Here is a 72089-nt window from a genome sequence, read left to right on the forward strand (position 1 = left end):
TTCAGTAATATGATTTTTTTTAATGATATAAACCAATATTTAAGTAGAAAGCTTCTGGTTTATATTTGGGAGACATAATTGAAGGAAGCCTTCAGATGTAAGTAACTCAAGATTCCTAGTTTCAAATAACAAGAGTCAGATTTCTTATTTCATTCAAATCAGAATTACTTCAGACTTCCATGATAGCTCAGTGGGTAAAGAATCTACCTGCAATTCAGGAGACCCCAGTTTGATTCAGGAAGGTCAGGAAGGTCAGCTGAAGAAGAAATAGGTTACCCACTGCAGTATTCTTGGGCTTCCCTTGTGGCTCAGCTGGTAAGAATCCGCCTGCAATGCAGGAGACCCTGGTTTGATTCCTGGGTTGGGAAGATCCCCTGGAGAAGGGAATGGCTACCCACTCCAGTACTCTGGCATGGAGAATTCCATGGACTGTATTATCCATGGGGTTGCAGCAAAGAGTCAGACGAGACTTTCACAGAAGGATTTTTATAATTATCTTTCTTTTAAGCACATAAACACTTTTAAGTAGATGTTTTTCTGGAATTATCTTGCTTTTTCTATGATCCAACGGATGTTGGCAATTTGCTCTCTGGTTCCTCTGCCTTTTCTAAATCCAGTTTGACGTTCTTGGTTTATGTACTGCTGAAGTCTAGTTAGGGGAATTGTGAGCATTACTTTGTTAGCATGTGCTGCTGCTGCTAAGTTGCTTCAGTCGTGTCCGACTCTGTGCCACCCCATAGACGGCAGCCCACCAGGCATGTGAAATGAGTGCAATTGTGCAGGGCAATTCGGCATTGCCCTTCTTTGAAATTGGAATGAAAAGTGACCTTTTCTAGTCCTGTGGCCACTACTGAGTTTTCCAAATTGCTGGCATATTGAATACAGCACTTCAATAGCATTATCTTTTAGGATTTGAAATAGCTCAACTGGAATTCCATCCCCTCTTCCAGCTTTGTTTATAGCGATGCTTTCTAAGGCCCACTTGACTTCACACTCCAGGATGTCTGGCTCTAGATGAGTGACTACAACGTCGTGGTTATCCCAGTCATTAAGGCCTTTCTGTATAGTTCTTCTGTGCATTCTTACCACCTCATCTTAATCTTCTGCCTTTGTTATATTCTTACCTTTTCTGTCCTTCATTGTGCCCACCCTGGCATGAAATTTTCACTTGATATTTCCCATTTCTTGAAGAAGTCTCTAGACTTTCCCATTCTATTTTTTCCTTCTGTTTCTTTGCATTTTTCATTAAAAAAGGCCTTCTTATCTCTTCTTACTATTCTTTGGAACTCTGCATTCAGTTGGGTATATCTTTCCCTTTCTCCCTTCTTTTTCATTTCTCTTCTTTCCTCAGCTATTTGTAAAGCCTTCTCAGACAACCATTTTGCTTCTTTGAATTTCTTTTTCTTTGGGATGGTTTTGATCACTGCCTTCTAAACAGTTATTAGGCACTCTGGACAGAACTTTCATGAATAACTGTGTACCTATTATATGTAGCCTTTATAATCTGTAAGTATAAAGCCCAAACATTTTGTTAGATGCTCAGTGTGGTAGAGATAGCTAGTGGTAATATAATATTTACTTGCCTCCCCCACTTTTTTATAATAATAATAGCCTTAACATTTTGGTGGACCCACAGACATTTTGAATAAACACTGTATTTCCCTAATGGCCTTGCTCCTAAGGTTCCAGATCTGATTTAAATTCTACCAACTATCTCCTGCCATGAATTCTGGAAAATAGAAGAAACGAATGCTATGTATCTTTTCCTTATTTCATACTTTTTTTAGGGTTTAGGATTTTTTTCTGTGGCCAAAGAAACAGAGGTCTTGTTAGTACTTGTAACCATTTTATAGAGCTTTATAGGAGCAACCTACTTCAGTGTTCTTGCCTGGAGAATCCCAGGGATGGGGAAGCCTGGTGGGCTGCCGTCTCTGGGGTCACACAGAGTCGGACACAACTGAAGTGACTTAGCAGCAGCAGCAGCAGCATAGGAGTGAAAAGCACATGTAATCCCATCTTTACTTTTTATTTTTTTAAACCTAACAGGCTCAGAATAGATTTGGAATCAATATTCCTGATTCCAGTGAGACTTCCTTAGGCTTTTCCACCTTCATGATTTTTACATATATCTACTTATTATTTTAAATATATCTTTATCTAAAATAGTTAAGACTGTGATATCTTATCTTTAACAGAACCCTGCCTATTTACACTTAGCTTTGCAAATGTCCTAGGTTAATGGTAATCAACCTCTCTATAATAAACATTTTTGACAATCTCTTTGTTATCACAGAATTAATTTAACATAATATAACTTACATATATAATTTCAATAAGAATAATTTAAAGGCATAAATATAAAAAATAGAAAAAACAGTGCATTTCTAATAAATATATAGTTGTCATACATAAATACTCAAGCAAAACAAAATTAAAAGGTAAGTTGCACACACGTATAGAGAGAATCATTTTACGTATAATAGCCACAAATGTTACTGATATAAATACATTATAGTAGCTGTTCAAATTCTATGTGCTACATTGCTTTCAGTGAAACAGTTTGCTAAAGTTCTGAGGAACTTTTGATAAAATTAGAAATTTAAAAATTATAATTTCCCTTTAGTTTACACGGTAGTTGCCTTCCTAAAACTTCAAACTGTGCAAAATTTAAAACCATATAAAGATTGAAAGCAAAAGGAGAAGGGGTGGCAGAGGACGAGATGGTTAGATAGCATCACTGACTCAATGGACATGAATTTGAGCAAATTCTGGGTGATAGTGGAGGACCGAAGAGCCTGGCGTGCTTGGGTACAGAGGAGGCTAACATGCCTGGTCCATGGGTTCTCAAGTGTCAGACATGATTTAGCAACTGAACAACAAGAATTATTTGAGTTCACATGTGAAATACTAAATACATAGTTTCAGATAAATAAATGTAAATTTTCTTTTACCTGAATATACAAGACATTCACAAATCACATGGGAACTACCACGATTCTTTATGTATAGAACATCTGTCACCCTAGGCCCCCAGTCAACAAATGCCAATAATGTCCTGTAACTTTTTAATTAAAACAATGTCTGTACATTTCCTCAATGCTACATAGGTGTTTCTCTATACATGCACGCACACACACACACACACACACACAAACACACACATACACCCTGCCTGAAGAAAGACCACCTGAGGTTCTTACTTCTGGTCTTTCTTCAATCTGAATACAGTTAACTGACTTCTCTAAGGGACAAAGTAAGCATCATGATCCAGATAAAATGTCCCTTGCTTCTGGAAATATTATTAGAGCTTTAAAAGTAACATGAATCCCTCCTCCTATATTCTACAAAAATATATAATATGTGTAGCATATTGAGCATATGTTATTTGCTGAATGAATTAAAATTTCCTACATATTTAGCTTTCATTTTCATTTTGCTTCTTTCCCCTCCCCATATTTCCTTATAAATCATTGCATATTTGAAGAAAATAAATCTATACTTTAAAGTTCATTATTTAATATTGCTAAATTAAACCAGTTTGAGCAAGCAATTGTTGTTAGTTTACTAAACCTACTAACTTGTTTTCCTCAGGTGAGAAAAGTTGGTCAATTATTAGATTTTCCTGTCTCAGTTTCAATCATCAGGACTTTACTGAAAAAGAAAATTCATCTGTAGTATATCCTAAAATTTAGAACAGTTTGATTGTCCAAATACAGGAAAGAATGAATTAAATTCACAGTAACATCCTTGCCTTTTATTATGTATTAGTGACTTAAAAATCCTGATGTATAATTTTTGGCATTTACACTAAAAGGAATATTATTTCACAATAACTTTCATATTAAATGTTAATAAATAAATAGCTGAATAGAAGAACATAAAAGAACATGAAAGGGTTTTATTAAAATTACATTTTATCTGGAAGCCCCTGATCTCATAAATTACAATTTTGTTAAACTAGAGAGAAGAGCTCCATTGGTAGTACTATAACTCTTTATAAATAATTTTCCTACTTTATTTTTCATGATCACTTTTTTAAGCTCTTAAAAATGAATCAGGAAGAAATATAAGGAAAGTACATTCAATATCCTGAATCCATCATATATTAACCAGGGGCAAGGAGAGTAACTTGACTTTCCCTAGAAATATAGACATAATAACGGCCTACAACAATTTAAAATTCTAAGTGTTTTAGAAAATAGATATCTCTGAAGCTTGCTTTGAGTCAGTGTTGCTGAAAGGAAAGAACACAGTCTCTTGAGGTAAATGTACACTATTTTAGATTATAATATAAAATGTATTTTATATCATAGATTAAATTTATTGTGTTGCTTTGGAAAAATATTTTAAATTCTTAGAATGTTGATTTTTTCATTAAAAAAGATAAAATATAATTTGGAAGAGAGTTATGTTGACTAAATTAAATAACTGATATCAAGTGCCGAGATTTTACTTAGTATGCACTAAAATATATAGATTATGATCACTTTGAAAAATCTAATCCACCTCTGGTTCCATTTTAACATATTTAGAGATCAAAAGATTTAGAAGTGACAACCCACAACTGTGAGTTAAACTCATAAATTAAATCAAACAGATTCCTTCAGTATTAACACTGGGATGGTTTTTCCAGATGGCGCTAGTGGTAATGAACTTGCCTGACAATGCAGAAGACTTAAGAGACTTGAGTTCAATCCCTGGTCAGGAAGATCCCCTGGAGAAAGAAATGGCAACCCATTCCAGTAATCCCTGGAAATCCCATGGACAGGGAAGCTACAGTTTACAAGGTCGCAAAAAGTGGACACAACTGTACTGACTTAGCATACAGCACACATATTAAGCCTACCAGTAGGCTGATGAACTTGACTTTCAAAGTTTATTTAATCAAGACTTTTTTAAAAAGGGGTAACTGATCTGATGTTGAATATGTCTGAGTTTTACTTTGGTGTTTTCAGCGAGAGTCCATGCTCACCTCCAAGGCAGTGTGAGGTAATGGGGGCCACAGCAATCTAGACTTCTGCTTACCTTGGTGTTAGCTGTTACTCTGCTGCTTTTTAGCCCTGGGGGGCCATGGGCAAGTTATTATACTCTATAGACCTTATTACTATTTTATGTAAAATGCAGTACAAAATTTATCTTTGTTTCAAAATTTTAAATTATTACCTGTAATTGTGAATATAAAGCACCAAGGAGACAGAGGATCTTATGCACTTTAGAAAATATATTGTTGTTTAGTCGCTCAGTCATGTTTGACTCTTGGGACCCCCTAGATTGTAGCCCACCAGGATCCTCTGTCCATGGGATTTCTCAGGCAAGAATATGGAGTGGGTTGCCACTTCCTTCTCCGGGGGGTCTTCCCAACCCAGGGATTGAAGCTGCACTGGCAGCTATATTCTTTATCACTGAGTCACCTGGGAAGCCTGGAGTGAAAGGCAGCACACTATATTTTTATCTCTATCATTCTTGATGTTTCCCTCATAACTCAGTTGGTAAAGAATCTGCCTGCAATGCAGGAGACCCCAGTCCAATTCCTCAGTCGGGAAGATTCTATCATTCTTGATAGAAAGTGTTTGTTAATTGATTTTTCTTCTTTTGTCTGAGATCTATTGACATTTACTTGGAAAACACGTTAGAAACTTTTTTGCATAGACAAATACCATTTTGAAGTTGCTGCTGCTGCTGCTAAGTCGCTTCAGTTGTGTCCGACTCTGCGACCCCATAGACGGCAGCCCACCAGGCTCCCCCATCCCTGGGATTCTCCAAGCAAGAACACTGGAGTGGGTTGCCATTTCCTTCTCCAATGAATGAAAGTGAAAAGTGAAATTGAAGTCGCTCAGTCTTGTCTGACTCTTAGCAACCCCATGGACTGCAGCCTACCAGGCTCCTCCATCCATGGGATTTTCCAGGCAAGAGTACTGGAGTGGGGTGCCATTGCCTTCTCTAATTTTGAAGTTAGGATACTGTTAAATAATAATTGTTCCTTAATTTCCTAAAATTTCTTTTTTAAAATTAATTTAGTTGGAGGCTAATTACTTTACAATATTGTAGTGGTTTTTGCCATATATTGACATGAATCTACCACGGGTGTACACATGTTCCCCATCCTGAACTCCCCCTCCCACCTCCCTCCCCATCCCATCCCTCTGGGTCATCCCAGTGCACCGGCCCTGAGCACCCTGTCTCATGCATCAAACCTTGACTAGCGATCTGTTTCACATATGATAATATACATGTTTTATTTATGAAATACTGAGTATCTATTACAGATAAAAGGAGAGGTGCTATTTAAAAATAAAATCTGCATTGGCCATGGTCCGACCCTTTCAGTGGAAAAGATTGAACGCTAACATGTATTTAGAATACTGACTTCCAGTTTTTTTAGTTAACACATGAATGAGCAGTCTGTATCATATTGTGCACCCTTTGACTAAGTGTTCACAGTTGCCTATTTCTTACACTTGGCTTTGTCTTGACTAAACGTTGGGCAAAATTCTCTCTTCCCCACTGCTCCTTGACCTTTGGCTTGTTCCCAAGTCTGAGCAAACACTATAATACAACTCAATCCCCCTCTTTCCATAGCTTGTCATTAGAATAATCTGACCAGAATGATATACATTTCCTCTCACACTGCACTGATCATACCAATTATTTACTCTCTCTCTTGCTTCCTCAACTTTTCGTGAAATATTTCTGTTAAAGTCTGCTAACTCCTCTTTATAAAATAACTATACCATCACAAATTATAAATTATACCATCACAATTTACAATGCTGAATAAACTTTTGTTTTTAGAAATAAAACCCTATGTTAAATGTATTTAGGCTAAATGATTCCAAGCATTTCAAAGTTAACTTGATAACATCACTTTAATCTGTGCGTTAGTAGCTCAGTTGTGTCTGACTCTGCAACCCATGGACTGTAAACCACCAGGCTTCCTGTCCATGAAAATTTCCAGGCAAGAATATTGGAATGGGTTGCCATTTCCTCCTCCAGAGGTCATCCTAATGCAGGGATCGAACCTGGGTCTCCGGCATTGCAGGCAGATTCTTTAACATATGAGCAACCATGGAAGCCCTTTACTGTGTGTGCTAGGCAATAAGGTTCTTGCTGACATCAACTGCTCCCTTTAGAAATTTTCACATTCTAAAAAATACTATAGCCTGACAACTTCCATATATTTACAGTTCCTTCTTGGCAACTGACTTTCAGAAAAATGTCTGAAAATCACAAATGTTTAAAAATCACAAATTCTTGTTATAGACATTGTCAGGACTATCATGATGAGAAATACATGACAATTTAGTGAGGGCTGGAAAAACCAAGAAAACAAAATCAATAGTACATAAGGAGAGTGAATATTTTTGTTGTATTTTTCACAACCAAATCTGGACTTAAGGACATTTAGATATATCGGACATATTATCTGAGTCACATCTCATTGTATTAGGTAATGAAAAGGCCAGCTGTAGAACAAAGAATCAGTAAATATGTCACAGAGCACAAAGCTTGACCTGAAGGGAGTGCTTTTTCTATTCAGCAAGCCTCAGTTTGAGAAAAAAAACATTTCAAAAAAGTGTCTGAGGGACAGAGTTTAATTAGCAGAAAATAACCTTGAGGTTTATACTGGGTTTAAAACAGCACCTTGGCAGATTGTTGTGGACATGAATGTCAGTTTATGATTGATGTTTATAAGAAAACTCTAAAATGCGATATATGAATGAGAACTTTGTCATCTGGCTGTGTATGGCAAATCTTAGCCCTAAGAGTCATTTTTTGTTCTCTAATGCTGAGAGAGCACATAAAAAATTTCATGAGAATGAGTACAAGAGTCTAGTGAAAGACCCTATCAAAAAATCTATCTCCTTTTCAGAAGAGATTCTGGTTGAAAAAAAAATTCTTAATCATATATTTTACATACAGAAATTAGTAGCTTGAAATTTAGTATGTATTTTATTTTTAAGTGCACTGATATTTTGTAATGTGCCTACGACTTCACTCTTTCTAAATAGGATATCCACTTCAAATACAACAATTTCAAAAACATATTTTTTTCATATACTACTTTTGAAAACTAAAAATGGAGATTCCTGTCTTAAACAGTAATGCTTTCCTGAATATTACAGGTTTCATTTCACATTGTTCATGTGACATTGTAGGGAGCAACATTAAAAGTATTTCTCATACCATGTTTAGCTTTCCCAATTCAATTAGTGTGTCAAGAGACAATTTTTCCTGAAACTAATATCTTCAAACATCTGGTAATTAGGCCAGGGTCTCTATTAACTATAGAGTGTGCAATATGAATTGAGGTATGAGGATTTTCACCTATATCAGATGTTTTACTTATTGTTTTAAAACAAATTTGGCCCCAGAACATGACATAAAATACATGCATTTGTATTATGGAGAAGGAGGAAACAATTTCTTGGTGAGTATAAAACAATGATTAGTGAAATGGTCTGATAGTGTGGCAAAGTGGAGGTCCAGAAAAAATTCTAATATAGGAAACAGGAAACAAATTTTAATCTAAAAAAACCAATTACTAGTTGTGCAACTGAGAAAGTTACCCACTTTCCACAGAGATGCTTTGAGGATCACTGAAGACAGTGAATGTGAAAGTGACTTGAAAACAGAGATATAAGAAAAAGGGTAAGCCATTTTTAATATTTGACAGCCCATGTAGAAACCAGGCATAATCCAATGATCAATTTTATAAAGAATTTCCTGTACATTACCCAATAATTTCATTTCAGTTTCTTAGCTAACAGAAGTCTTTGTAAAGGTAAAGAGGATCCTACACCTAATTTTCTATAGATTTTAACCCCAGTGACTCATTCATACCCAGGTTTTCAAGTGGTAGATAGATAATTCATTGGTATTTGGGAAACAGACCACAGACTCCAGACAGAAAATTTTCTCTTGTGCATGAAGTAATAATATTAAATGACAAACACTATTTACTGGAGTAATGAATAATGAACCACTCAGCTTGATGAATATGCATAAAATGAACACAACAACCTAATCACTGTCTATATCCAGGAAAAAAATTCATAAAATGCAAAGGTCCCTTCATGTCCTTTCTTAGGCTCTCTTGATTCCTCCTACACAAGTTAATTACTATTTTAGCTTCTAAATTCCTAGATTAAATTCCTATACATGCAGGATGTATACTTTGATGTCTAGATTCCTTCATCTAACATTTGCTTGAGATACACTCTATATCTTTTTGTTGCTTTGGTGAAGAGGTTTATTTATTTTAACTAATAGTGTTCTACAATAATAGTTAAATAAAAGTTCATTCACTTTTCATTGGTAAGAATGCATCACCATTTATTTATCCATTGGACTACTTGGGTTGTTTACAATTTGGTGTTGTTATGAATAATACTGCAATAACCACCCTAATGGGTTTCCCAGGTAGCACTAGTGGTAAAGAACTTGCCTCCCAAATACAGAAAATTTAAGAGAGGCGAGTTCAATTCCTAGGTCAGGGAAGATCCCCTAGAGGAAGGCATGGCAACCCACTCCAGTATTTTTGCCTGGAGAATCCCATGGACAGGGAAGCCTAGCGGGCTAGAGTCCATAGGGTCACAAAGAGTCAGACACGACTAAAGTGATTTAGAATGCAACCACCCTAATGGCAGAAAGCAAAGAGGATCTAAAGAGTCATTTGATGAAGGTGAAAGAGGAGAGTGAAAAAGCTGGCTTAAAACTCAATATTCAAAAAACTAAGTTCAAAGCATCTCGTTCCATCACTTCATGGCAAATAGATGGGGGAAAAGATGGAAACAGTAACAGATTTTATTTTCTTGGGCTCCAAAATCACTGCAGATGGTGACTGCAGCCATGAAATTCAAAGACACATGCTCCTTGGAAGAAAAGCTATGATAAACCTAGATAGTGTATTAAAAAGCAGAGACATCACTTTGCCAACAAAGGTCCATATAGTCAAAGCTATGGTTTTCCCTGTAGTCTTGTGAGAGTTGGACCATAACAAAGGCACCAAAGAATTGGTGCTTTTGAACTGTGGTGCTGGAGAAGACTCTTGAGAGCCCTTGGACAGCAAGGAAATCAAAACAGTCAATTGTAAAGGAAATCAGTCCTGAATATTCATTGGAAGGACTGATGCTGAAGCTGAAGCTCTGATACTTTGGCCACCTGATGCGAAGAGCCAACTCTTTGGGAAAGATCCGGATGATGGGAAAGACTGAAGGCAGGAGGAGAAGGGGACGACAGACACGACTTAGCAACTGGACAAAAACAACAACAACCAAGCATCCTTATATCTACCTGTATTTTGGGAGAAACATTTGTGTCAGGAAAATAACTAGAATACTAAAATATGCATATACTAATCTTTAATAGGTATTACTAGATGTTTATTTTCAAATGACTACAAGCCTACGTTGTTATCACTGTTTAAGCTTTAATCAGTTGAAAATTTAATTAACAAAAACTTCAATTAAATAGTTTGGAGACCAGAAAGGGGAGCTCTCATGCCGTGTGACAGTAGTAGAGCCCACCTCTCCTCCCCCACCAAAAAAAAAAAAAAGCGAGATGCTTCTTCTTTCCTGGCAAGGACTCAGCCAACGAGAAGCTGTAGACTATTTTTCCCCCCACTGTAGTCCTTCCAAATTCCTGTCCCCTCTATACAAAAGTGTTCTCCTTCCCTTGCCATTCCAGGACTACTATGGGGCTCCCCATGGATGCAGACCCTGAATTGCAGTTCTTCAATTTATTATCTTCACTAATCCTAAATTTATGAATAGATCATTTATTTTTATTTGCTGGAGAAATAAAACTGGCAGTCTGTTGGTTTTAGGTCAATATTTCAGTGACCTGTACAATAACCAGAACCCCAAAGGCTATAGGATTGGTGAGTAAACAGGTGCATTACTGACAGTTGAGCCCGCGGTACTTGCTACTTTGGTCACTAACACTGGAGCAGGAAGGTATGTCACCTGGACCAGAGCTCTTACCCTTTATCGTGTTTGAAGTTCTCCAGGCTTTACTCGGGGCCTATTTTAAGTTTTAGTTCTTTCTGGAGAAGGCCTTTTTCTGTATGTGAGTACTTATTAATACTTTGGTCTGATTTTGAAGTCAGATTGATTCAACCGCAGTTGTCTTTCCACTCCTTTGGAAGTGGCCTGCCCACTGAAACTGTGATGGTGTAGCCATTGATCCACTCCTCTGGAAGGGGCTATTCTCTGGCAACTGCCAAAAAGCCTTTGGCCTGGCTCCCCCAGAACCAAGCTGCTCCCCTAGAACTGGTTGGTAGTAGCTTACAAGTTGTTTGAATTGAGGTGTTTGAGCTGTTTGAAAATTATTCTTTCACTCTAGAGATAAACCTCTGAGAAATGTGATCCCAGTTATCTAAATATTTAAGGACTCCCCCTCTATAGGGACTCTGGCTGATTCTATGTTTAAAAACCATGGTCCTTACTCAAGCACATTTATAAGTAGTTGAACAGCCCTGACCAAATGCAATTTAGAATATCAATGGCCATTATGGGGAACTTTTGAAATCCTCATATTTAATTTTCTAAGAGCCATAATGGAGTACAACAGCTCAAAAAAATATTTTTTAACTGAAAGGAATGCCTATTTCAATTGGTATTTTGAGACTTTCCAGTGTTATCAGGAGCCTAAAATTACCTCTTTGTAAAATAAAATTTTACAATTAACTGAGGGAATCAAATCATTACAGAAAGATAAAATGGCTCCTGAAGGCTCAGGCTCTTATTTCTTGGCTTCTTTGTCTCAGATTCTGCTTCCAGTGTCACCCATCTCTGCCTTGGCTCTCTGTAATCAGAATCAGCATTTGACATAATCTTCTTCCTTTCCTTCTATAACAACTTCTCCTTCTTTATACTATCACTTCCCCTGTACTCGCTAAACTCCCTTTTTTCTGAAAGTCTCTCCTATCCCCTTTAAAATGGAGGCATTTGAGGATCCAGTGGTGAAACCATTAAATTCTTATATTCCTTGGACTTTAGTCATTATCTAAATTTTAGTCACAGTTTAAACTGTGATTCATAATAAAAAATTTCCCCAAAGTAATCAATGATCCATTCAAATTCGCTGAAGAATTTAATATAGTCATTCAAACTTATTAACCTGGTTTCTCTGTCTCATATCGGATAGTTCATATGCTTATTGAGGAAGGTCAGGCTCAGCACTAGATGACAACTGCTAATTGGGAAAATCCTGAAAGGTCTATAGAATTACAAATGGGAGACCAGCCAGCCTGCTAATTTATATATGATCAGGCTTGGGAAATTTCTGGGTGACTTCATTGAACTAGTCCTAGGGTTTTTCCAAAGACTGTTAATTAGAGAAAAATTCAAGCTTGATCACAAAAATTCACTGAATCTGTTCATGACTATTGCAATTAATGAGATTGTTTTTAAAGAAAATTCTGGTCTTTATTTATTATTATTATTATTTTTTGGTCTTTCTTTAGGTGTGGGTTTCACCCAGTTATCTTTTATATATTTTATTTATAAATAAACTCTGTTTATTAATATGGTAAGCCAGGACTTTTCTCTTCTAATAAAAGGAGCTAGGATAAAATGGAAAGTTGTATGTACTGCAGAGTTAGTTCATCTAGCAAACCAGCTCTTTCACACTCTAGATGAGTCACTTAAAAAAGAGATTACAAAATTTCTTGTCAACTCCAGCAAATTAAGCCTCCTAAATGGAATCCAAAATATTCCTAGTTTCTGTTATTGTTGTAAAGCTCCATGACATTGGAAAAGAAATTGTCACACATTTAACCACTTTAGCCCTCTAACCAGTTTGTCCAATATTTCCACAATTCTTAATGACAGGGCTCTAAGGAACTACAGGGGCTCTTCCTAACCCCACCTCTAATACTGGTTTGGAGAAACATTTCTGTGGAGTGGGGCTGAATCTCTTCCAGTGGGAAATGACACCCGAGCCACACTGTCCGTGATTAGTGCCTCTGCTATAAAACAGTTCCTGCCTCGAAGTACTAAAACAGTTGAAATAGTGGGGATCTCCAATGCACTTCAAGAGGTTCTTTTATCTGAACTTACTCCCTGTGTTTTAGATGATTTGAAACATACACAAACTTTTTCTTCATAATTCCCCCATGAGTATCCATTTATTAGGATGAGACTACTTAGAGAATTTTCATGGCAGAATTTATTTCTCCCAAAAGGAAAAATCTGACAGCAGTCATCACAGTAACTGATCATGTGAATTAAATGACACTTTGCTCTGTCTCTGAAAGTCCTAGAGCTGAATTTGGAAACACTGATTGTTTGTCCCTATTGAATAAACTACCAACTTCCTTATGAGTGAAATTTTCAACTGATATTAGCAAAATTCACAGTGCACCTCTCTTACAGATTGAAATAGATCCCTCAAAACTTCTCACAGTTCAGTTAAGTTGCTCAGTCGTGTCTGACTCTTTGCGACCCCATGGATTGCAGCATGCCAGGCCTCCCTGTCCATCATCAACTCCTGCGGTTTACTCAAACTCATGTCCATCAAGTCGGTGATGCCATCCAACCATCTCATCCTCTGCCGTCCACTTCTCCTCCTGCCCCCAATCCCTCCCAGCATCAGGGTCTTTTCCAATGAGTTGAAACTTTGCATGAGGTGGCCAAAGTACTAGAGTTTCAGCTTCAGCATCGGTCTTTCAAATGAACACCCAGGACAGATCTCCTTTATAACGGTCTGGTTGGATCTCCTTGCAGTCCATAGAACTCTCAAGAGTCTTCTCCAACACCACAGTTCAAAAACATCAATTCTTCGGCACTCAGCTTTCTTCACAGTCCAACTCTCACATCCATACATGACCACAGGAAAAACCATAGCCTTGACTAGATGGACCTTTGTTGGCAAAGTAATGTCTCTGCTTTTGAATATGCTATCTAGGTTGGTCATAACTTTCCTTCCAAGGAGTAAGTGTCTTTTAATTTCATGGCTGCAATCAGCATCTACAGTGATTATGGAGCCCCCAAAAATAAAGTCTGACACTATTTCCACTGTTTCCCCATCTATTTCCCATGAAGTGATGGGACCAAATGCCATGATCTTAGTTTTCTGAATGTTGAGCTTTAAGCCAACTTTTTCACTCTCCTCTTTCACTTTCATCAAGAGGCTTTTGAGTTCCTCTTCACTTTCTGCCATAAGGGTGGTGTCATCTGCATATCTGAGGTTATTGATATTTCTCCCAGCAATCTTGATTCCAGCTTGTGCTTCTTCCAGCCTAGCATTTCTCATGATGTACTCTGCATATAAGTTAAATAAGCAGGGTGACAATATGCAGCCTTGACTGCAATATACTCCTTTCCCTATTTGGAACCAGTCTGTTGTTCCATGTCCAGTTCTAACTGTTGCTTCCTGACCTGCATATAGGTTTCTCAAGAGGCAGGTCAGGTGGTCTGATATTCCCATCTATTTAAGAATTTCCCACAGTTTATTGTGACCCATAAAGTCAAAGGCTTTGGCATAGTCACTAAAACAGAAATAGATGTTTTTCTGGAACTCTCTTGCTTTTTCCATGATCCAGCAGATGTTGGCAATTTGATCTTTGGTTCCTCTGCCTTTTCTAAAACCAGCTTGTACATCTGGAAGTTCACGGTTCATGTATTGCTGAAGCTTGGCTTGCAGAATTTTGAGCATTACTTTACTAGCGTGTGAGAGGAGTGCAATTGTGTGGTAGTTTGTGCATTTTTTGGCATTGCCTTTCTTTTGGATTGGAATGAAAACTGACCTTTTCCAGTCCTGTGTCCACTACTGAGTTTTTCAAATTTGCTGTCTTATTGACTGAGGCACTTTCACAGCATCATCTTTTAGGATGTGAAATAGCTCCACTGGAATTCCGTCACCTCCACTAGCTTTATTTGTAATGATGCTTCCTAAGGCCTACTTGACTTCACATTCCAGGATGTTTGGCTCTTGGTGAGTGATCACACCTTCATGATTATCTGGGTTGTGAAGATCTTTTTTGTATACTTTTGTGTATTCTTGCCACCTCTTCTTAATATCTTCTGCTTCTGTTAAGTTAGTAATTGTTAGTCACTCAGTCATGCCCAACTCTTTGCGACTCCATGGACTGCAGCCCACCAGGCTCCTCTGTCCATGAGATTTTCCAGGCAAGGATATTGGATTGGGTTGCCACTTCCTTCTCCAGGGCATCTTCCCAGCCCAGGGATCGAACCCTGGTCTCCTGCACTGCAGGCAGATTCTTTACTGAGTGAGCTACAAGGGAAGCCCTCTGCTTCTGTTAGGTCCATACCATTTCTGTCCTTTATCCAGCCCATCTTTGCATGAAATGTTCCCTTGGTATCTCTAATTTTCTTGAAGAGCTCTCTAGTCTTTCCCATTCTGTTGTTTTCCTCTATTTCTTTGTTTTACCAAAGCCAAAACTAAGTGCCAACTGCAAGGTTTTCTTGGGTTACTTGGCTACTGCCAAAATTGGCTTCCAAATTTCTCTCTTATGGCCAAATTTCCATATGTTATACTCAATTATAGGAACCCTGACCCAAATTTATGGACCTTATATCCAGTGGATATAAAATTTAAAGTGGCCTCTATGTTCAGGAATTACTGGATGCAATACCTGCCAGTTTAGCTATTATTTGGCTATTATTAAGATTCAGAGCTGGATTTCCTGGTAGTTAACAATGCAGGGGATATCAGTTTGAACCCTGGTCTGACAAGATTCTAAAAAAGAGGACCAACGAAGCCTGGGCACCAAAACAACTGAAGCCCATGTGCCTAGAGCCCATGCTCGACAACAAGAGAAGCCACTGCAATGAAAAGCCTAGCACCACCAGAAGAGTAGCCCCATTCACCACAAGTAGAGCAAGTTCACCTGCAGCAACAAAGACCCAGTGCAGCCAAAAATAAATAAAAAAGATTCAAAGGCATTCTAAACTTGACTCTGACACTAAGGGAAGTCACCTTGCTAATAATATTTCCATAAGAAATGCTGCCATTAAAGGGATCAGTAGGAACCAAATCTCTGTCATGATCCAAAGAGATATTTCCCCAAATGCTAAAAACCTGCTAGAAAAGCCCAACAGTTGGTCTCAGAAAAGCAAAAGCAAGAGTTTTATTTCAACAATGGCTGGTTTGATAAAAAGAATGTCCTGGTTTGGACCAACGAACAACTCACGGGAGACTGTAAAATTCTCACTCCTCTCCATAGTACATGCATCTAGACATTGATATACTGACAAAATAATAGCATTCATAAACCAATATTGGTGAGAGACATTAACAAGAAATGTAACAACAAGGTTTGTTAATGTTAACAAACACTAACAATTAATAAGCAAAATGCCTATTTCATTTGTCCCATTTGTCTGAAGTACCACCCAGAAAAGCATGGATTTATACCTCCTGGATATTGTAAATTGTCTGATGGACCATTTGAAGACTCAGAAATGGGAAATGTATTTCATACAACTTTCTCCATCTCACGGATATAAATATATTTTCGTCATATCTGTATGTTTTCACACTGGACTGAAGCCTTCTCTTGTAGACAGGCAATTGCCTCTTCGGTGGTTAAAGTCTTTTTAGGAAAGATAACCCCTACCTGGAGAATGCCTCTTAAACTTCATAGTGATTGAGGGAGCCATTTGAATAGCCAGGTGTTTCAACAAGCCTGTGCTGCTTGGCTGGTTTTACAATTTCACTGTGCTTAACACCCTCAGTTTTCTCATGTGGTTGAACACAGATGGCATTATTATGAACCAACTGGCAAAATTTGTAGAGGCTTTCCTAGTACCTTGTCCAAAAGCATTGCTGTTGGTTCTTCTTAATCTCAGATCTATCCCTTTTGGAACTCAGAAAACTCTTACCTTTTGAGATAGTCACACAATGCACAACAAACTCGGTTTCTCTTTCTATCGATCCACAACTGATAAAAGGAGAGATACTCCAACATTGCAAAGGTCTTATTGTTTCAACTAAAAATTACCATGATTTGGCAGAATGATCTTTTCATAGGAGACAAAGAGCTTAAACATCTCACCTTATAATTGGAAGATTTCATCTATTAGAAAAAGAAAGTGAAAATGAAAGTGTTAGTTGTTCAGTCGTGTCCAACTCTTTGTGACCCAGTAGAGTGCAGCCTGACAGGCTCCTCTGTCCATGGGGATTCTCCAGGCGAGAATACGGGACTGGATTGCCATTTCCTTTTTCAGGGGATCTTCCCGACCCAGGGATGAAACCCAGGTCTCCTAAATCTCCTGCAGGTAGATTCCTACAGTCTGAGCCACCAGGGAAGCTTCATCTATTAGAAAAGACACCTCCAAAAGAACTCTTCATCCTCACTGGAGAGGCACCATCAGGCTCTGCTAACCAAATGCTGGGCTGCCCTACTCTAAGGAATGGACTCTTGGATACATGAGTTACATCTAAGGAAAGCATCAAACCCTGACTGGATTTGCATGTTATCTGGTAACCAAAAAACAAAGATTTCCTGGAATTAAAGCAGATAACATCTGAGGAGACAGCTTTCCCAAGATATCTGGATCAAGCTTAGTGGAAGTCTGTCACTTAAGCTTTCATAATGACATAAAGCTTCAGCTGATCTTCACTGTCTATGACCTTGATAACATAGTGAAGCAACAGTAGGAAAAAGGGAAAAAAGGGAGTTAAACCAAAGTGCACATTGTTTTGCAGGAACTAAACATTAAGTTGCAGAAAGTTCGAGACACTAGATATTCTGTTAAGTTATATTATATTCCAGTCAACAAGACAGAACAGTGAACATAGAAAGCCAAGCATCTACTTGCTTGTGGTTTTTGGCAACCTAAAGTAACCTTTGCATAACCTTTGTCTCATTATAATGACCTGCCTCCCCTTTCCTGAATATGCATGCCACATAGTCTTAAAGCTGAAGTTCCAATACTTTGGCCACCTCGTGCGAAGAGCTGACTCATTGGAAAAGACCCTGATACTGGGAAATATTGAGGGCAGAAGGAAAAAGGAGCAACATGGGATGAGATGGTTGGATGGTATCACAGCTCAATGAACATGAGTTTGAGCAAACTCCAGGGGATGGTGAAGGACAGGGAAGCCAGGCGTGCTGCAGTCCATGGGGTCGCAAAGAGTGGGGCATGACTTAGTGACTGAACAACAACAATTAGGCTTAAAATCCTCCCTATTCAGCTATTCAGGGAGACAGTGCTTTGAGAACTTTTTCCCTGTCTCCTTATGTGTCACAAGTAACAAATGCTTCCACTTTAATCAAAAGCACTTGGCGTGTTCATAGACTATGTACTGTAAGCAAAGGGCCCACTGTTTTCTGAAAACAATAAATTCTAGATTAAAAGCACCTGAAAGTTCTCCCTCTTATCCTTCCTTGTTACTTAAATGTGACCTCAATAAGTTTTTAATCTGTGCACTTTCCTTCTGACTAGAAACACACCAGGAAAGGTCCTTTCTGGCATTGAGGGACAAAGCTGCTGAAACTAGGAAACCAAACCGGACTGCTGATCGATGATGCTTTCAGAGAAAGAGTTTGATCAAAAGAGGAAAATATATGAAAAAATTAATAGACACTTCAGTTAATAGAGCTGGGGAACAAGTTCATATGTCCTGTTGACAGTAGCAGAGCCCAACAAGAAGAAAGACTCTTCTTTCCTGGCAAGGACTCAGCCAACAAAAAGTAAGGCTTACTTTCTTTGTTTACTATCAGCCTTTCAACTTTCTTCTCCTCTCTATAAAAGCCTTCTCTTTTCCTTGCCCTGTGGCAACTTGCATTTGGAAGTCCATGTTTGTAGATGCTGATCTTTACAGTTTTCTGCTGATCCCAAATAAATTCATGCCTGTTGGGAAAATATCTGGTATCTATTTATTTTAGGTCAACATTATCATTACTAGATTTTTAACTACACTTACTTTTTTAGGGCTTCCCTTGTGGTTCAGACATAAAGAATTGGCCTACAATGTGGGAGACCTGGGTTCGATCCTGGGTTGGGAAGATTCCCTGGAGGAGGGCATGGCAACACACTGCAGTATTCTTTCCTGGAGAATCTCCACAGACAGAGGAGGCTGGTGGGCTACAGATCATGGGGTCGCAAAGAGTAGGACACGGCTGCACGGCTAAGCACAGACCACATTTTATACAAATAAATATAAAAATAGATGAATGGAATACATGGAAACTGATAACTGTACTAGATTATGGGAGAGGATACTTTATTTTTTGGAAGTATACCTTGATGCATTTAGAAAAAAATGAGCTATAGTATACTTAACTTTCAAATGGTTCATGATAAAGTGATTTGGAAAATAGTAGCCATAAACAATGAGGGTAATGGTTATGCGAGATTCTCTGTACTATTCTCAAAGCTTCGCTGTAGATTTGTAGTTATTTCCAACTGAAAATTTAGAAATTCTTTATATGTAATTAGGCACATTAGTATATTAAGGAATTTCAAGAAAGCCAGAATAAAATAATTTTATAAAATTTAAGACATTTATGAAAAAAAATACTGTATATTAACGCATATATATTGAATTTAGAAATATGGTACCAATGATCCTACATGCAGGGCAGCAAAGGAGACACAGATGTAAAGAACAGACTTTTGGACTCAGTGGGAGAAGATGAGGGTGAGATAATTTGAGAGAATAGCTTTGAAATGTGTACATTACCATATGTGAAATAGTTGACCAGTGCAAGTTTGATACACGAAGCAGGGTACCCAGAGGAATGGGGTAAGGAGGGAGGTGGGAGGGGGTTCAGGATGAGGGAGACACATGTACACATGTGGCTGATTAATGTTGTTGTATGGCAAAACCCATCACAATATTGGAAAGTAATTATTCTCCAATTAAAATAAATCAATTAATTAAAAAATACTCATTTATGATTTAAAATTCTTAGCAAAATAAAAGTAAGAGGGAGCATCTTCAGTCTGATAAACAGCATCTTATAAACTGTCTTTAAGAAAAATTTTAATTTTAAATCAATTGTAGTGAGTTTTAATTTACATAAAAATGAAGAAAAAAAGAAATTTTAATAAGATTTATCAAGTGCATATTTTCATGTAACCACCACTATCATCAGCACGTAAAATATTTTTATCATTTCTAATTATTTCCTGGTTCCCTTCCCCAACTAATTGCAATATTGTTGTCTAATTTTACATTACCACCAGAACATATTCAGGTCTCATATTCTGTCCAACACTTGAGAAGTGTTTATTAAAGTAATGCTGAAACCTCAGGTAAGAACAGCTTAGTCTGAGGTTTTCTTGCCAGGAGATACTTCTGAATTCCCTGCTCGGGTGGCCAAGTGGGTTTAACCAGGGTATAGTTGGCCTGGTAAATCCAGAATCTTTGCTACTAGAACGAATGTAATTGACTTAGAGACAGGGATACAAGCCCATGACCGGTGGTGGTATCTACCTATGTAGTATGAATCCAGACAGTTGTCTTTTCCTTTTATAATGCAAGTGCCTGACTTAAACTTTGATTGCTTAAACATTCACTTCAAGGAAGCATCTGCTGATGTATTGGCTAATTTTGATAACTGACGTTTTGGATTGCTTTTTTTCTCCTCCTGCTCTTTAAATTCCTCCTCTTATGTTTTACATTCACCAATAAACAGTGACGCCAGAAATCCCAGAACCTCAGCTTTGACTCCAATAAAAGCAGAACCCTAGGCCTGCTTTCTTGCCCTCTCTCTCACCTCACATCTCTTTGTGTCCCCAGATATATCTGTAATTTCCAGATAAGTAATAAGCATTTTTTCTCAATATTTCTTGATGTTTAAGGCCGAGGGTGTTTTTCAATCATAAGAACCATGAGGGCCGCTCAGTTATGGACAGGCTGAGACCAGCACACAAAGCAAAGCTTGTAATTCACAAGCTTCATTAGGAACAAGCAGAGCAGACCCCCAGATCTGCTAACCAGAGCTTACAATCTAAGTTGACAAATGTGTAAACCAGCCAGAAATTTAATGGTGAGAACCTGCATATGGACATGATAAACTCTACAAAGCTCCCTGGATGCCTGAGAAGCCGCAACCATTCAAAGAAGAAACAAAAGAGGGCCCAGCTAAAGTAAAGGCTTGAGGAATGGCCACACTGTGTACCCCCTGTCTGCCCACAGATCCTTCTGCAGGTGGTGGAAGCCATATGGGTCAAGTCTGCAGAAGGATCTGTGGGCAGAGAGAGAGACAGACCATAAGTTCTGTCCAAGTCATTGGCTGATCACTAAGCCCTATGACTGTGGAAGCACATTTTATCTCCTGTGAACTCAGAATAAAAAATCATACAAGTAGTGAAAACCAAATCTGAACAGACACATCAGCTACTGCACAGCCAAATGGAGAAAGATTCTGTAGAGTAAATCATGAATAGAAAACACAGGACTAATGACATTGGGATCGAAAAATACTCATATTGAACTAAAAATTACAAATCTTGCAGGTATCCAGAAAACTGTGACCCATAATTAGGCAAAAAGCATTCATTAGCCATTAACTTTGAATCGGCCTCATGTTGTATTTATTAAGCAAAATACATGGAAGAAGCCATTATAAGTATCAATTCAGTTCGACCAAGTAAAATAAATATTATTAATATCAAAATGACTCAGCATTTAGGAAACCTCATAAAAATACAGAAATTATTAAAAGTGCATATGGAAATTCTGGCCTTGAAACTGAAAAAAGAAGATGAAAAATTTGCTACCCAGGGTCAACTGAACATTTGAGATGGCAGAAGAAGGAACCAGTGAATCTGATGATTGGTCAATAGAAACCCTCCAAAGCAGAAAGAGTAAACAATATTCCATAAGATTAAAGAAAAACATACAGACAGAGTATAAGTCAACCACGACTATTATAAAGAATAACACAGTGACAGAAAAAAATACGTTCAGAAAATATAAATTAAACTGAAAAAATTAGTTAGAAGACATGCCTAACAAGAAATGCTAAAGGTCATCCTACAGACTAGAAGGTAAATAGAAAAAATGGTAAATGAAAATCACAGACAGAAATGAAAAGCACTTGAAATGATACGCATTTGCTTAATGGGAAAGTATATATTTCTTTCTCTTTCCTATTATTTTCTTTAAACTCATGAGATTTTGTGAATTAGTAATTAGTTTTGTATCTATATTTATTTGTATTATGTTTATATTATTTAGATATAATTTATATTACATATATATTGCCAAGGAGGGGGAGCTACATGGAGACAAAATTGCTTTATTTTACCACAATTAAACTCATATTGAATTGAAGTTAGGATTGATAATTTAAGATGAATATTTTAAACACTACAACAAGCACTAAAATAAATTAACAGAATTAAAATGGTAAATAAAATGTAAAAAACATCTACTTCTGCTTTATTGATTACACCAAAGCCTTTGACTGTATGGATCACAACAAACTATGGAAAATTTCTCAAGAGATGGTAATGCAAGATCACCTTACCTGCCTCCAGAGAAATCTGTATACAAGCCAAGAAGCAACAATTAGAACTGGACCTGGAATAACAGACTGGTTCCAAATTGGGAAAGGAGTACGTCAAGGCTGTATATTGTCACCCTACTTATTTAACTTTTATGCAGAGTACATCATGAGAAATGCTGGGCTGGATGAAGCACAAGCTGGAATCAAGAATGCTGGAAGAAATATCAATAACCTCAGATATGCAGATGACAACACCTTTATGACAGAAAGTGAAGAAGAACTAAAGAGACTCTTGATGAAAGCAAATGAGGACAGTGAAAAAGTTGGCTTAAAACTCAATATTAAAAAAACTAAGATGATGGCATATGGTCTTATCACTTCACAGCAAATAGCAAAACAATGGAAACAGTGAGAGACTTTATTTTCTTGGGCTCCAAAATCATTGCAGATGGTGACTGTAGCTATGAAATTAAAAAACACTTGCTCCTTAGAAGAAAAGCTATGACCAACCTAGACAGTATATTAAAAAGCAGAGACATTACTTTGCTAACAAAGGTCCACCTAGTCAAAGCCATGGTTTTCCAGTAGTCATGTATGGATGTGAGAGTTGGACTACAAAGAAATCTGAGCGCCAAAGAATTGATGCTTTTGAACTGTGGTGTTGGAGAAGACTCTTGAGAGTCCCTTGGACTGCAAGGAGATCCAACCAGTCCATCCTAAAGGAAATCAGTCCTGAATATTCATTAGAAGGACTGATGTTGAAGCTGAAACTCCAATACTTTGTCCACCTGATGTGAAGAACTGACTCATTTGAAAAGCCCCTGATGCTGGGAAAGATTGAGGCAAGAGGAGAAGGGTATGACAGAGGATGAGATGGTTGAATGGCATCACTGACTTGATAGACATGAGTTTGAGCGAGCTGCAAGGGCTGGTGATGGACAGGGAGGCCTGGTGTGCTGCAGTCCATGTGGTCGCAAAGAGTTGGACACGAGTGAGGGACTGAATGAACTGAACTGAAAATGTATGTGTGTGCTATCGTGCTCAGTAACTCAGTCATGTCCAGCTCTTTGCAATTCCTCAGACCTGAACTTGCCAGGCTCCTCTGTCCATGGAATTTCACAGGCAAGAGTGGGTTGCCCTTTCCTACTTCAGGGGATCTTCCCAACCCAGGGATTGAACCCACTTCTCTTATGTCTCCTGCATTGGCAAGTGGATTCTTTAGCGCTTATTTGTTTTATCCAAAAGAAGACATGTCCCAAGACACATTTAATTGCTATTACGTTGGGTTTGCTATTGTCTTATAGTTGGAAAGCATCTATAATACTGGTTAAAAGCCTTCAATGCATAGAACAGCCTCCCACAATAAAGAATGATCTAGCTCAAGACAAGAGTAATGCTGTGGAACCCCACCATGACCAAATGAGATTTATCCTAAGAATTAAGTTTACTTTAACATCTTAAAAGTAAACTCTGGTGTTAGCTAAGGATACCAGGGATAATGCAGCTCTTGTGCTTCCCCAAAACTAAAGTTCTGTATTTTGTCCATACACAGTGAGTTTGAGTAACACAGATTAATGAGCCTTCAAGGCAACCAGATCATTCCATGTCACATAGCACTTTATCTATTGGTGAGAGTTTATCCTTGTCAAGTTCTTTTAATTAGATGCTTTTGCTTCTTAAAATTAGACAGATCATTAAACTGGCTTTTGAAAAATGTAAAGGTGCTGGTATTTCAAAGCAGTGAGCCTTGTGACACTCACTATTATATTTTAACAATCTGTGACCTTTTGTTGTTTCTCTTCTGCCTCCTTTTTACTACTGGGATAAGGGACAGTGGATACTGGCTATCTCATTTAGCATGATAGAAGTTTGGTAGGAAAGGAGTAAAATTCAAAGTAAATTTACTCATCTAAGCACCCAACTTTCTCTGATACAGTCATTTCCATGGCAATAAGAGATCACTGTCACCCACCTGTGGGGCACTGCTGGGATGAGGCATGTGGAGGGGCAAGCATGGACAGAAGACAGAGTCAAAGATTAGTGACCTGGGAGAGGAAGACAGTTTCTCCTCTCTCCATGGCCAAGCCTGGTCCTCCTGTCATTCACCTTTTACCTAATGAAAACTTCAGACATCAACATTGAGCTGACTAGCAATCACTGGATTCAACCTTTCCCTTCAGCAGACTTTCTCAAGCTGTTTGCACACTGTGGTATCTCATGACTAGGTGTTATGGAATAAACGTCTGTGTCCCCCCAAAATTCATATGTTGAAATCCTAACCTCTAATAGGTTCGAGAAGGTGGGGGCTTTGTTCATGAGGGTGGAGACCTCATGAATGAGATTAGTTTCCTTGCAGAAGAGACTCCCAGAGAATTCTCTTGTCCTTGCCATTATGTGAGGATACGAGAAGAAGATGGCCATCTGTCTGTAAACCAACCAGGGGGCCTTCACTAAGAATGCAACCATATAGCCACCTTGATCCTGGACTTGCAGCCTCCAAAACTATAAGAAATCAAGTTCTATTGTTTATCATATTCGATTATATCAGCCCAAACTAACTCAAGACACAAGGTTAATAGTTTCTAGCTATTTTCAGAAAATATGAGAACCTCGCTTTACCATCAAACATTTTCCCAGGTCTTCACCTGACATTAGCTATATTTCACTCCTGGATGGTTGAGAAAACATGGTGACAAATAGTAACCGAATCCCAAGGAAAATAGCTTAGGTGTAGAGCATTTGACAGGAATTATTTCTTTCTGTTTGTATTGAGATAATTATATGCTATTCTTCTTTATTCTATTAACAAAAATATCAAGAGTATTATTGCTATCAATATTCTACAGTTTTGGTTTTCAGTATTATACTACTCTTACATTCCTGTGATAACACTTATTTGGTCGGGACATCTCATGCATTTTATTTATTTATTTATTTATTTATTTATTTTTTTTTTTTTATTCTTCCAATTTTATTTTATTTTTAAACTTTACATAATTGTATTAGTTTTGCCAAATATCAAATGAATCCGCCACAGGTATACATGTGTTCCCCATCCCGACCATCCCTCTGGGCCGTCCCAGTGCACCAGCCCCAAGCATCCAGCATCATGCATCGAACCTGGACTGGCAACTCGTTTCCTACATGATATTTTACATGTTTCATTGCCATTCTCCCACATCTTCCCACCCTCTCCCTCTCCCACAGAGTCCATAAGACTGTTCTATACATCAGTGTCTCTTTGCTGTCTCGTACACCGGGTTATTGTTACCATCTTTCTAAATTCCATATATATGCGTTAGTATACTGTATTTATGTTTTTCCTTCTGGCTTACTTCACTCTGTATAATAGGCTCCAGTTTCATCCACCTCATTAGAACTGACTCAAATGTATTCTTTTTAATGGCTGAGTAATACTCCATTGTGTATATGTACCACAGCTTTCTTATCCATTCATCTGCTGATGGACATCTAGGTTGCTTCCACGTCTTGGCTATTATAAACAGTGCTGCGATGAACATTGGAGTACACGTGTCTCTTTCCCTTCTGGTTTCCTCAGTGTGTATGCCCAGCAGTGGGATTGCTGGGTCATAAGGCAGTTCTATTTCCAGTTTTTTAAGGAATCTCCACACTGTTCTCCATAGTGGCTGTACTAGTTTGCATTCCCACTGTGCTTGATTCGACTTGCTAAAGTTTTATGGAGGCTTTTTTGCATCTATGCTAATGAAGGTTGTTGATCTGTAGATTCATTTGCTTATACATTTGTCTAATATTGGTACAGGGCAATTCTGGCCTCATAAAATGAAGAACCAATTTCATATTTCTCTAAGTACATTCCAACTCTCTGATAGATAGTCCTGTAAATAAAAGACACCCCAGTCTCCCTGAACTGAAGTTTCTTCAACGCCATAAGATTGTGGTGGTATTTAGAATCTGCTTCACTGCACTGGGGGGACTTCCCTGGTGGCTCACAGAGTAAAGAATCAGCTTGAATTGCAGGAGACCTGGGTTCAACCCCTCGGTGAGGAAGATCCCATAGAGAAGGAAATGGCAACCCACTCCAGTATTCTGGCCTGGAGAATTCCATGGACAGAGGAACCTGGAGGGCTACAGTCCATGGGGTTGCAAAGAGTCAGACACATCTGAGTGACTGACACTTTCATTTTGTTTTTCTCTGCACTGAGGTCCTATGCTATTTGGGAGCTCACTCCCTTGTTTCTCTTCTTTCAGAGATCATCTTCCTGAAGAGTCTGGTGTGCAGTGTCTGAAAACAATTGTTTCATGTACTTTGTCCTGGTTCTCAGTTTTTTACAGAAGGAGGGTATATCCAGTCACAGATTCCATTACGTCTGAAGTGAAAGTCTGATATTTTGTGCTACCATTTATATTTTTCAGTTTGTGCCACCTAAAAAGAAATAAAGTGCTAGTCACTTAGTTGTGTCTGACTTTTTGCGACCCCATGGACTATAGCCAACCCAGGCTCCTCTGTCCATGGGATTCTCCAGGCAAGACTATCGGGGTGGGTAGCCATTCCCTTCTTCAGGAAATTTTCCTGACCCAGGGATCTAACCCAGCTGTCCTGCATTGGAGGCAGAATTTTTTACCATCTGAGCCACCAGGCACCCTAGACATGGATTATGGCACTTTAGTTTGTATTGTCTTGAAGAACTGTGTGATGAATTTAGCAAATAACAATGTCCCATTGGCTTTTACATCTTGGTGTGGGTTGATCTGACTTGCAGCTTTCAGTATGTGATTTCTTTGGTAAAATCTGTTCTCTCTCTACCTTGCAGGTGCATTAACCACTGACCCCATTCCCTTCAGACCTTAAGAGGAAACCCTGACATACAGGTACCTCAGCCATGCAAATATCTCAACCCTATTACCTCCCTGGTGGGAGGCCGCTGAGTTATGTTATTTTTCCTTCCTTTTCCAATCTCATCTCTTCACTTTCTTGCCACTGTTTAGTAGAATCTTCTCCTTAAAGGATACTTGCACAATAAATTACTTGCACTATGTGTCTCCAAGTCTGCTTCTGGGTAATCTCAAGCTAAATGAGAAACTAAAAAATTCAAATTGTTTTCCCAGAATGCAACTAAATTAAAAATCAATATAAAAATTGATCCCCCCCCAAAAAAAATAAATAAATAAAATGAAAATTGATTCCCACAATGCTATGCTTTGTTATAATTTTACTTAAACTTGGATGTGTGGTAACCAGTACCTACTGAAAACATTTTCCAGAAAGATCAGTAATAAATAAAAGGGATTAAATGGTCATAGTCAGTTCAGTTCAGTCACTCAGGTGTGTCCAACTCTTTGCAACCCCATGAATAGCAGCACGCCAGTCCTCCCTGTTCATTACCAACTCCTGGAGTTTACTCTAACTCATGTCCATCGAGTCGGTGATGCCATCCAGCCATCTCATCCTCTGTTGTCCCCTTCTCCTCCTGCCCACAATCCCTCCCAGCATCAGAGTCTTTTCCAATGAGTCAACTCTTCACATGAGGTGGCCAAAGTACTGGAGTTTAAGCTTTAGCATCAGTCCTTCCAATGAACACCTAGGACTGATCTCCTTTAGAATGGACTGGTTGGATCTCCTTGCAGTCCAAGGGACTCTCAAGAGTCTTCTCCAATGCCACAGTTCAAAAGCATCAATTCTTCTGCGCTCAGCTTTCTTCACAGTCAACTCTCACATCCATACATGACCACTGGAAAACCATAGCCTTGACTAGACAGACCTTTGTTGGCAAAGTAATGTCTCTGCTTTTGAATATGCTCTCTAGGTTGGTCATAACTTTCCTTCCAAGGAGTAAGTGTCTTTTAATTTCATGGCTGCAACCACCAGCTGCAGTGATTTTGGAGCCCAAAAAAATAAAATCAACCACTGTTTCCACTGTTTCTCCATCTATTTCCCATGAAGTGATGGGACCAGATGCCATGATCTTAGTTTTCTGAATGTTGAGTTTTAAGCCAACTTTTCCACTCTCCTCTTTCAACCTTCATCAAGAGGCTTTTGAGTTCCTCTTCACTTTCTGCCATAAGGGTGGTGTCATCTGCATATCTGAGGTGATTGATATTTCTCCCTGCAATCTTGATTCCAGCTTGTGCTTCTTCCAGCCCAGCATTTCTCATGATGTACTCTGCATATAAGTTAAATAAGCAGGGTGACAATATACAGCTTGATGTACTCCTTTCCCTGTTTGGAACCAGTCTGTTCCATGTCCAGTTTTAACTGTTGCTTCCTGACCTGCATATAGGTTTCTCAAGAGTCAGGTTAGGTGGTCTGGTATTCCCATCTTTTTCAGAATTTTCCACAGTTTATTGTGATCCACATAGTCAAAGGCTTTGGCATAGCCAATAAAGCAGAAAGATGTTTTTCTGGACCTCTCTTGCTTTTTTGATGATCCAGCAGATGTTGGCAATTTGATCTCTGGTTCCTCTGCCTTTTCTAAAACCAGCTTGAACATCTGGAAGTTCACAGTTCACGTATTGCTGAAGCCTGGCTTAGAGAATTTTGAGCATTACTTTACCAGAGTGTGAGATGAGTGCAATTGTGAGGTAGTTTGAGCATTCTTTGGCATTGTCTTTCTTTTGGGATTGGAATGAAAACTGACCTTTTCCAGTCCTGTGGCCACTGCTGAGTTTTGCAAATTTGCTGGCATATTGAGTGCAGCGCGCTCACAGCATCATCTTTCAGGATTTGAAATAGCTCAATTGGTATTCCATCACCTCCACTAGCTTTGTTCATAGTGATGCTTTCTAACACCCACTTGACTTCACATTCCGGGATGTCTGGCTCTAGGTGAGTGATCACACCATCATGATTATCTTGGTCATGAAGATCTTTTTTGTGTATTCTTGCCACCTCTTCTTAATATCTTCTGCTTCTGTTAGGTCCATACCATTTTTGTCCTTTACTGAGCCCATCTTTGCATGAAATGTTCCCTTGGTATCTCTAATTTTCTTGAGGAGATGTCTAGTCTTTCCCATTGTATTGTTTTCCTCTATTTCTTTGCATTGATAGCTGAGGAAGGCTTTCTTATCTCTCTTTGCTATTCTTTGGAACTCTGTATTCAGATTGAGCGCGTCCCATGTGGCTCAGAGTTTAAAGCATCTGCCTGCAATGTGGGAGACCTGCATTCAATCCCTGGGTCAGGAAGATCCCCTGAAGAAGGAAATGGCAACCCATTCCTGTATTCTTGCCTGGAGAATACCATGAATGGAGAAGCCTGGTGGGTTACAATCCATGGGGTCGCAAAGAGTCAGACATGACTAAGTGACTTCACTTAAATGGTCATATAAATAAATGTAAAATAAAAATATGTAAAATTGTTCATATATCAATACCCAAAGTAAATGATTAGTATTATATACATATAAATTGTTAAAGGACACAATTTACAATTTTGCAGGATGAATTAGTTCTAGAGATCTAATGCATTTCCTCTGGGAAAATTTTAGCATTTGGTGGCCTAATTTATAAGGATTGGATTATCTGGCCAAACTTCATACATTATGGTACAAGGGAATAGGTTATATTATGGATTATATTAGTTTAATATCAAGAACTAAACAAGAGTTGGGCGGGCATGTTTTAATTTTTAACTGAATCATACAAACGTGTGGGCTACTTAGAAATACAACTTTAATTTTCATAGTCTACCTTGATTTTCTAGGATAGGCCCTTGACATTTGCTCAGTTTGTAATATATTTATTTCACAATTATTTACTGAAAGATGAGTACTTATCTGGTCTTGGAATAGACTTTAGAGATACAATTATGAATAAGATAGACATAATTCCTGTCTTAGTACAGAGTAGTGCAAGTGGGTGGGAATGATTTTAAGAAGAGACAAAATATAAGCAGTGTGGTAGATGCTATCAGAAAACAGACAGATAAATACAGAAGCACACAGAGGAGAATCTAATTCAGGCAGATAACGTTTGATCAAGAAATTATAGTTTGGTTAAACTAATTTAGAGGATTCAAATTAGCCTGATTGGTAGAGTTTTATCTTACTAGGCGGTTGGATAAAACTAAGGGTAAAGAATAAGGGTAGAGAAACTACTTTGATAAGAAATGACAGATATTTTTAAATATATAATTGACTAGATATGAGAGTAGAGGTAATGGCATCATCAAGGATGACATCCAGTTTTCTGGCTTGGAAGCTGAGTCAATTAGAGATATTGTCTTTAAAAGCTGAATTTATAAGGAGAAAGAGCTTCCTTTGGGGTAAGGTGATATGACGAGCTTGTAAAAACTAATGACAGGTAGCTGGTTATATGAGTTTAAGTGGGAGGGGAGATATCTGAACAAAACATAAAAAATTAGAGTCAATAACATTTAAATAGAAAATACATCAATGGAAACAAATAAGCTAACTACTTATGGAAGGAAATATAGAACAAGACATAAAAAACTTGAATGCCTATATTTTAGGATATTATAAATTGGCTATTATTCTAAGGTATGGTGGTTATTAGCCATGAGATATAAATAATTGACTTGCTAAAGCTTCAATTTTATTATTTGTAAAATGTAGAGGTCTAAGCAATATGAACATAAAATTCTAAAATTTAGTGAAACCGAGACTCTTTCTTCCTGTTTGATTTTAACCTATTATCTTAGCTGTACAAGATAAAAGTTATACATATATTTTTAGTAGCATGTCTTTATATGAACTAGGAATTTCATATTCCTAACAGACTGGTTCCAAGTAGGAAAAGGAGTACATCAAGGCTGTATATTATCACCCTACTTATTTAACTTATATGCAGAGTACATCATGAGAAATGCTGGGCTGGAAGAAGCACAAGCTGGAATCAAGATTGCCAGGAGAAATATCAATAACCTCAGATATGCAGATGACACCACTTTTATGGCAGAAAGTGGAGAGGAACTAAAGAGCTTCTTTGATGACAGTGAAAGAGGAGAGTGAAAAAGATGGCTTAATACTCAGCGTTCAGAAAACTAAGATCATGACATCCAGTCCCATCACTTCATGACAAATAGATGAAGAAACAATGGAAACAGTGGTTGATTTTATTTTTCTGGGCTCCAAAATCACTGCAGATGGTGATTTCAGCCATGAAATTAAACTCACTCCTTGGAAGGAAAGTTGTGACCAACCTATACAGCATATTAAAAAGCAGAGACATTACTTTGTCAACATAAGTCCATCTAGTCAAGGCTATGGTTTTTTCTATAGTCATGTATGGATGTGAGAGTTGGGACTATAAAGAAAGCTGAGCACTAAAGAATTGATGCTTTTGAACTGTGGTGTTGGAGAAGACATAGTCCTTTGGACTACAAGGAGATCCAACCAGTCCATTCTAAAGGAGATCAGTCCTGGGTGCTCATTGGAAGGACTGATGCTAAAGCTGAAACTCCAATACTTTGGCCACCTGATGTGAAGAGCTGACTCATTGGAAAAGACCATTATGCTGGGAAAGATTGAAGGCAGGAGCAGAAGGGGATGACAGAGAATAAGATGGTTGAATGGCATCACCAACTCAATGGACATGGTTTGGGTGGACTCTGGGAGTTGGTGATGGACAGGGATGCCTGGCATGCTGCAGTTCATGGAGTCACAAAGAGTTGGACTTGACTGAGTGACTGAACTGAACTGAATCCCATATATATTAAAATATTTTGCATTTATGCCTGAGGAATTCTGATATAAATTTATTACCAGTCTGTATAGTTGATATTCAAATTACTCTGATAGTCTTCAAATGAGGTGGAAAGAATATTTATCAATCACCTGCTTTATGGTATATGTTGACAATGGCATCTTGAAATTCCTTACTTTCTGGAAGGATTGGTCAATTATATAAATTTTTGAAGTTTTCAATTTTTTTCTTGATTTATTATACATTGTCCCTAGTTGTAGCATGAATTTTTAAAAAATAGTAACAAATGATAACCATGTATAATACTGTTCCCCAAACATACACCATGTTTTTTTCAGAAGAAATACTAGCCATTGATTGAATTCAGTTAGTTAGAAGTACCAAGGGTTAAATTTGAGCTGGTTCTACAAGAGTGAAGGCTTGGTAATCATCTTTCAGACCCACTGTTTCTCAAGTGTTAGCTCTTTGAAAAGAAGAGAACCAAAGAAAACTCTACACTATTCACAAAGTTTAGTTGCTTTTGTAAATGCCATCTGCTTCATCTGTTCAGAAAAATCACTTTCATTATATATCAAGTCCAAAGTCTCTTTGCTTTGTCTGTGACACTTTTTTTTTTTTTTCCTATCCAGTGAAAGAATCCACACCAATTTTGTGGTGTTTTTCCCTTCTTCTACCTTATAAAATTCTTCATTTTGCCCTCTGGAAAGTAGCACAAGTATTACTGGTCAATTGACAATTCGTTCAATTTTACAAGCACATTTCATTTCTTCTCCTATGATTTCAAAGAGTCTTTTAAGGGAGGGGGAAATCTACTTCTATTCACAATCAGGATGGCTTTGTTTGAGTTAAAAAATTTGACCCCGTGAAATATCTTTGCTGAGAAGTAATGATGAGTGTTATGAGTGTGGAAGAGGCTCAAGGGACTAGATTATTAAAACTTTCAATAACCAATAGGCAAATTGTTTTTTAACCTAAATGATTATTATTAAGTTGGCAATTCATCATTTCTGTTAGCTCATTACAAAGCTTTCATAGGATAATTAATTGTAAAAAGTGTGTCTCTCCAATCTCTGAATTTGCAGTTATCTATTTAATGAATGTTAATGAATAATATTGAGGTAATAAATATCAGTGATATATGTACATATTTGTCAGTACACACTTCCCAGGTGGCTCAGTAGTAAAGAATCTGCCTGCCCGTATAGAAGATGCAAGAGACACACATATGAGCCCTGGGTTGGGGAAATCCCCTGGAGGAGAAAATGGCAACCACTCTAGTATTCTTGCCTGGAGAATCCCATAGAGAGGAGCCTGGAGGACCACAGTACATGGGGTTGCAAAGAGTCAGACACAGCTGAGCAACTGACCCTGCACACACATATCTATCTACATGATATTTTGGAAAAGGTTAGCATGAAATAATTTCCATAATTTCAATTTTAAACAACGTAATACTAAAATGGGCTCCCAGGTGGCACAGTGGTGGATAATCTGCCTGCCAATTTGGGAGACACAGGTTTGATCCTTGGATCAGGAAGATCCCCTGGAGTAGGAAATGGCAAGCTACTCCAGTATTCTTGCCTGCAAAATAGACAGAGGATCCTGGCAGGCTACAGTCTGTGGATTTACAAAGAGTCAGACATGACTGAGCACTGAGCACAGCAGAGTGATACTAAGATAAACACACACAAATAAAATAATAAGACATGATTTCCCAAGCAGAAAATTATCATTTATTTTTGCCTTCTCTTTCTACTTTGATATGTCATTGGTAAGGTGTTAAATGCATGTACAGTATATATAGAATACTCACATTATGAAAAAGAGCATTAGGGTGCTACAGATTGACCAACCACAGTTAAGAAAGAGAGCCACAGTTAAGAAATGGCTAAGGGAACTGACTGCTGCACATCTAATAAGAACTTATGCTTTGTGTGAATTCATAGATTCATGTGTATTTTGTTGCTATAAATATTTTTTAAATTATTGCCAATTGCATATTTCAAAGTTTATCCATCAACTAGAACTGTAAACTTAAGTTTGCAATCTGTAGAATTTATAGATATAAACAAAAGAGGTTCAAACAAACATAAGAATAAGATGGTCAATAGTAAGGCTGTATAAATATTATTTTAATATTGGTGGATAGAAACGGGGAAAATTGGATTATATTGGGTTAGCCAAAAAGTTTGTTCAGGTTTTTCCATGGAGAAACCCGAACAAACTTTTTGGCCAGTCCAATACATTACTCATATTATTAAGCATGAAATTTATATACTGCATACTTATCTGTATATATTGCTGTCCAGAAACAGTCATGGGGTGAAGTATGGAAAAGTGGATTTAGTTTTGCTTTATGCTACAATTGTCTGCATGCCATGGTTTCTTGGTGTAACTAATTAATAGGAACTGTATTAGTGCATTGAAAGACAGTCAGGACTTCCCTGGTGGCCCACTTGTTAAGAATATGCATGTGAATGCAGGGGACACAGGTTCGATCCCTGGTCCGGGAAGATTCCGCAAGCAGCTAAGTTCTGATGCCACAACTACTGAAGTCCACACACTTTAGAGACTGTGCTCGGCAACAAGAGAAGTCACTGTAATGAGAAGCCTGCGCACAGCAACTTGAGTCTGGCCACTGCTGGAGGCAACTGGAGAAAGCCCACGCATAGCAACAAAGACCGGAGAAAGCAATGGCAACCCACTCCAGTACTCTTGCCTGGAAAATTCCATGCACGGAGGAGCCTGGTGGGCTGCAGTCCATGGGGTCGTGAAGAGTTGGACATGACTGAGTGACTTTCCCTTCACTTTTCATTTTCATGCATTGGAGAACAAAATGGCAACCTACTCAAGGGTTCTTGCTTGGAGAATCCCAGGGAAGGCGGAGCCTGGTGACCTGCCATCTATGGGGTCGCACAGAGGCAGACCTGACTGAAGTGACTTAGCAGCAGCAGCAGCAATAAAAACCCAGCACAGCCAAAAACAAAATCGTAAAATCATCTTTTAAGATATGAAATAGCTCAGCTGGAATTCCATCACCTCCACTAGTTTGTTTGAAGTGATGCTTCCTAAGACCCACTTGACTTCACACTTCAGGATGTCTTGCTCTAGGTGAGTGATCACATCACTGTGGTTATCTGGGTCTTAAGATCTTTTTTGTATAGTTCTTCTGTGTATTCTCGCTACCTCTTATTCTTTCTTTGGCTCCAAAATCAATGCAGATGGTGCCTGCAGCCACTTGTTCCTTGGAAGAAAAGCTATGACAAACCTAGACAGAATAATAAAAGCAGAGATATTGCTTTGCTGACAAAGGTCCATACACTCAAAGCTATGGTTTTTTCCAGTAGTCATGTATGGATGTGAGAGCTAGACCATAAAGAAAGCTGAGCACTGAAGAACTGATGCTTTTTGAACTATGGTGCTTTTTGAACTAAATATTCATTGGAAGGACTGATGCTGAAGCTGAAGCTCCAATACTTTGGCCACCTGATATGAAGAAATGACTCATTGGAAAAGACCCTGATGGTGGGAAAGATTTTAGGCAGGAGGAGGAGAAGGGGATGACAGAGATGGTTGAATGGCACCCTGACTTAATGGGCATGAGTTTAAGCAAGCTCTGGGAGCTGGTTATGGACAGGGAAGCCTGGCATGCTGCAGTTCATGTGGTCATAAAGAGTTGGACATGACTGAGTGGCTGAAATGAACTTAACCAAATAATAAAAATAAGGAAGATTTTATTTGTTTATTTTTAAGAATTCTACATTTTGCCAGACTTCTATCTGTCAGGTTAAAAATGTAAATGCAAAAAAAAAATGTAAATGCACTCTACTTTTATTTTAGTCTCATTAAATTTTAGTATTACAGTGGTATTTTTTATAAAGGAATTATACATTAAATTCAAAGAAACTTCCACTGGAGAGGCTCAACAAGTAAAAATAATTACTGAAACAATCTTTTAAGGAAAGTATTTTCTTGGAGAAGTCCTCTCCATCACACACACAAAAAATTATATACAAAGAAAATATATACACAGAGTCAAAGGAAAAAAAATACACAATATACATTTGTAGAATTAGAAAAGCAATGAGTATTCAGGGAGAAGAGGTACATTGAAAAAAATAAAATGCACAAAGTGAAGGCAAATAAAAGATGACATTTGTGATAGCAGAAACATTTCGACCAGTTAGGGGGGAAAAAAAATCAAAATTACCTTTCTTCCAACCCAACATTTTTTTTTAAATTTTACTGCATTAATAACCCCAAATTGGTATTGTTCCATCTACGTTTCCTTTCTCCCATCTAGACAGTTTAGACTTTTTACTATTAGTCATGCTGCTGCTGCTGCTAAGTCGCTTCAGTTGTGTCCGACTATGTGCGACCCCATAGATGGCAGCCCACCAGGCTCCCCCATCCCTGGGATTCTCCAGGCAAGAATACTGGAGTGGGTTGCCATTTCCTTCTCCAATGCATGAAAGTGAAAAGTGAAAGTGAAGTCATTCAGTCGTGTCTGACTCTTAGCAACCCCATGGACTGCAGCCTACCAGGGTCCTCCATCCATGGGATTTTCCAGGAAAGAGTACTGGAGTGGGTGCCATTGCCTTCTCCGAATATAGTCATAACGGGGTTAAAAAGTCTGAAAACTGAAGACAGAAAATAGATTTAGTAAATATTAAGTATTTATTATACTGGAAAGGACCTTGATGCTGGGAGAGATTGAAGGCAGGAGAAGAAGGAGATGACAGAGGATGAAATGGTTGGATGGCATCACTGACTCAATGGACATGAGTCTGAGCAAACTCTGGGAGACGGCAAAGGACAGGGAAGCCTGGCATGTTGCAGTCCATGGAGTTGCAAAGAGTCGGACATTACTGAGCAACTGAACAATATTTATCATACACAGATAAGTATGATAGGAACTCAACAAATACGTATTAAATTTCACTAATCTATAGATCTGTTGATTAAAAATAAAATCAGAAAAGAAACACCGTTAGGTGCAAGGAAGAAGAGTAATGGCAGAATGTACTGCCATGCTCTCTCAACTGCTCTTAAATCATGTTTTAACTATCTTAAGGCTCCTGGACAGAGGGTCAGAGACTAACTTTGAGTGACTTAAGAAATTCACTTCTGAGGAATGCTTTTAATATGTTCTGAATGCTTTATTTCAAATAAAATTTCCTCTTAAGTTAATGCAGTCTAATAATTTGGAAGTAACTGAGGCATAGATAAGAAATACCACAAGGATCCTCTGAGGCAGAATTTAAAAAATGCTGCAAATCATGGAATGAAAATCAACAGGAAAATTAACTATGTAAACCATATAAGGAAAGAGCTTAATTTATGCAATTGATCTGTCTTGCTTCGAAACTGAGTTTCAAGTTAAATGAAAATCTCTTAAGATATAATCAGCATTCTAGTTTGTAATCAAAAGATGCTGGTCTAAGGCATCTACCCGATTTTACTGGATAAAATTATTATACTGTTCGCACAAGAAGTAATTCACTTTACAAGTTAAAAGTAAAGTGTCAATCCTACTTTTCCTACATATAGCAGCTCTACAAATAATTTTATAATGCAAGTAAACTCCAAATGACATTTTGTGCTAATAAAATAGGCATTGCTTATCAAATTATTTTCTTTTTTGCTTCTTGAACTTCATAATTCTTTTGACTAGGACTGGGTGATCCAGATATCAAAATATAAACTCTCTAAGTTTCCCCCTATATAATCTTACTGTGTCAGGTTGCATGTTCTAGGAGTGAAAAATAAAATCCTCATGTTCTGAGTTAGAAAATAATTCAACATAATTCCTGTGGTTTGCAAAAATTAAGAACCCTATCTCCAAGGGTGAATGAGAAGAGTGAAAAATCTGGCTTGAAACTCAACATTCAAAAAACTAAGACCATGGCATCCAGTCCCATCACTTCATAGCAAATAGAATGGGAAAAATTGGAAACAGTTACAGATTTTATTTTCTTGGGTCCAAAATCACTGTGGATGGTGACTGCAGCCATGAAATTAAAAGACAGTTACTCCTTGGAAGGAAAGCTATGACCAACCTAGATGGCATATTAAAAAACAGAGGCTTCACTTTGCCAACAAAGGTCCATCTAGTTAAAGCTAGTTTTTTCTAGTTAAAGCTAGGTTTTTCTAGTAGTCATGTACAGATGTGGGAGTAGGACCATAAGGAAGGTGAGTGCCAAAGAAGTGATGCTTTCGAACTGTGGTGTTGGAGAAGACTCCTGAGAGTCCCTTGGACAGAAAGGAGATCAAATCATTGAACTGTAAAGGAATATTCATTGGAAGGACTGATGCTGAAGCTGAAGTTCCAATATTTTGGCCACCTGATGTGAAGTGCCAACTCATTGGAAAAGAACCTAATTCTGGGAAAGATTGAGGGCAGGAGGAGAAGGGGATGACAGAGGATGAGATGGTTGGATGGCATCACCGACTCAATGAATACGAGTTTGAGCAAACTCCGGGAGATAATGGAGGACAGAGGAACCTGATGTGCTGCAGTCCATGGGGTTGCAAAGAGTCAGACATAACTAAATGGCTAACCCTTTCATTAATTATTTCATTTGACCTTAATTCCCTTTCAGGTCCAGCCAAAACCATATCCCCCAGAAACCTACACAGTCACTGATTAAAAATAAAGTCTTAATAACAAAATGTTGACATTTTGTCAAGTTAATTTCAGTCAAAAGATTTTATCCATTGTGCCTATTTTATCCAATGAGGGTTTATTTTGTTAATAAACATCCCACTTGCTATTATTAGTTCTTGTTTTGTTTAGAATCTATATCCTGCCTAAGAAACAAATAAAGAAAAACCGAAATGAAAATAATGCTTAAGGTCCAGACTCCTGGCTGGATAGGTATTGGGAAAAGGAAAGAATCCTACTTTCTATCTCCTCTTCGTGGAGGTTGTCCCATGTCACCCAATATGCTGTCATTATATTCCTTGTGATCAAATAGGATATTTGAACCTTCCTCAGGAGACTGTATACAGATGGGATTCTATTTTTTCCATCTAATTTCATAAATATCACACATCAGAATCACTATTTAGATTTGAAAACTTTTCAGCTTTCAAAAAATCCCTTACTTAGGCCCCAAGGAGGGGAAAAATGTATCTTAAAGATGTTGTCAGTCAAAGATGCTCAACATTACTTATCTTCAGGAAAGTACAAATCAACACCACTATGAGGAGAAATTCCCTGGCAGTCCAGTGGTTAGAACTCCATGCTTTCACTGCAGAGGGTTAATTCCTGGTTGGGGAACTATGATCCTGCAAGCCCTGAAACAGGGCTAAAGACTGAAAAAAAGAAAAACAAAAACAAAAACAAAAAAAAACACGCCACAGTGAGATATCACCTCACACTTACTAGCACTGCTGTTATTATCAAAAAAAGAATAAAACAAAGCACAACAAGTGTCAAAGAGAATGTGGAGAAAAGGGAATACCTGTTCACTGTTTTGGGGAATATAAATTGGTACAGTCATCATGAAAAAGAGAATGGAGGATTTTTTAAAAAATAATGATAAAATACCATCTGATCCAGCAATCCTTCTTCTAGGTATATATCCAAAGAAAATGAAATCAGTAACTCAAAGAGATATCTATGCTCCTATGTCCATTGAAACATTCTTCACAATAGCCAATATCTGTCAACAACCTAAGTATGTTTCAATGGATTAATGGCTAAATATAATTGTTCATATACACATATACACCAGTCACATCCACAGCTGGGTATTGTTTTTGCTTTGGCTCCATCCCTTATTCTTTCTGGAGTTATTTCTCCACTGATCTCCAGTAGCGTATTGGGCACCTACTGACCTGGGGAGTTTCTCTTTCAGTATCCTATCATTTTGCCTTTTCATACTGTTCATGGGGTTCTCAAGGCAAGAATAATGAAGTGGTTTGCCATTCCCTTCTCCAGTGGACCACATTCTGTCAGATCTCTCCACCATAACCCGCCCATCTTGGGTTGCCCTACGGGCATGGCTTAGTTTCATTGAGTTAGACAAGGCTGTGGTCCTAGTGTGATTAGATTGACTAGTTTTCTGTGAGTATGGTTTCAGTGTGTTTGCCCTCTGATACCCTCTTGCAACACCTACCGTCTTACTTGAGTTTCTCTTACGTTGGGTGTGGGGTATCTCTTCACTGCTGCTTTATTTTTCTGGGCTCCAAAATCACTGCAGATGGTGATTGCAGCCATGAAATTAAAAGATGCTTACTCCTTGGAAGGAAAGTTATGACCAACCTAGATAGCATATTCAAAAGCAGAGACATTACTTTGCCAACAAAGGTTCGTCTAGTCAAGGCTATGGTTTTTCCTGTGGTCATGTATGGATGTGAGAGTTGGACTGTGAAGAAGGCTGAGCGCCGAAGAATTGATGCTTTTGAACTGTAGTGTTGGAGAAGACTCTTGAGAGTCCCTTGAACTTCAAGGAGATTCAATCAGTCCATTCTGAGAGATCAGCCCTGGGATTTCTTTGGAAGGAATGATGCTAAAGCTGAAACTCCAGTACTTTGGCCACCTCATGCGAAGAGTTGACTCATTGGAAAAGACTCTGATGCTGGGAGGAATTGGGGGCAAGAGGAGAAGGGGACGACAGAGGATGAGATGTCTGGATGGCATCACTGACTCGATGGACGGGAGTCTGAGTGAACTCTGGGAGTTGGTTATGGACAGGGAGGCCTGGCATGCTGCGATTCATGGTGTCGCAAAGAGTCGGACACGACTGAGCGACTGATCTGATCTGATCTGATACATACACACACATACTTTATGTATTTCTTTATATATTTCTATTTAAATGGAACAAAGATGAATATTTTAATGATAAAAGGTACAATTCACAAAGAAGATAGACATCATAAACCATTAGACAACTAAAAATAACAAAATAAAGATACATAAAGCAAAAATCAAAAGAAATATAAGGAAAAAGAAAAAATATAATCACAATGAGATATATTAACATTTCTCTGAGAAAATTTTATCAAGTGCATAAAAATAAGAATAGGAGAATCTTGATTGATATCATTAATAATTTAAATACAATAGATTTATATTTATATTAATTTTATGGCAACCCACTCCAGTACTCTTGCCTGAAAAATCCCATGAACGGAGGAGCCTGGTAGGCTGCAGTCCATGGGGTCGTGAGGAGTCTGACGTGACTGAGCGACTTCACTTTCACTTTTCACTTTCATGCATTGGAGAATGAAATGGCAACCCACTCCAGTGTTATTGCCTGGAGAATCCCAGGGACCAGGGAGCCTGGTGGGCTGACGTCTATGGGGTCGCACAGAGTGGGACACGACTGAAGTGACTTAGCAGCAGCAGCAGCAGCATTTTGATCTTATATCCTACACAAATAGATTAAATTTTGTATCTTATCTTTTGTTGTTAGATTTTCATAGGACATTTAGAAAATCTTGCAAAAAGATAAACATTACCAAATTTGAAAAAGTAAAATGACTTTTTGTGATTTAGTTATACATACGTACATATTATTTTTGAAATTATTTTGCATTATAGGTTGTGACAAGATATTGACTATAGTTCCCTGTGCTATACAGTAAACCTTTGTTGCTTGTTGCATATCTATTTTTTAAAATTAGAAATCTAGCATTCTATTTGTACTAAGTCAAATAAGTGGAATCAAAATGTCATACATTTTTTAACCAAAAACTCATGTCTTCTAAATTATATATATTATACATGTTATTTATGTATATGTATACAAAAGCCTTTCTAATGCTTGATAAAGTCTTGAGGAAGAACATAAAAAAAAGAAGACATGGACATGTCAAAAAACATAAACTAAATGAAATGGGAGTGAGCACTGAATATGAAATAGAAAAAGTGAAGCAAATTAGATAAAGGTAAAAGATCCTCATACAACCCAGTTGTTTTTAAACATATTTGCTCACTAGAAACAATCTGGAGTTCTGATGTAAAAAACAATACCTGGGCATTTGTAGTTTTCAAAAAATTCCAAATAAATCTGACATGCATCTGGATTTTAAAAAGTGATTATTTGTTTTTCTATTTAATGGCAGTTTGGGTGGTACTTGTTGACCAATCATGATATAATGGTATTGAGTAACAGTTGCATAATCACACTAGTAAAAGATGTTTATCAGTTTTGTAGTTATCTTTTATTTTTTGTCTGGCTATTAATTGCATATACATTTTATTGTTCTTGTTGTTCAGTCACTGAGTTGTGGTGTCCGACTCTTTGCCACCACATGGACTGTAGCCTGATAGGTTCCTCTGTCCATAGGATTTCGCAGGCAAGGATACTGGAGTGGGTTGCCATTTCCTTCTCCAGGAGAACTTCCTGACTCATGGATTGAACTTGCATTTCCTGCACTGGCAGGCGAGTTCTTCACCAATGAGCCACCAGGGAAGCCTATACATATATGTATATAGGCTTTATAGGCTTTTGTGACGACATGGATAAATCTGCAAGACATTAGGCTAAATGAAATAAACCAGAGACAGAAAGAAAAATGCTACATGATCTCACTTATATATGTAAAAGAAAATAAGTTTACAGAAGCAGAGAGTGGAATGATGATTTCCATGCATGAGGAGGTGGGGAAAATGGGGAGATATTGGTCAAAAGACATAAAGCTGTAGTTATTCAGGCTGAATGAATTTTAGAGCTCAAGTGTAAGCTTGGTGAGTATAATTAATGATACTGTATTCTATACTGGAAATTTACAGAGAGTAGATATCAGGTGCTCTCACCACACACAAAAAATGTGGTAGCTATGTGATGAGATAGATAATTAATTGACTTGAGAGTAGTGGTCATTTCACTATATATATATATTTATATATTTCAAAACATCATATTGTATACTTTGAATATATACAATTTTATTTAAAATGCAGTAAATGAGATTTAGTTAGTGACCAGATGAGATTAGAGATGTGATAACATTAAGAAGAATGGATGTTACCAGAAGGAGAGGTAAGTCATCACCATCTGGAATATGCTCATCTCTCAGTTCTCTAAGGCATCTGGCCCAATATTTGGCTATAATACATCCTAGTCCAAGGCTTAAAAGAAAACAAGAGGGAAAATTACTTTTTTCTCCCTTATTACTGAATTTTAAAGGCTTTGATGGTGTTCTTGAATTTATTGTGAAAGTAAAGTCACTCAGTCATGTCTGACTCTTTGCGACCTATTGACTGTAGCCTATCAGGCTCCTCAGTTCATAGAATTTTCCAGGCAAGAGTACTGGAGTGGGCTGCCATTTCCTTCTCCATGGGATCTTCCTGACCCAGGGATCCAACCCAGGTCTCCCTCATTGTGGGCAGACACTTTACTGTCTGAGCCACCAGGGAAGTCCTGTTAGATATATAGGTATCCAAAATAAACATTCAGAATAATATCTTTAGATGCTAAACTACAAGAAACTTTTAGGAACAATATTTCTGACTTCAAGCCAGATTATAGGAAGTTTTCACTGGGGCACCATCAACCAGATGGTGGTATGAAGAATAAGGAAGGTTTTTCATCAGGGAAACTTTCACATAAAGAATAATGCACATCTAAAATAAACATCAAATGGTTATCATATAGCACTCTGTTCTTTTGCAACACTAAGGAATGAGTTGTGAGACTAAAAATGGAAACAGTTCTACATTTGCTCTGGTGTCCTGATTAAAGTGTTGTCAGATATGTGAAGCCTTGGTTTCTGTGAGGACCAAAATAATCCTGCACCTTTTCTTTCTGTACTTGATAGGAAAACTCACACATTAGCATAGCAACTCAGCAGTGAGATTCACAAAGGTTTTGAGATACCAGAAAACTTAACAATTATATAGATGATTGATTTCTGGTGTCCTTTTCATTATTGAACTGCCTTTCTCCTTGCAATCATATTAGCTATTTATATCCATAACATGTTCAAAACGAGTGTTTGAAATAACCTTCTTCAATGATGATTTTTTTTAAACTTTCCTTTTTAAGGAAAGTTTTATTTTGCTGGTTTTTGTAAAGTTTCTCTCAAATCTCAGTATCAGTGTTGATTATTATAAGGCACATTAATAGGAGGAGATAAAAAGTGCTTATCGCTTATCTCAATTCATAGCTCCATTTTACTTTATACAAATATATGATGTTTGTTCAGAGTCAAATTATATATAGTATGAAGAGTTTGGAGAACAACTGTGCTTGAGGGTGACTTACTTTTTCAATCTATCCTCATTCAATTTACTCAGCTAGATGTTCTATGTATTTATTGTCTAAGAAACCTCATCAGCCATTTCCCCAAAGTCAACTATTTAATAAAGGGAATCAGATAACACCTTCCACTGAAAATGTTTAGATTTGCAATTCAGTATTTTTGCTCTCTTGACTCAAAGAGAGCTTGTCATCAGCCTTTGAGGGTCTAGTTTTGACTTTATATGGAATCTGAATTTTTATTAAAAACTCTAGACCCAAACTCATTTCTGAGAGACAAGGTAACAATGGATGCATGGCAAATTTATTTTCAGAATGACTACTGAATGTGAAACAACTACCCAGAATTTTCAACACATAAAACCTTGTGTGGTATTTTGGGGAGTCCTGAAGGTAGTCGTCACCAATAAGAAATTATCTAATTTCAGAAGATGACTTTCACACATGTAACTATCTTCGATTTCTATGCCTGTTTCCCAATTAGATCTCAGGTCAAAACATAAACAAACACTCCTTTCCTATAAGGTTCCTGTATTATCCCATCTGATAGAACTCTCCCTTGGAGCTAAGGTGTCCCCATTTCTAAGTATTTTAAATTCAAAGTGCTCAGTCATGTCCAACTCTTTGTGACCCCATGGACTGTAGCCTGTCAGGCTCGTCTGTCCATAGTATTCTCCAGGCAAGAATAGTGGAATGGATTGCCGTTTCCTTCTCCAGGGGATCTTCTTGACCCAGGGATCAAAGCTGGGTCTTCTGCATTGCAGGCTGGTTCTTTACCATCTGAGCCACCAGGAAAGCCCAAATATATATGAGCATTAATATTTCCTTTATTTTAAAATGTGAAAATTAGCAGCTCCTGTTGTAAGATTGTGTAGGCATTATATGAAATGATAAACACACCATTCTAGTACAGGCTTCAGTGCAATAGCTATTAATTAACATCCAGTTTTTAAAACAGTTGAAGCTATGAACGTAGATGGAATTTCACAAGAAAAAAATACATAAATTGAATAAAATAAACTTAGGGGAGAACTTTGGGGAGGAACTTTGATTAACAGGAGGATGGAAGTCAATGAAGATGAGACATAACAATACAAGACGTAGAAGAAGAATAAAGAGAGATTAATATTTTACAGATCAAGAGTTTAAGAAATAAAGAACAAATTGAGGTTTATGCAGAGACAAAAAAGCAGGGGGAAACGTGAAGGGGCCATTTGGAGGTCAGGTAATTGATAACCTTAAAAACACTTCAGCAGAATGAAGGGAATAAGATGAAGGTGATAAGAAAGAGAGATGAAGAGATGATACTGGAAAAGAGAGGCAAGAGGGAAAGTTAAGACCTTATGAAGAAGACTAAAAAATCTGAGAAGGGCCATATTACAAATGGGAGAGAGAGGGAAACATATGAATACATATAATGAAGGTACTGATACGGGCTTCCCAGGTGGCGCTAGTGGTAAAGAACCCGCCTGCCAATGCAGGAGACAGAAGAGATGAGGGTTTGATTCCTGGGTCTTGAAGATTCCCTGGAGGAGGCCATGGCAACCCACTCCATAGTCTTGCCTGGAGAATCCCATGGACAGAGAGGAGCCTGGTGGGCTAATAGTCCATGGGGTCACAGAGTCAGACCCTACTGAGACGACTTAGCACGCATGCACTTTGGTACTGATATGGATACTGATACTGATTTAGGCACTGGGGATGGAGCAGAGATAAACACACACACACACACACACACAAATGCTGATCTAATATGATTTGAAAAAATAATTCAAGGAGAAAGGAGAGTGGGGTGACTTGAATACAGGGAACATATTAACCTTGTACATGAGGACAGAGTCTACTGAATTTAAAGGAACTGTAACAAATGTAAGTGGGAGTGAAATAGAGAGTTAAAGAAGGTTGAGATGAAACTTGAGGGAAATCATACATACTATATTAATTTTCTCCAGTCGTGAAACCAACATTTTTGCTGACATGAATGGGCTAGCTTTGAAAAAGGAGTAAAGTTTGAAACTGCTGTGACTGAAATGCTCAAAAGGAATAGAGGAGAGTGTCTTCCAGATTATATTTTCTGCATTGCTATTCTTGATATTCAAGTTACTGGCTATCATTACAACTTCAGGATTTCCAGTAAAAGCTTCAACTAGATTTTACCACCCCCACCCCAACTCCCTGCAAGCTGTTACTTTAGAAGGAGATAAGAAATAGAAAACATACTTGGCCAACTTGGGTGAGAAGAGAAACTGATGATACAATCAGGTAAATGCTTTATCTGATGGTTTTCCTTAGGTATTTTAAATAATTCAATGTTTCTCTTTGAAGACAGGAGATTTCAAAATAATGTAATCTTAAAACCTAAAAATAGAAAAGTGTTTCTGTAGTTTAGCTATCTTTGAAAATGTTGTTTATCCAAGTGAGATATAAGATTTTTGCTCATTGGAGTCAATATTATCTGAACTAAATGCTTTGGCAGCTGAGCACTTCTCTGTATCCTGTCTATCTGTTCAGAGCCTTTTCTCCATGGGTGAAATGGATTCTGTGCAGCCCAGAATACCACCATTATTTACCTACTATGTCTTGAAATATGTAATGTCTTTTGTAAAATCAAATCTTGCTTTGGGAAGCTCAAACTATTTTCTGTGAAATTCTGCCCTACATAAAATGGCTTTGGAAACTCTGACATAATATCTAGAATTTGATTTAAACCTCTATTGCAAATATAATTTATCTTATACTGTAACCTTTATATAATTACTCATGATCCTGATATTTCTGCATTGTGTATTATCTTTGAAGTCAATATTGCTTGTTGCTTTATTACAATATCTCTAGAAAGACTTGCATAATAAAATTCCATTTGTAACTCACAAAAAAAAACATTTTAAGACAGAGCAAAGCTTTAGAATTCATGCAATAAATTCAATATAACAGTGAGAAAAGTTACAGTCTTATTTTCTAGCATTTGGTTTTTGTTACTCTGTAACTAAAGATGAGGAACAGAAATATATCTAATTTTATTCAGTATTTAGATGCTGTAATTAAAATTGCATACAAAATCTAAACACACAAAATATGAATGTATTTAAATGCCACTAAACTGGCTTCCCTGGTGACTTAGATGGTAAAGCATTTGCCTGCAATGTGGGAGACCCAGGTTTGATCCCTGAGTCAGGAAGATCCCCTGGAAAAGGAAATGGCAACTCACTCCAGTACTCTTGACTGGAAAATTCCGTGGACAGAGGAGCCTGGTAGGCTACAGTCCATGGGGTCACAAAGAGTCAGACATGACTGAGTAACTCATTTCAATTCATTTCATTTTCAAACTGCAAACTTAAAATGGTTAAAATGATAAATTTTATATTATGGCTCAGCAGGTAAAGAATCTGCCTGCAATGCAAGAGACATAGGAGACATGGATTTGATTCCTGAGTTGGGATGAGATCCACTGGAGAGGGAAATGGTATTCTTTTTTCCAGGAAAGAATATCCCAGTATTCTTTCCTGGAAAAAACCCCATGGACAGAAGAGCCTGGCAAGCTGCAGTCCGTCCAATGGGTCACAAAGAGTTGAAAACAACTGAGTAACTTAGTATGGCTTGGTCTTTACTTTTCTGTAAAAAACAAAACAAAACACTGTGTCTTTGCTGTAAGAATAGCATCGCTACCTATGCTAGATGAAACCATGGCTTCCAAGCTACAAGTGATAAAAAATATGAGTACGATAAGCACAAATATTGATGTTATAAACTGCCAAACAAGTTTATTTGGAAATGTTTGACAGATAGAATAGGATCAATAATATATCATTTGATCATTTAATTTATAAAACATAAAGCACTGACATTAGTTCAAAGAGTAAGAAAATAAAGTAGCAAATCTTCAGATTGATATGTAAATTAATGTACATTTGTGTCTAATAGGATAAGTTATTTAAAGCCTATTATGTACACTCAATATGTAAGAAATAGAATGATGTCAGATAACGTCTATAAAGTGCAAAAGCATAATAAAATATAGATCTAGCATCACACTGGTGGCTGCTTGGCACAGGAGCGGTGGCTGCATGGCGCAGGAGCTTTGGAGGGAGGTTCGTGACATTGCACAGGAGACAGGGATCAAGACCATTCCCAAGAAAAAGAAATGCAAAAAAGTGAAAGAGCTGTCTGAGGAGGCTTTACAAATAGTTGTGAAAAGAAGAGACGCAGAAAAAAAAAAAGGAGAAAAGGAAAGATATACCCATCTGAATGCAGAGTTCCAAAGAAAAGCAAGGAGAGATAAGAAAGTCTTCCTCAGTGATCAATGCAAAGAAATAGAGGGAAACAATACAATGGGAAAGACTAGAGTTCTCTTCAAGAAAATTAGAGATACCAAAGGAATATTTCATGTAAAGATAGGCTCAATAAAGGACAGAAATGGTATGGACCGAACTGAAGCAGAAGATATTAAGAAGAGGTGGCAAGAATACACAGAAGAACTGTACAAAAAAGATCTTTATGACCCAGATAATCACGATGGTGTGATCACTCACCTAGAGCCAGACATCCTGGAATGTGAAGTCAAATGGGCCTTAGGAAGCATCACTACGAACAAAGCTAGTGGAGCTATTTCAAATCCTGAAAGATGATGCTATGAAAGTGCTGCACTCAATATGCCAACAAATTTGGAAATTTGTTGTGGCCACAGGACTGGAAAAGGTCAGTTTTCATTTCAATCTCAAAGAAAGGCAATTCCAAAGAATGCTCAAACTACTACACAATTGCACTCATCTCACACACTAGTAGAGTAATGCTCAAATTCTCCAAGCCAGGCTTCAGCAATACGTGAACCATGAAATTCCAGATGTTCAAGCTGGTTTTAGAACAGGCAGAGGAACCAGAGATCAAATTGCCAATATCTGCTGGATTATTGAAAAAACAAGAGAGTTCAAGAAAAACATCTATTTCTGCTTTATTGACTATGCCAAAGCCTTTGACTGTGTGGATCACAATAAACTGTGGAAAATTCTGAAAGAGATGGGAATACCAGACCACCTGACCTGACTCTTGAGACACATATATGCAGGTCAGGAAGCAACAGTCAGAACTGGACATGGAACAACAGACTGGTTCCAAATAGGAAAAGGAGTACATCAAGGCTGTATATTGTCACCCTGCTTATTTAACTTTTATGCAGAGTACATCATGAGGAACGCTGGGCTGGAAGAAGCACAAGCTGGGAAAAGATTGCCGGAGAAATATCAATAACCTTAGATATGCAGATGACACTACCATTATGACAGAAAGCAAAGAAGAACTAAAAAGCTTCTTGATGAAAGTGAAAGAGGAGAGTGAAAAAGTTGGCTTAAAGCTCAACATTCAGAAAATTAACATCATGGCATCCAGTCCCATCACATCATGGCTAATAGATGGGGAAACAGTGGAAACAGTGGCCAACTTTATTTTTGGGCTCCAAAATCACTGCGGATGGTGATTGCAGCTATGAAATTAAAAGATGCTTACTCCTTGGAAGGAAAGTTATGACCAACCTAGACAGCATATTAAAAAGCAGAGACATTACTTTGTCAGCAAAGGTCCATCTAGTCAAGGCTATGGTTTTTCCAGTGGTCATGTATGGATGTGAGAGTTGAACTATAAAGAAAGCTGAGCCCCGAAAAAGTGATGCATTTGAACTGTGGTGTTGGAGAAGACTCTTGAGAGTCCCTTGGACTGCAAGGAGATCCAACGAGTCCATTCTAAAGGAGATCAGTCCTGAGTGTTCATTGGAGGGACTGATATTGAAGCTGAAACTCCAATACCTTGGCCACCTGATGTGAAGAGCCGACTCACTGGAAAAGACCCTGATGCTGGGAAAGATTGAGGGCAGGAGAAGAAGGGGACAACAGAGGTTGAGATGGTTGGATGGCATCACTGACTCAGTGGACATGGGTTTGTGTGGACTATGGGAGTTGGTGATGGACAGGAAGGCCTGGCGTGCTGTGGTTCATGGGGTCACAAAGTATTGGACACGACTGAGCAACTGAACTGTGCTGAGCATCATACTTTGTTAACAAACATTTCAATATATGTTGTACTTGAACAGAAATGACATTCTTACTGTCTTTATTCTTAAATTTAAGTTGCATATTTGAATTTTTTTAATGTATATTAAATTAAAAGTTTTGGCTGAGATGTAAAAAGTAAGTTTTATGATTAGTATCTAAATCTTTTGGACACAGAGTAGATACATATCAGCTAGATAGTGAATGAATGAATGAATGAAGAGCAGGCCTATTCAGGTTGATTTTCATTATTAACATGTTAAAATATTACTTTATAATAAAAATTTCATACTAATTTTAAAATAAAGGTTTTATCTTTGGTGTATTTCACTTTACTTTTAAAGTAGATAGTGAAGGAAAAATTTAACCTTACAAAAATGACTTTTTAAAACATCTTTTAGGAATAAAAGATTCGGAGAATAATCGGGCTTGGATGATCACCTGATGATGACACATTAGGTGTTTCTAAGGAATTGTAACCAAATAGAAGACAATGCTGTAGACTGAAAATAGAGTATTAATAAACAAACAAAAACCCTGATGAGAGGAGCAGGGGAATTATACCCCAAAAAGGAGTTGTTCCTATACCTGTAAAGTGTTATTTAAGGGAATTACATATTTGTATGTGTGTGTACTAGTTGTATTAGATGTACTAACCAATGCAACAGCAAAGAAAAACAAGGCATAGAGATTAGAAAGGAAAAAACTATAAAGCCGTAGTTATTCCCACATGACATGATTGTCTATATAGAAAACTTCCAAAGAATCTATAAATACACACATTCTTTACCATCTCAGCTGCCTTGGAAGCCTGAAGACTACTATAAACCTTCGAAGATCAAAGCAATAGATTAGAAATAGACACAATAGTTAGAATAGAGTCCAGAAATAAAGCTGCACAAAGGTAGTCAACTGATTTTTGACAATATGTGAATCAATCCAATGGAAAGGGATGATTTCTTTTTAACACATGGTGCTGCTGGATCAATTGAGTATCCACATGAAAAATAAAGTAAAATAAAATAAAAAGGTAGTCTGGATACATACCTCATAGCTTATATAAAGGGAACTCAAGTGATAGACGTCAATGTAAAATATAAGACTATAAAATTTCCAGGGTAAAACAGAGGAGAAAAATCCACATGACCTTAATTTTGGAAAGCTTTTAGATATAACCCCTAAGTGAAAGTTACTCGGTTATGTCCGACTCTTTGTGACTCCAAGGAATTCTCCGGGCCAGAATAGTGGAGAGGGCAGCCTTTCCCTTTTCCAGGGAATCTTCCCAACCCAGCAATCGAACCCAGGTCTCCTGCATTGCAAGCAGATTCTTTACCAGATGAGCCACAAGGGGAGCCCTAATCCCTAAAGCATGACCCATGATGAGGAAAAAATATATATATTAAAAAAAAAAAAAAATCTTCTGTGTAAAAAAAAAACACCAAAGGAATAAGAAGACATACCAAAGACTGGGAGAAAATAATTAGTAGTATTTTACATTATGCCACAACCTTATTGAAGGAGATGAGGGATAAAATAAGCTGACATGAATGAATGACTTTAAAATACATACATCTAGTTACTGCAACATAATCTCCCTTAAGTCCTTGCTAGGTGGCGCTAGTGGTAAAGAATCCACCTGCCAATGCAGGTAGACTTAAGAGATGAGGGTTTGATCCCTGGGTTGGGAAGATTCCGTGGAGGACTGCGCAGCAACCCACTCCAGTGTTCCTGCCTGGAGAATCCCATGGACAGAGGAGCCTGGACAGAGTCCATAGGATTGCAAGGAGTTGGACACGACTGAAGCAATTTAGCCTGCATGCATGCAGTCTGCCTTAATCAAACAACAGCGTCAGTGCCATTTCTAGGAATAAGTGCATCCCTCTCTCAATTCATCATTACATTAAACATCTTAGGAGAATAATTAGTGGCATAATAAATAGTATATAGCAATATTTTAATATAACAATTGTCTCATAATGTATACATCTATTCTTGCCTGGAGAATCTCATGGACAGAGGAGTCTGGTGGGCTACAGTCCATGAAGTTACAAAGAAGTGGACATGACTGAGCAACTAAACTAAACAGCCAACTCTCTTGTGTCTATGTCTATCTATCTATGTATCTACCAATATTGATATCATTCATCAGTAATTACTATACATGATAATACACCATTTAAATAAAATTCTGAAGAAATATTTTTTTTCTGTGAAATACCAACTTAGAAGTTCATGGGCTTCCTGGACTTTTTACTTGGGGACAGTTTCTAATTAAAATAAACATGACTCAGCATAGGCCTCTGATTAAAATATGTTTAAGGTTAAATTAATAAAAGGTAGTTGCCAAGACTCAGAAATTTTTCAGCAATAAATGACAAAAATTCACCAGTCTTTAAAAATGAACTGTACCTATCAAATCCAGATTGATAAAGTATATATATATTTATAAAATTCTTATTTAAGATGCATCAATATAATCTGCAAGGTGAGAAATTTTAATGTCTGCCCTTAGATGAAATATATTTTTAGAATACTAATATTATTTTATATTAAATATTAAATATGTTTGTAACCCCATGGACTATACAGTCCGCAGAATTCTCCAGGCCAGAATACTGGAGTGGGTCACCTTTCCCTTTTTCAGAGGATCTTCTCAACCCAGAGATGGAACCCAGGTCTCTCGCACTGCAGGCAGATTCTTTACCAGCTAAGCCACAAGGGAAGCCCACGTGAAATTATATTTCTCTAAAAATAGAAAGCTTCTACAGAAAGTTACAGTGAAATACATCTCTTTGATATATGAATTTATGTAATTTAGATGGTGAAAATATTAATCATAACACTGCTACTTGTTTATTTTTAATTATTCTTTTTTGAAGGTAAAGTTTTAATTTATACTGCTTATCTTGCTTATTTTTGCAGAAAGGATAATGCTTAAATTTATTTTTAACATGTTTCCACAAATAAGTAGAAAACACATTCTCATTAATTAGATTGGTAGATTTTTTGATGGGAGAGGTTAGGGAGCTCTTTCTAAGTTCCAAGTATTTAAAGAAATATTTACACATTTTTAAAAAAATCACTTCTTCATTTATATATAAAATAGGACAGCCTTCCTCCTTTCTTTTGCCAATCAGTAGTTTTTTCACTCAAGCAACCCTGTATTTATTCTGTAAGAAAATATCTATTCATGTGAGGAAAAAAAAACTAGCTCTTTCAATTTTCATTGAATTTGCATTGGTATTTTGGAGTACTCTGTCACCTATTTTTCTTCATCACTAAAAATGTTATTTTTTGTCATGCTGTTTGAGTTGTAAGCATCTGCAGAAACATGATGTACACAGAGTTAAGAGGTGAAAAATGTAGTATTTCTTTTGTCTATGAACTTAAGTTCAGTAGCAAAAGGTCATGTCAGCAAACCAAAATGATAAACCTTGATAGGAAAAGAAGACACACAGCGAAGTGGAAGGGACAAGCATTTCCTCAGGTTGCCTTAAAAGAGAAACTAGGGGTTACCTGAAGCCTGAAATGCTAACCTAGGCTCACTTTTCTTAAAGTGTTTCTCATTTCTAATTCACTGTTTGAGAACAAGCAACATAATATTAAACTCAGTGCTGGAAGTCATGATCCAGAGTATTCTATTTAAATTGTATTAGTCGCTATACACTATCCAGGAAAAGTTGACATATTTCTTCACCAATAACAGTTGAGATTTAGGGGATAATATAGCAAATAAGGGCTTCTCTGATGGTTCACATGGTAAAGAATCTGCCCATAATGCGGGAGACACAGGTTCAATCCCTAGTTTGGGAATATCCCTTGGAGAAGGGAAAGGCTACCCACTCCAGTATTCTTGCCCAGAGAATGTCATGGACAGAGGTGCCTGGAGGGCCACATTCCATGAGGTAGCAAGAATTGGACACGACTGAGCAGCTAACACTTTCACTACTTTATGGCAAATAAAACTTCACTGTCATCCACTTTTATTTAATATCAAATATAGTTCTCTTTCCTAGAGGGAGGTGATTATTACAAGAGAAAATAACTGAAATTATTTGTTTCATAGTAGTGTTTCTGTTCACATTCATGTTTTATTTATATAAGATTTATAACCAGGAAGTTATATTAACTTTGTACAATAGATATACACTAAAAGTTTTTTCTGTTCTACAGTAGCAAAAATTAAAGTCAGGGAGAAAGAAGAGGAAAAGAGAGAGGCAGGGAAGGAAGGGGAATGAAGGCTGGGAGGGACAAGGAGAGAGCGAGAGGGAAAATCTAAAAAATAAATCAGAAAAATTAAAAAAAAATTAATATAAATAAACTCATTTATAAACAACCTCTGAAACTGCATTGCATTCAACAAATATTCATTGAAAATTTTACAGTGATAGTGTAGTAGTATGAGGAAAGTGAAAAGCAAGTTTCTATCTGGCACTTCCTTGGCCTTCCCAGCTCCCTTCCCCAGCACAGAGGCAGAGATACAAATTCAAACCACAATGTCATAGTTAATTTAGGTTTGTTTAAATGTCTATGGGATGATGATACAGTGCCAAATTAATTTTCTAAATGTTTAAAAGGTAATATTGCATTCAGTTCAGTTCAGTGGCTTAGTTGTGTCTGACTCTGCAACCCCATGGACTGCAGCACGCCAGGCCTCCCTGACTATCACCAACTCCCGGAGTTTACTCAAACTCATGTCCATTGAGTCGGTGATGCCAACCAACCATCTCATCCTCTGTCATCACCTTCTCCTCCTGCCTTCAATCTTTCCCAGCATCAGGGTCTTTTCAAATGAGTAAGTTCTTTGCATCAGGTGGACAAAGTATTGAAGTTTCAGCTTCAGCATGAGTCCTTCTAATTAATTTTCAGGATTGATTTCATTTAAGATGGACTGGTTGGATCTCCTTGTAGTCCATGAGACTCCCAAGAGTCTTCTCCAACACCACAGTTCAAAGGCATCAATTGTTTGGTGCTCAGCTTTCTTTAGTCCAACTCTCACATCCATACATGACCACTGGAAAAACCATAGCTTTGACTAGATGGACCTTTGTTGGCAAAGTAATGTCTCTGCTTTTAATATGCTTTCTAGGTTGGTCCTAGCTTTTCTTCCAAGGAGCAGGTATCTTTTAATTTCATGGCTGCAGTCACCATCTGCAGTGATTTTGGAGCCCCAGAAAATAAAGTCGGCCACTGTTTCCCCATCTATTTGCCATGAAGTGATGGGACCAGATGCCATGATCTTAGTTTTCTGAATGTTGAGCTTTAAGCCAACTTTTTCACTCTCCTCTTTCACTTTCATCAAGAGGCTCTTTAGTTCTTCTTCACTTTCTGCCATAAGGGTGGTGTCATCTGCATATCTGAGGTTATTGATATTTCTCCTGGCAATCTTGATTCCAGCTTGTATTTCATCCAGTCCAGCATTTCTTATGATGTACTCTGCATATAAGTTAAATAAGCAGGGTGACAACATACGGCCTTGACATACACTTTTCCGTATTTGGAACCAGTCTATTGTTCCATGTCCAGTTCTAAATGTTGCTTCCTGACCTTCATACAGATTTCTCAAGAGGTAGGACAGGTGGTCTGGTATTCCCATCTCTTTCAGGATTGTTTTTTCAATGATCCAACAGATGTTGGCAGTTTGATCTCTGATTCCTCTGCCTTTTCTAAATCTAGCTTGAACATCTGGAAATTCATGGTTAACATACTATTGAAGCCTGGCTTGGAGAATTTTGAGAATTACTTTACTAGCGTGTGAGATGAGAGCAATTGTGTGGTAGTTTGAGCATTCTTTAGCATTGTCTTTATTTGGGATTGGAATGAAAACTGACCTTTTCCAGTCCTGTGGCCACTGCTGAGTTTTCCAGATTTGCTGGCGTATTGAGTGCAGCACTTTTATAGCTTCATCTTTTAGGATTTGAAATAGCTCAACTGGAATTCCATCACCTCCACTAGCTTTCTTCGTAGTGATGCTTCCTAAGGCCCACTTGACTTCACATTCCAGTATGTCTGGCTCTAGCTGAAGATCACACCATTGTGGTTATCTGGTCATGAAGATGTTTTTGTATAGTTCTCCATGTCTTCTTAATATCTTCTGCTTCTGTTAGGTCCATACCGTTTCTGTCCTTTTTTTGTGCCCATCTTTGCAGGAAAAGTTCCTTTGGTATCTCTCATTTTCTTGAAGAGATCTCTAGTCTTTCCCATTCTGTTGTTTTCCTCTATTTCTTTGCATTGATCGCCGAGGAAGGCTTTCTTATCTTTCTTTGCTATTCTTCAGAACTCTGAATTCCAAGGGATATAGCTTTCCTTTTCTCCTTTGCCTTTCACTTCTCTTCTTTTCACAGGTATATGTAAGGCCTCCTTAGACAACCATTTTACCTTTTTGCACTCTTTTTATTTTGGATGGTCTTGATCACTGCCTCTTGTACAATGTCATGAACCTCTGCCCATAGTTCTTCAGGCATTCTGTTTATCAGATCTAATCCCTTGAATGTATTTCTCATTTACACTGTATAATCATAAGGGATTTGATTTAGGTCATACCTGAATGGTCTAGTGGTTTTCCCTACTTTCTTCAATTTAAGACTGAATATGGCAATAAGGAGTTCATGATCAGAGCCACAGTCAGCTCCTGGTATTGTTTTTGTCAACTGTTTAGAGCTTTTCCATCTTTGGCTGCAAATAATATAATTAATCTGATTTCGGTATTGACCATCTGGTGATGTACATGTGTAGAGTCTTCTCTTGTGTTGTTGGAAGAGGGCATTTGCTATGACCAGTGTGTTATCTTGGCAAAACTCTATTAGCCTTTGCCCTGCTTCATTCTATACTCCAAGGCCAAATCTGCCTGTTTATCCAGGTATTTCTTGATTTCCTCCTTTTGTATTCCAGTCCCCTATAATGAAAAGGACATCTTTTGGGGATGCATCAACTTGGATTACTATGATATTGAATGGTTAGCCTTGTAAACAAATAGAGGTCATTCTATCATCTTTGAGATTGCATCCAAGTACTGCATTTCAGAACCCTTTGCTGAATGTAGAGAAAAAAAAAAAAAAAAACCACATTTGTCCTTTCCTCCTCTTTGAGCAGTCCAGACGCGAACTCCTCCTTGAGAGTCCCAGATCCTTTTCTCCATCTCAGGGACCCTAGACTTCTTATCAACCTGCCTAGGAATTGACTCTCTCAGTTTCAAACTTTAGTTTGAAATATTCAACTTTTAGAAATTGGTGGAAACCATGTGCACTCAACTTCTTTTCAGTTAGATATTGTATTTGGAAGTATAATCACTGTGGCTTCAAAACATTTTCTAACGTTTTCTTGTATCAAATATGCCCTATTTGATACAAGATTTCTTGTACTTATTTAGTCATGAGTAGAAAGTAAACCTTCAGCCTGGCATGATATACTGACTGTGCATTCAAACATAATCATACACTTTCAACTCAAGTTAAAATCCTTTAAAATATTATAAATTGTTAAATACACAGCTTTCCAAAGATAGCAGACCAAAAACAGACTGTTTAAATATTTTACTTAAACAGTGAACAATTTATGAAAAGAGCATAGGATAAAATAAAGGGCTGTTGGTACTAAGGATTTCCCTTACTTATCATTCACTATCTATATTATTTTACATTTAATTGATTATGAATTTTATTTTGTTCACTTTAGACAAATTAACTGCTAAATATAATAGGGTCAAGATAAACTTATTTGTAATAAAATTCATATAAATCTTAAAATCAACATGTAATCAACTATTTTACAGATCAAATATGTTAATTCAGGTAAGAATTATCTTACACAGTGTTTCTCTTATGGAAGGAAGCAGCGCCTAAAGTTTCATTCTCAGATAACCATCATGAGTTGTTGAGTAACAGCACTTTGAATAGCACTGGTCTAGAATAAGAGTCTTTCTATTGGAGGCCTTCAGAATTATACAGCTAGAAATTCTAAGGGCTCAACAATCCTGTTAAGTGTCTAAAGTCCACACAGAACAACAAAGTCACTACTTATATGGTATGTGCTGTGCTAAGTCTCTTCAGTCATGTCCAACTCTTTGTGATCCTCTAGACTGTAGCCAGCCAGCCTCCTCTGTCCATGGAATTCTTCAGCCAAGAATACTGGAGTGGGTTGCCATGCCCTTCTCCAGGCATCTTCCCCAACCATAGATTGAACCCGTGTCTCTTAAAAAGTCTCCTGCATTGGCAGATGGGTTCTTTACCACTAGTGCCACCTGTGAAGCCCACTTCTATGGTAGGAGTTCTGCAAATCTTTCACTGAATGAATGAGATAAGTCAGTATTTCTACTATGTTTTTTTTTTTTTTTAAAGAACAACAAGCAAAACAATTTACAGCAATTTTAAACTAAACTCAAATGACCTTTCCTTTGGTGTCGATAATCTTAAAACTAAAAGAAAATATTATTTCTAAGTGTCCTTTGCCTTTCCCGTTAATTTCTCTCTTGCAGGAAGTGCTAGTTGGAAAAATAAAACTTCAAATAGCAAGATGAGAGAATAAAGTTATTTTTAGAGCACTTAGAAAATTGCTAAATGTATGTAATTTGATTTTTAGGAGCAGCAAGGTGGAAAATGGGTCTCATAAAGTGTCATTATGGGAATGTTACATTCTGATTAGTTAACAGCTCTGATACTATTCTAGATAGGAACAAATTTAGGCAATTGAACATTTTTCTGTATTATCAGAGAATTTCACTAGGTTTCCTGAGAGATATTTCACTAAGCTTTTCTAAAGTGATTTAAAAGTCACTTCTTTCTATTATTCATTTTCTGCAGTGCACAATACGTACAGTCTTCTCTAACACTGACAGTATCCATTTTTGTTATCTCTCTCATTCCTCAGTGATTTTCACTTTCTCCATATGTATTTACTATCCCCTGATTCTTGATCTTGTCTTTGCTTTATAATTTATTGTACCTGGCTCATCAGACACATTACAAATTTCTCTCCATGTATGTTATTTATTCAACCTTTATCTTTTATCTGGTGAGCAATAAAACATTAAGTTCCAAGTGAGAAAATATATATATTAAAGTGTTGTATAAAATATAAGAGAAGGCAAGTACTCTTAATGATAGTGTTATTGAAGTGTTTGAAAGGTTTCTAATTTTGAAAAAAAAAAATCTTAACAAGAGTTGATGACAGAGATATAAGACTACATGTTTTTTAATCTATGAGGGCTTATAGAATTCCCAGGAGCCTCAGTGGTAATGCAGGAGAGGCATGTTTGATCCCTGGTCATAAAGTTCCCCTGGAGAAGAAAATAGGAACCCACTCCAGTATTCTTGCCTGGAAACTCCCATTGACAGTAGAGACTGGCGAGCTGCACTCCATGGGGTCACAAAGAATCAGACATGACTGAATGACTGAGCATGCACACACGTGAGGGTTTATAGCTATTCAGTTCAGTTCAGTTCAGTTCAGTTCAGTCACTCAGTCGTGTCCGACTCTTTGCAACCCCATGAATTGCAGCATGCCAGGCCTCCCTGTCCATCACTAACTCCCGGAGTTCACTCAAACTCATGTCCACTGAGTCGGTGATGCCATCCGGCCATCTCATCTTCGGTCGTCCCCTTCTCCTCCTGCCCCCAATCCCTCCCAGCATCAGAGTCTTTTCCAATGAGTCAACTCTTCACACGAGGTGGCCAAAGTACTGGAGTTTCAGCTTTAGCATCATTCTTTCCAAAGAAATCCCAGGGCTGATCTCCTTTAGAATGGACTGGTTGGATCTCCTTGTAGTCCAAGGGACTCTCAAGATTCTTGTCCAATGCCACAGTTCAAAAGCATCAATTCTTCTGTGCTCAGCTTTCTTCACAGTCCAACTCTCACATCTATACATGACTACTGGAAAAACCATAGCCTTGACTAGATGGACCTTTGTTGGCAGTGTCGTGTCTCTGCTTTTTAATATGCTATCTAGGTTGGTCATAACTTTCCTTCCAAGGAGTAAGCATCTTTTAACTTCATGGCTTCAGTCACCATCTGCAGTGATTTTGGAGCCCAGAAAAATAAAGTCTGACACTGTTTCCACTGTTTCCCCATCTATTTGCCATGTAGTGATGGGACCAGATGCCATGATCTTAGCTTTCTAAATGTTGGCTTTATAGCTATTACATTTATGCAAAGGTATAATCAACTCTTCAAATTATCTTAATACAGTGTAGTAAGGAAATCTGATCATTTTCTTTCTTTAAAGTAACTTCAAAAGGTAGTGAGTAGTTTTTTTTTTATTTCTCATAAATAAATGTTATTTTCCTTTCTTTTATATTATACAGATATTGTAATTTATACTTAGCAAGTGATTTAATTTGAAGAATTTTATTCCTAGAAAACATTCATATCTTTCAATAAAAGTTGAAGATGTGTGGTAAAATCACATCATGTCAGACCTTAAGAATTCCAAATCACTCAATTATTTTGCTTTTATAAATATAAGAGCTAAAAGAATTTAGATAGATTGATACTTTGAGGTGAAAGAGGGGAGTGACAAAGCTGGTTTAAAACTCAAATTCAAAATACTAAGATCCTGGCATCCAGTCTCATCATTTAGTGGCAAATAAATGAGTAAACAATGGAAACAGTGAGACTTTACTTTCTTGGGATCCAAAATCACTCCAGATAGTGACTGCAAGCCATGAAATTAAAATATATTTGTTCTTTGGAAGAAAAGCCCTGAGAAACCTAGACAGTGTATTAAAAAGAAGAGACATCACTTTGCCAACAACCATCTGTATAGTCAAAGCTATGGTTTTCCAGTAGTCATGTACAGATGTGAGAATTGGACCATAAAAAGGGCTGAGTGCCAAAGAATTGATGCTTTCAAACTGGTGCTGGAGAAGATTCTTGAAATTGTCTTGGACTGCAAAGAGATCAAACCAGTCAATCCTAAAGGAAATAAACCCTGAATATTCACTGGGGGGACTGATGCTGTAGTTGAAACTCCAGTACTTTGGCCATCTGATGCAAAGAGTTGACTCAGGAAAAGACTGACACTGGGAAAGACTGAGGGCATGAGGAGAAAGGGGTGACAGAGGATAAGATGGCTGGATGGCATCATCAACTCAATGGATACGAATTTGAGCAAAATCCAGGAGGTAGTGAAGAATAGGGATGCCTGGCCTCCTACAGTCCATGGGGTCGCAAATAGTCAGACATGACTAAACAACAACAATATACTTTTTTATAATATCCACATCAACTTCTTTCATGGTTAAAATCTGATATATCAAGGAAATGAATAGACTAAAAGTAATTTAACACATAGACATAAACTATGATAAAACTACATTTCTTATATTTTAATAGCTGTGTCAAGTTGTTTATTTCTTCATAGGAAACAGTGTCTGGAGGAAATGTCATCCCTATATCCCTTTAGATAGTCAAAAAACCTGTTTATTCTTAGACTCTCCCTCACAGCAGCCTATAAGGTGAGATGGCATTCCTGACTTATTAGTTCATATTTTGGCTTGATGATATCAGTTCAGTTCAGTCACTCAGTTGAGTCCAACTCTTTGTGACCCCAATGGACTGCAGCACACCAGGCCTCCCTGTCCATCACCAACTCCCGGAGTTTGCTCAAACTCATGTCCATTGAGTTGGTGATGCCATTCAACCATCTCATCCTCTGTCATCCCCTTCTCCTCCTGCCTTCAATCTTTCCCAACATCAGTGTCTTTGCAAGTAAGTCAGTTCTTCACATCAGGTATTGGAGTTTCAGCTTCAGCATCAGTCCTTCCGATGAATATTCAGGACTGATTTCCTTTAGGATGGAATGGTAGGATCTCCTTGCTGTCCAAGAGACTCTCAAGAGTCTTCTTCAACACCACAGTTCAAAAGCATCAATTCTTCGGCACTCAGCTTTCTTTCACATCCATACATGAAAGCTTTAACTAAATTGATGATGTAAGCATATATATAAGAATATTATAAATATATTTTAACTAATTTAATTATTGATAGTTATGCACTAAAGCAACACTTCCAAAATGCATTTCTTATGTGCCAAAAGATTTTTTTAGCTCTAATCAACTTTTTGTGTTTACACATCCCTCACCTTTTCATTTACTTTCTATTTTTCTCTTTGCATTTGCAATTAGATTCTGAAATCACACAAAGGAAAAAAAATATGACTTAGAAAACAGCAAAAAAAAAAAAAGAAAGTTCTTCTAATATGGGGATCAAAACTTTAGCTAAATAGCAAACATCCTGCTGTGCTCAGTTACGTCCTACTCTTTGCTACCCCATAGACTGTAATCTACCAGGCTCCTGTGCCCATGAAACCTGTGCCTCCTACTTGGCAGGTGGATTCTTTACCATTGCAACACATAGGAAGCACAAATAGAAAATAATTCTAGGGAAATAAAGTAATGAGATTTTAGCAAATATAAGGATAGAACGCAAGTAGCATGTCACAAATTCTATGCATTGGCTAGATATGAATCTATATTTAGATTAATGTTTTCCTTGGCATGTGTAGAACATAATAACAAGATCATCACTGCCAATGCTAACACTTCAGTCAGAAAGCAATTTTCTCTGCTGATAATCATACAGAAGAGCTTTCTCAGTGCCTGTTTGTCTTTTCTTTTTTTGAATTTTGGTGCACTGTGTTGCATATGGGATCCTGTTCCCCACACCCCCTGCATTGGAAACATGGGGTTTTCACCTCTAGGCCACCAGGGAAGTGTCTCATAGTGTCTTTGTTGTTGTTTTAGTCACTAAGTTGTCTCCAACTCTTGCAACCCCCTCAGTGTCTTTAGAGGAACATTTTATAATGTTCTCTGTAACATTCTTTAAAACAAAATCTATATTTTGTACTTATTTTGCTTTGCTGAATTATATGACATATTTGTGAGTCAATGTTTGGGAAAATTGATTAAAGGAAAAAAAGAACAACAGGGAAGTAACAAGTGCTCATTTGTCTCTGACTTATTGGGACCCCATGAACTGAAGCCTCCCAGGCTCTTTTGTCCATGGAATTTTCCAGAGAAGAATACTGGAGTGGGTTGCCATTTTCCTACTCCAGGGGATCTTCCTGACCTAGTCTCCTGAAAGTGAAAGTGAAGTCGCTCAGTCATGTCCCACTCTTTGCCACCCCATGGACTGTAGCCTAACAGGCTCCTCCATCCATGGGATTTTCCAGGCAAGGATACTGGAGTGGGGTGCCATTTCCTTCTCCAGGAGATCTTCCCGAGCCAGGGATTGAACCCAGGTCTCCTGCATTGCAGGCAGACTCTTTACCATCTGAGCCACCAGGGAAGTCCTAGTCTCCTGAACTAGCTGGAAAATTCTTAACCACTGCACCACCCAGGAAGTCCCAAAGTAAAAAGTAAATAAGAAAGTAAATATTCAGTGCTAGAGTATATTTATTGGGGCTTTATTTAGATTAAAATATGACAATCATGATGAATTCACACTTTGAGATTAAATCACTATTATTTGTTTGATTCATACAAATGAGAAGAATCTTCTCTTTCAGAAAATGTTATCATCAGAGCCATTTGATTTCTTTGCATTATTCTTTGTTTCTTTAGAATTCTTTATTATTGCTATGCATGAACTGCATCAAATAATATTTTCTAGTGATACTTTGATGCCTTAATATTATTGGTGAAATGCGTATTTTTCTCTTCCTTTACTCTGACATAATACAAAAATATAATAATCACATGGCTATGATTGAAATTCCTTTTCAAATCTGAGTCAGAGTTGCCAATAAAACTGACTCATAAAAAAAATGACTCATATAAAACAAAGTGTTACATTAATAGCTACCTTAAAAGTGGCTTTATTTTCATACAAGTGGCTTTCTTTTCACACAGTGAACACCATATCAAGAATGTCTTATGGACTCTGTGGGAGAGGGAGAGGGTGGGAAGATTTGGGAGAGTGACATTGAAACATGTAGAATATCATGTAAGAAACGAGTTGCCAGTCCAGGTTCAATGCACGATACTGGATGCAGGAGGGTTCAGGATGGGGAACACATGTATACCTGTGGTGGATTCATTTGATATTTGGCAAAACTAATACAATTATGTAAAGTTTAAAAATAAAATAAAATTAAAAAAAAAAGAATGCTGTTTAACAAGCAAGAGTTGCTCAAGGAAGCTGAATATTTAAATTAGTATTAATTTTTTCTGAAAATAATCTGTTTTAAAAGAAATTAAGTCACTAATTTCACAAGAATTGAAATATTTGAAAATTTATTTAGAAACCTGTGTAAGGACTGAGTTTATAATTTATATTTGCTAGTATTTATATCTAAATTACCTTTTTCACAAGAAACTCCAGTTTTACTTATCATGAAATCAGATATGCATCTACTGTGCATATGAATGGCCATTAGCACAAGCCTACCACCGTACCATAATGTGACATACCTTGGAGAAATTCACTCATATTTTAAAACAAAGCATTGTCTTACTGATATATATATATATATATATATTTTAATTTATAATATATCATCTCTGCTTAAAATACAGCTCAATTTTGAACTATATGCATACTTTATTTTCCTGACATGCCTGGATTATTGCCTCCTAAAACAGGATATTTCCATTGCATGTAAATATAAGCAAGTAGTTGTGAAATTTATACGTATAATTACTTAATAACTTCTTTATTTGGTGTTTAAGGTTAGAATTCATAAATATATGAGGTAAACATAAGATGTAATGTCGGTCAGTGATTCTTCTCTGCTTCTTCTCAGGGAAACATCAAATGTGGAATATTTTAAGTCAGTTCTGAGAGAGTTCCTTTTTATCTTATACTTCAGAATAGCATTACAAATCTAGATCAACTTGTCCATAATGGTGCTTTACAGAGAATGTCATACTACAAAAATGGTTTCTCCCTTTGGCATTGTCGTGGTTTTGAATTAATTGTAAAGTTCTGTTCTGAAATTGTTGACATCACTTTAATCATGTAAATGGTTTGAAAATAATTCTATGAGGTACCTCTCGACATGAAGACTCATGAAGACAGATGTATAACTACCTAATAACCACCGATTTTAAAGTACTTTGAAATGGATGTCTGCAGTCTCGGTATGATGTCAAATATTATATATTTGAACCACAGTAATACAACTGACATTGATTTTTGAGCTAAATTATGTGCCAGACAAGTTTATAGGTGTTTAATATATGTAACTCAATTAACCACCTCTATGAGGTAGTAATTATTCTTTTTCTATATTTTAAATAAGTTCTCACAGTTTTTTGTAGCAGAGTCGATACTTATCCCAGGAAGCTGAAGTCAGGCCTGGACTCCTAATTACTCTGTTTGCCAGTATACTCGTTAATACAATAGGAAAGATCTAAAATAACATTGTTTTGGGAAAATTCTTATAAAACTAATATTAATTGTCATGAATATTAACATTGATTTGGATTGATATGATCAACATATTCTTCTACTGTATGTCCATTTGTGTTCAATTATTACATATTTCTGATTATTTAAAAATTCATATCTTATTCTAAATAAATATGTCTAGACAAAGATTGAGACCATTATTTTCCTTGCCAATACAGATGCTTAATAATTTAAAAAAATTTGACTTTTAATATTGATATTTTAAAACAAAAAAGTTTCTTAGCTAATTGACAGATTAGTTGGAAATAAAAATAATGCATTATATAAGGAAGCATAATACTAAGTAATTCAAAGTCAAGTTCAAACTGATTGCCTTTATAAGATGAAATTTCCCCTTTTATCTTAATAGGATCATCAGTAAATAGACATAGGCCCAAGAGACCTATAATACCATAAATTCAACTTTAACAATATTTCTGATAAGATGTTGATTTCAAATGAAATTTCTCTTTGCCTTATTATTTTTATTTTGGTAAACTATACATAAAATTAATAATTTTTAAGTGTAGAGTATGTTAGCATTAAGTACATTAACACTGTTATACAATGATCATCATTCATCAACATAATCTTTTCATCATCCCAAGCTGAAATTCTGTACCTATTAAATAATATTTACCCATTCCCTTCTGCCCGCCCCTAGTAACCACCGTTCTATTTCCTGGCTTTACAAATTTGACTACTATACATACCTTCAGTCAGTTCAGTTCACTCACTCAGTCATGTCCAGCTCTTTGTGACAGCATGAATTGCAGCATGCCAGGCCTGCCTGTCCATCACCAACTCCCAGAATTTGTTCAAACTTATGTACTTTGAGTTGGTGATGCCATCCATCTATGTTATCCTCTGTCATCCCCTTCTTCTCATGCCTTCAATCCTTCCCCGCATCAGGGTCTTTTCAAACGAGTCAGTTCTTCCCATCAGGTGGCCAAAGTATTGGAGTTTCAGCTTCAAATTCAGTCCTTCCAATGAACATTCAGGACTGATTTCCTTTAGGATGGACTGGTTGGATATCCTTGCTGTACAAGGGACTCTCAAGAGTCTTCTCCAACACCACAGTTCAAATGCATCACTTTTTCGGGGCTCAGCTTTCTTTATAGTCCAACTCTCACATCCATACATGACTGCTAGAAAAACCATAGCCTTGACTAGATGGACCTTTGTTGGTAAAGTAATGTCTCTGCTTTTTAATATGCTGTCTAGGTTGGTCATAACTTTCCTTCCAAGGAGTGATTCTGGGGACCAAAAAAAAAAAAACAAAGTCAGGGACTGTTTCCACTGTTTCTCCATCTATTTTCCATGAAGTGATGGGACTGGATGCCATGATCTTAGTTTTCTGAATGTTGAGCTTGAAGTCAACTTTTTCACTCTCCTCTTTCACTTTCAAGAGGCTCTTTAGTTCTTCACTTTCTGCCATAAGGGTGGTGTCATCTGCATATCTGAGGTTATAGATATTTCTCCAAGCAATCTTGATTCCAGCTTGTGCTTCATCCAGGCCAGTGTTTCTTATGATGTACTCTGCATATAAGTTAAATAAGCAGGTTGACAATATACAGCCTTGACATACTCCTTTTCCTATTTGGAACCAGTCTGTTGTTCCATACATACCTGAAGTGCAGTCATTCACCATTTGTTCTCTTGTGTCTGGTTTACTCCACTTAGCAAACGCCAAGATTCATTCATGTTGTAGTGTGTGTCAGAATTTCTTTCCTTCTTAAGTCTGAATACTATTTCATTGTATGTATATACCACATTATGCTTTATCTATTTATTCATAGATTGATTAAATGAAATTCTCAAGTAAAGTAGGATTATTTCCCAACATGCATATACTTAGAGAACTTCATGCTATTTATTTATCAATACATTTCTTATTTGGTCAATTTTTTTCACAGTTAATTTATTATATAAAAGACAGTCATGAGTTTTTGATCAAAGTACCTGGAAGATTCAGGAAAGCACATATATTCAAAAGAGAATGATGTTTTTGAAGCCTCTCTGACAGCCCCAGGAAGTTTGCTAGGTCACAAATCACAGTGAAATATCAGTAGACAAGTGACATTATTAAAATGAAAAACTTCCTTTAGGAGTCATTTATAATTGTGTTTTATTTAGACTCTCTCTGAAACTCCCACTTTCAATTTCTTTTAAAATACTTAAGTATACTTACAGTGTTTGAAGCATTTTATTATACCTGGAAATACAATCTCCAGTTAAACAGACACTGTAACTGAATAGGGCTCTGTGGGGCCTTGCTGGGAGAGACTCCCCTGCCTCTTTTCCCATACTCTCTACCTGCCTCTTGTTTGTAGACAAGCTTTAGTCTCCCAGGTCTCCTCTAAGTCACAAAAGGCTAGCTGAAAAATTAGTAATTGAAAGAAAGTGAACATGTAGTAACAACATGTAGCAGTTAAACCTGGGGAACTGGTAACAGTTTGAACTATAAATCAGCCATATATTTTGAGTTCCTCTCTGAAAGATAAAGATAACAGTGTCTGATGCACAATCCTGAGGTGTTTTAGATACTAAAATGCCCATCAGATGGAAGAAGTTACCTGCATAATGACCATGAAATTGTACCTCTGAAAGTAGCTGGAGCCTGAGGATTAAAGAGGTTAATCCCTGTTACCTCACCATCAACCAATCAGAGAATGGTGCCTGAGCTGATCACACACCCTGCAACTCTCTCCCTTCCCCTTCCTTCAAACATCCTCCCCTGAAACCCATCCGGGATGTTGAGGTCTTTTGAGTATTAGTTGTCTATACTCCTTGTTTGGTGTCTTCAGAAAACTTTGCAGTTTCCTTCACCACAACCTGGTGTTAGTACACAGATGTTAAAGCAAGCAGGTAAGGAGACTCGGGGCCTCTGGTCCCATCACTTCATGGCAAATAGAAGCAGAGAAAGTGGAAGCAGTGAGAGATTTTCTCTTCTTGGGCTCCAAAATCACTGCGGATGGTGACTGCAGCCATGAAATTAGATGATGCTCACTTCTGGGAAGGAAAGCGATGACAAACCTAGACAGCATATTAAAAAGCAAAGACATCACTTTGCTGACAAATCTATATAGTCAAAGTTATGGTCTTTCCAGTAGACATAAATGGATGTGAGAGTTGGACTATAAAGAAGGCTTATCACAAAAGAACTGGTGGTTTTGAACTGTGGTGTTGGAGAAGACTCTCAGGAGTCCCTTGGACTGCAAGGGGATCAAACCAGTCAATCCTAAAGGAGATCAGTCCTGAATATTCATTAGAAGGACTGATGCTGAAGCTCTAATACTCTGGCCACCTGATGCAAAGCGTCAACTCATTGGAAAAGACTGTGATGCTGGGAAAGATCGAAGGCAAAAGAAGAAGGGGGTGACAGAGGATGAGATGGTAGAATAGCATCACCAGTTCAATGGACATGAACTTGGGCAAACTTTGGGAGATAGTGAGGGACAGACAGGCCTGGCATGTTGCCATCCATGGGGTTGCAAAGAGTCAGATACAACTTAGTGACTGAGTGACTGAACCCCAACAAGCAGACTCAAGGTTGGTTTGGTAAAAACATTATTATACAAATAACTTTATAAATAGTGTCAACTGTGGGAAATGTCATGAAGGCAAAATCCAATATCCTATGAGGATTTCAATAAAAGGGCATAACCTGATATGGCTAAGGTAGAGCCCATTCCTTTGAATCTCAGAGCCATTCCACTGAACCTCAGACTTCATTTTTGTCTAAAGCCGACTTTCCTTACTACATGGCATGATCTTGTCTTTAAACTTATTGGTGTAATGTTGACATAATTTGCTTGCTTGTGATATTAGTGCTTTTATATACTAGACTAAATTTCCTCAATGATAACATAATATAGGAGTACTGAGACTGCAATATATTGTGACCAACTCCACATTTATCAGATGGTTAGTGACAAAGCATTTAGGAATATGGGTTGCCTGTGTTCAAGTTCTAACCTTGCAATGTTTTAGGTATATGACCTTAGGCAAGTCAAATAATCTCTCTGAGTTTTATTACAAATAAAATATAGGTACTAATAATACCTTATTTGTAGAGATAAAAATAAAAAGAAATTATATATGTAGCACATTTGGAATAATATCTGGCCAATGATAAGCACTATGTACTTGTTAGTCATTACTAGATATTTTTTTCCCTGGACTGGCTGCAATTTAGCTACAGATGGAAAGGATACAATAGTCTCTAATGATAAAGATAGTTATGCCCATACTTGAGTTCATTAGTCCTTCACCCCTTGTACCGAGTGAATCTCATCTTTGTCTCTTGCTGTAAAACATATTTAAAAATGCATATTTTTCAATACTTTCTTTGAAATGATGCCAGGATTGTATCATCTCAGTCTGTGCTCACTTTAGACAGTCTGCTATCACTGTTTATGTCATGTTAAATAAGTTCCACTGTAGCACAGAAAAAGCATAAGCCTTTCCTGGTGAAAAATAACTGAGAGGCATGCCAAACTGAAAAGAAAAAAACTCTGTGTGACTGCCTTCAGGACACTTATTGAAGGCGTTTAGGTACTGCATTTGTAAACTGATAGAAAACGTACATTTCTTCAATGCAATCTGGTTTCTTACAATATTGATTTTGGGAACCAAAGAATTTCAACACTAAAACTGACAAAATTTTTAATGGATGTATTTTGGTCAAAATCCAAAGTACAGTGAATTGATATCTTAGACATGCAATCTTCAAAAATGAACATATTCCAGGCAGAAAAATGAATAATCTTTCTCCAAACAAGCCACTTCTAGAAATCATAATATCTGTCACATTTTAATGACAGACAGATGGGATATTCCTTTTGTAATTACCAATTGCTCTTTAAATGGAGTTACTGACCGTATGATTCCATCTTGTATCAAAATATAATCTTCTAAAAAGACATGCCTTCCCTTGGGGCTGATTGTTAATAGACGTTATGTGTCTCATGCTCTCCCAGCCCTATGACTGCTTTTGGTTTTTACCTGAATAAGACATGGATTTCCGTGTGTTATCTTACAATTGCAGTGTGCTCAGAAGTTATTTTATGCCAAGTCTTAAAGACTCTGAGCTACTATCATGTATAACATTGAATTCCCACAGGCACATTCTGCTAACCATCTGAGGTCTTCTCCTGCCTAAACACAAAATACAGCATCTGTCCTGCAATTCCATATTTTTGCTAACTGCTTCCTCTAGGAACTGCTATTACTAGCAACCAGTATATTGCACTGCTGCTGCTGCAAAGTCGCTTCAGTCATGTCCGACTCTGTGCGACCCCATAGACGGCAGCCCACCAGGCTCCCCCGTTCCTGGAATTCTCCAGGTAAGAACACTGGAGTGGGTTGCCCTATCCTTCTCCAATGCATGAAAGTGAAAAGTCAAAGTGAAGTTGTTCAGTCGTGTCCGACTCTTAGCGACCCCATGGACTGTAAGCCCACCCGGCTCCTCCGTCCATGGGATTTTCCAGGCAAGAGTACTGGAGTGGGGTGCCATTGCATTAGCTACTAGTTTATGTGATCAGGATAAAAAGACTTTTACTACTTATGCTTCTTTGGAAAAGAGTTCATTTAAATAGCATGAGCAAATCAATTATTAATGAAAAACTGGCATGCATCACATGCTGAGAATAATGTTTAACTATATGCTGGCAGAAAATAATTCCAATAAATATAAATTTCACTTATTCTACAGAGTGCTGGGAAAGAATGTAAGGTTATTTTTCTTCTTTTAGAAAAGTGGAGGCTAAATTGTATTTAAATCATGATATAAAAGCAAAATGTTATATAAATGTATGCAGGCCATTTTCTAATGGTCATCATATCCCTTGGTGAGAGCTTAATTTTATTATTCAGTTTTAGAAGTTACTTGAAACAGAAACTTTGAAACTTTTTTTTTTTTTTTAACTCAGTGGCCATGATACTGGAAAGTCAGGGACATACAAAAGTTGTCAGCCACACTGAACATTAAGAATTTGAAAAACAATGAAAAATGCCAGGTTGGGATGATGCTGAGCCAGCTTATTTATGTTTAGCTTGGTTAGTAAGCAGAACTACATCTAAAATACTTACTTCTTTGTCACTTCCATAATTTTAAAATAGATTGTAAGACACCATCGAATGATAAACCAAACAGAATGTGCTGTGTAGTTAAGGTTCATAAATAACTGACATCATTAAGAAAAGCTAAGAAATACATGCGATTTTTATTGGGTTTAATGTAAATATAGTTCTGAAATACAGTATGATGCATCAAAGTACATTCTATTTCCAGATGATCTTCATTTTTTTAAATAAATATTATGCTTTGTATCTTTCTTTTTTTGCTTTTTTTTTTTTTTTTGCTTTGTATCTTTAAAAAA

Source organism: Bos javanicus, chromosome 24 (assembly GCF_032452875.1).
Source record: "Bos javanicus breed banteng chromosome 24, ARS-OSU_banteng_1.0, whole genome shotgun sequence".
Taxonomy (NCBI): Eukaryota; Metazoa; Chordata; class Mammalia; order Artiodactyla; family Bovidae; genus Bos; species Bos javanicus.